The sequence below is a fragment of the Bufo gargarizans genome, chromosome 1 (genome assembly GCF_014858855.1).
Source record: "Bufo gargarizans isolate SCDJY-AF-19 chromosome 1, ASM1485885v1, whole genome shotgun sequence".
Taxonomy (NCBI): Eukaryota; Metazoa; Chordata; class Amphibia; order Anura; family Bufonidae; genus Bufo; species Bufo gargarizans.
In genome coordinates this window covers 402,079,112-402,151,200 of record NC_058080.1, presented here as the reverse complement: position 1 = coordinate 402,151,200, position 72,089 = coordinate 402,079,112, and the positions used below count along the sequence as shown (strand labels likewise).

General features: G+C 43.7%; 1 protein-coding gene across 1 annotated transcript; it reads left to right on the top strand.

The window, feature by feature from the left end:
- The first annotated feature begins 19,419 nt into the window (after positions 1–19,419).
- On the top strand, positions 19,420–63,309 carry UGCG (UDP-glucose ceramide glucosyltransferase). The gene is made up of 9 exons (XM_044271165.1): positions 19,420–19,769; positions 27,675–27,816; positions 39,203–39,305; positions 42,356–42,457; positions 50,766–50,878; positions 56,624–56,802; positions 58,212–58,298; positions 59,716–59,905; positions 60,253–63,309. Exons 1-9 carry the CDS (start codon positions 19,672–19,674, stop codon positions 60,421–60,423), a joined length of 1,185 nt encoding a protein of 394 aa, XP_044127100.1. The 5' UTR covers positions 19,420–19,671; the 3' UTR covers positions 60,424–63,309.
- Positions 63,310–72,089: the final 8,780 nt, after the last annotated feature.

The following is a 72,089-nucleotide window of genomic DNA, read 5'->3' as shown; positions in this document are numbered from 1 at the left end:
CCTCACAGAGGTAGGCTTCTCCTCCACGATATGTACTCAACGAATGACGAGGCAGCACTTCCAGCTTTTGGTGACAGGGTGACAACCCCAAAACTTTATTCCCAGCAACGTTTCGGCCTACTCAATGAGGCCTTTGTCAAGCTATACAACAGTGCTTACTATTGGGTATATATACCCACAATTCATTACAGACTCAGTGCAATCAGTGAAAACACATGTTAACAATAGGGTCACATGATCATCAAACACCACATCATCACATGACATTCTGTGTATACTACAAATTAGTGTCAAAACAATAATTCCCTTATACATGATCTATAAAACAAATCGACAGTGTGCATCGTACAGTCTATATACCATTCATTTATACATAACAATTTAGTATGCACAGACAGTGTCCCTTAGGTACAACACCTAATTATATAAGTGTAATGCAAACGTGCTCTGTACATTAAGGGTTAAAATTCCTTGTTCATGATGCAGCTGCATCATATTAGACTTTAAAAACTGATGAAACTCACCGCCCATGGACCCGCCGAGTCAGCCAGCGCTGGCGTCCCCCCATCTGCCATGCGCATGTGCCGGGCCAGACGTCTCTCACCCACCTCCCCACGCAGCCGCGTCACCACGCACGCTCCCTGGAACGCACCGTCACCCACTGGAGCGCACCGCAGGCGCTGCGGCGGTGGGAGGAGGGAAAGGAAAGGGACAGCTGACTAACAGTGATAATGTGCATGGTTGTGAACTCTCCCTTCACAGTGTTGGTTTACATGTGAAGAGCGACTTCACGCCACAGATAAAATGTCCAGCTATAGACACGTACATCAATGCAGTGAGGACTGACATTGAAGGGTTAAAAGGTTCTTTGCAAACCAGTGGCCTTAGACATCCAAATATGACGTCTGCAGAAATACAGGCCTTGGGTGAACTATGCAACAACGGGTCCCTTACAGTGAAGCCCGCTGATAAGGGGGGAGCCCTTGTTGTAATGGACACCAAATGGTACATCTCTGAGATTCAGAGACAGCTGGGGGACGTCTTAGTATATAGACGGCTGAATCATGACCCCAAATTTGAGGTGATAACAATCATCACCAGGGTATTAGACAGAGCTAAGATGGGAGGTCTGATTGATGAGTCTCTGTACAACTTTTTACTGGTTACACACCCTAAGACACCATTGATGTACGTGTTACCGAAAATTCATAAGAGCATAGAGAACCCCCCGGGGAGACCCATTGTCTCCGGGAGGGAGTCTGTGTTCTCGAATTTGGCGATTTTTTTTAGATAAGATCCTCCGGCAGTTTGCTATTTCAGCTAAATCGTATATACGAGACACAGGCGATTTTTTGGATAAAATTGCATGTGTGGAAGTGACGTCGATGACTATACTAGCATCTTTTGGTAGTCAGCCTCTACACCTCTATCAATCATGATAGGGGTGTGGAGGCAGTTAGAAGGTGTCTGGTTTCAACGCAGTACACTGATGAATGCAAGGAGTTCAAAATTGACCTGCTCGGTGTAGTGCTCAGATACAACTATTTTGCTTTCCAAAATGGCTACTACCTTCAATTGCGTGGAACCGCAATGGGGTCGAATATGGCGGCAACTTATGCCAACATTTTTATGTCGGGCCTGGAGGCTGAGCACGTCTATGTGTCCCACCACTTCAGCCATGTGCTGGGGTGGTGGAGATATATAGATGACGTTTTCGTCATCTGGGACGGCACTGAGAATGAGTTGGCTAAGTTCCATGAATTTTTGAATACAATGGACCCCGAGATCCAATTCACTCTGACACACTCCACCGAGCAGGTCCTATTTTTGGACACTATGGTTAGGAAGCAGGATACCGGACTGGTGACTGACTTGTTCACTAAACCGACAGACTGCAATAAACTATTGAGGTTTGAGAGCTGTCACCCGCGGTCCATGGTGAAATCATTACCACGGAGTCAGTTTCTCCGAATACAACGGATTGTAAAAGATCCACAATTACGGAGTAAGAGATTATCAGAGATGGCTGAAAAATTCACAAATAGAGGGTACCCCAAAAAATTAGTCCAGAGACATTTGGACGACCTGGAACCTAAGGGCCCCAAGAGAGTTAACAATCAAGTTAGAATACCGTTTATCTCTACCTACACTGAGGGTAGTTATCAGATAGCAGGTGTCATCAAGAAACATTGGCCTATACTGAATAGTAACTTTGGCAATGTGAGAGAATTTGCTGTACCTCCGTTGGGGAAACCACCTGTGACGTGAAGACGAGAATGAACTACCATAGGTATTCCATCCGCCAAAAACGGAGGGACCTCCCTGTGCCTAAGCATTTTGTTGAAGCTGGGCACAGAGAAAAGGACCTTAAGTTCAGGGTGATAGATCACATTCCTCCACTTAAAAGGGGAGGCAATAGGGAGAGAATGTTGAAACAGCGTGAGATTATGTGGATACACAAGTTACGTTCACTTAAGCCTGACGGCCTTAATGCAGAATGTAGATGGGAATTATGTGGACAGAGAATGTGTCATTTGTTCACCAAACGTGGGGGGCTGTTAATCGTCTTGTCTTGTGGGGAGGATATACAACAGTGCTATTTGGAACCTATTGTATGTTCAGTATTTTTTACACTTTTTCGGATTTTTTTTTTCAGATAATTTTGGGACGAACTTAATGACCCTTTGTCTAACATTTGGATGGTGCCGCGTGTGGACCCCCTGAGTACACCAGCAAAGCAGTGACCATTGTATGATGAACTGGCTGATGCGACGGGTGTGCTTTTGGACGAGTCACATAGTGCATATTATGACATTTGACCTGATTTGCACCAACAAGAAGATGGTATTGGGTGCCATGGCTTTGGCCTCGAACCTTTATGCCAGATGGCATTGTTTTACATACCACGCTTTAAGTGCATGTAGATGGGAAGGGTTTGTCCCATTGAAGCAGCACCTGTGTTTCCCTCTTGGTGTGGGGGGTAGCCTAAAGGGGGCGCCACTGGTATGTCCGGTTGTGTAACCTGACGCGGGATGTCGCCGTCACTTGGCTCCCTCACACACCAAGATGAGGGTTGGCATGACTGTTGTGCACGATGTGGCTGTCTTGATGCCCCCGCCGCGAGCCACACTGGGATATGTACCCTGTGTTACCATGGCCACTGGCACGCCCCCTTGACGCTGTGCGAGTGCGGCCGTGTCACGTGTCCTTTCCCTCCTCCCACCGCCGCAGCGCCTGCGGTGCGCTCCAGTGGGTGATGGTGCGTTCCAGGGAGCGTGCGTGGTGGGGAGGTGGGTGAGAGACGTCTGGCCCGGCACATGCGCATGGCAGATGGGGGGACGCCAGCGCTGGCTGACTCGGCGGGTCCATGGGCGGTGAGTTCTATCAGTTTTTAAAGTCTAATATGATGCAGCTGCATCATGAACAAGGAATTTTAACCCTTAATGTACAGAGCACGTTTGCATTACACTTATATAATTGGGTGTTGTACCTAATGGACACTGTCTGTGCATACTAAATTGTTATGTATAAATGAATGGTATATAGACTGTACGATGCACACTGTCGATTTGTTTTATAGATAAGGGAATTATTGTTTTGACACTAATTTGTAGTATACACAGAATGTCATGTGATGATGTGGTGTTTGATGATCATGTGACCCTATTGTTAACATGTGTTTTCACTGATTGCACTGAGTCATTAATGAATTGTGGGTATATATACCCAATAGTAAGCACTGTTGTATAGCTTGACAAAGGCCTCATTGAGTAGGCCGAAACGTTGCTGGGAATAAAGTTTTGGGGTCGTCACCCTGTCACCAAAAGCTGGAAGTGCTGCCTCGTCATTCATTGAGTATATATATATACACTCACCTAAAGAATTATTAGGAACACCTGTTCTATTTCTCATTAATGCGATTATCTAGTCAACCAATCACATGGCAGTTGTTTCAATGCATGTAGGGTTGTGGTCCTGGTCAAGACAATCTCTTGAACTCCAAACTGAATGTCAGAATGGGAAAGAAAGGTGATTTAAGCAATTTTGAGCTTGGCATGGTTGTTGGTGCCAGACGGGCCGGTCTGAGTATTTCATAATTTGCTCAATTACTGTGATTTTCACGCACAACCATTTCTAGGGTTTGCAAAGAATGGTGTGAAAAGGGAAAAACATCCGGTATGCGGCAGTCCTGTGGGCGAAAATGCCTTGTTGATGCTAAAGGTCAGAGGAGAATGGGCCGACTGATTCAAGCTGATAGAAGAGCAACGTTGACTGAAATAACCACTCGTTACAACCGAGGTATGCAGCAAAGCATTTGTGAAGCCACAACACGCACAACCTTGAGGCGGATGGGCTACAACAGCAGAAGACCTCACCGGGTACCACTCATCTCCACTACAAATAGGAAAAAGAGGCTACAATTTGCACGAGCTCACCAAAATTGGACTGTTGAAGACTGGAAAAATGTTGCCTGGTCTGATGAGTCTCGATTTCTGTTTAGACATTCAAATGGTAGAGTCCGAATTTGGCCTAAACAGAATGACAACATGTATCCATCATGCCTTGTTACCACTGTGCAGGCTGGTGGTGGTGGTGTAATGGTGTGGGGGATGTTTTCTGGGCACACTTTAGGCCCCTTAGTGCCAATTGGCCATCGTTTAAATGCCACGGGCTACCTGAGCATTGTTTCTGACCATGTCCATCCCTTCATGACCACCATGTACCCATCCTCTGATGGCTACTTCCAGCAGGATAATGCACCATGTCACAAAGCTCGAATCATTTCAAATTGGTTTCTTGAACATGACAATGAGTTCACTGTACCAAAATGGCCCCCACAGTCACCAGATCTCAACCCAATAGAGCATCTTTGGGATGTGGTTGAACGGGAGCTTCGTGCCCTGGATGTGCATCCCTCAAATCTCCATCAACTGCAAGATGCTATCCTATCAATATGGGCCAACATTTCTAAAGAATGCTATCAGCACCTTGTTGAATCAATGCCTCGTAGAATTAAGGCAGTTCTGAAGGCAAAAGGGGGTCCAACACCGTATTAGTATGGTGTTCCTAATAATTCTTTAGGTGAGTGTATATATATATATATATATATATATATATATGAGGAAATACAAAGAAGCCAGCAGCACTCCAGTAAGGTCAAGGAATAAGCGTGGTTTATTCACCCAGTGTCAAATAGCGATGTTTCAATCGCTTGTTGCGGTCTTTCTCAAGCTATGTGCACATATGTTACAACAGCAGTATATAAAGGTGTGTCAATTCATTGTATAAAATATCCAGTTAACTTAAAAACAATAAAAATTCATAAAAGCTATGTTTAAATAAATACAAGCTCATCCATATCAATATGAGATTACATGTGGTAGAAATAAAGTGACAGTGCCTCGTGAAGAAATACATGATACATAACAAAAATACATGATCAAATATGATTGATAATAAAAAATTACAGGTGTTCCCAATACATAGTCTTTGAAGGAGGAGAAAATAATAGCGTTGCGGCACTCACCAGGATAAAAATCAGTAACCTTTATTGTGGCTTCCTTAGAAGAAGATACATGTGGGTCCAGGGGCGGATACACTGTTGCAGGCGGCGACGGCCGTTTCGCGCGTAGGGTCGCGCTTCCTCAGGCCGCTCAATACGTCATGACGCAAGTGCGTTTTATATAGAGGCGGACAGGGCACGGCCGACGCCGTCATCCACAGCTGTTCGCCCCTGAGAATGATGACATATAAAAACAAGCGCACAGCAGTGACGTTAAGGTACAATCGAAATAGCAACACAAATATACAATTGAATATATTCATCTGCATACACCCCCGCACCATGGGAGATGTATGCAGAGGCCAGGATATATAGAGGAGACATATATTAAGACGATATACATTAGATCCCTATATTCAAGGGGTGACAGCGCACGATAGTGGTATAGTTGAAAACGCATATGCATCCATACATTATGTGGATAGAGGGATCGAATATTGCATAGAAAGCACGGAGATACATAATGGAGTTAATAAAAGGTGAATACAAATATAAAGAAAGTTATAAAAATAAAAGCCGACATATAACTAAGCATGAAGGAACAAAAACATATGAATGCAGATGCCAATTCATAGAGCAAGTTGTTACTTACAGAAAGACAGACATGTCATTTCTGTCATTCATGCCTGCTGGACCCATTGCACCTGTCTGAATAATCCACCTTGCCTCCCTCTGCAGTAGTAGGCGATGCCGGTCCCCTCCCCGAGGGATAGGACGGACATGTTCCACCCCCGCAAAGGAAAGGCAACGCGGGTGAGCATCATGGGCGACACGAATGTGGTCAATGAGGCGAGGGCTGCCTCTCCCTGATCTAATGGAACCAACATGCTCACGTATACGTTCGAAAAGGGGACGTATGGTTTTACCCACGTAGAAACGCCCACACGGGCAGAAAATCACGTAAACAACATAAGGGGTACGGCAATTAATGAATTCTCGCACTGTATGTGTAATACCTCCAAAAAATAAATGCTTGCTGCATGTATTGAGTGCACAGAACGAGCAGTGACCGCATTTAAAGTTGCCCTTGGGCTTACCTAGCCACATCTCGTCCTTCGGTGTAGAAAACACACTACTGACGAGTTTATCTTTTAATGTAGGGCATCTCTTAAATGCAATCAGAGGTTTCTCGTCTGTTACACTATCAAGGGAGGAATCTCCTTTTAGTAGGTCCCAATTCTGATTGATCACTTGCTTGACCATGTCTGCCGCAGCACTGTATTGAAAAGAAAATGCAAAACGTGATGGTGCGGAACTAAATGTTCTCTCCCTAAGCAGGGAGACACGATCCAATTTAGCCGCCTTACGCATGGCTGCTGAAACACCATTCGACGGGTAACCCCTATCCAGGAGTCTTTTACGGAGCTCCAATGCCTGTCTAAAAAAGCTTTCATCTGTGTCATTAATCCTACGTAGCCGAATAAATTGACCGTAGGGAACAGCGCGCTTAACCGAGGCTGGATGAAAGCTGGTCTGGTGGAGGAGGGAGTTGGTGGCAGTGGATTTTCGATGGCCACTGGTATGTATAGTGCCATCTCTAACTATAACCTGTACATCCAGAAAATCCAAGGATTCACCTCCAAATTTGGCGGTGAACCTCATGTTCATCTGGTTATGTGTATTTAAATATTCTACAAAGGCCCAACACAGCTCCTCACTCCCCCGCCAGACCAGAAAAATGTCATCCACGTACCTCAGGAGAAGATGGATATGGCGTAGATAGGGGTTGTCCGTCGAAAAGATGTATGTCTCTTCAAATACCGCCAGGTACAGGTTTGCAAATGTGCACGAGACAGAAGTGCCCATCGCAGTACCTAGTACCTGGCGGTACCAGAGACCATCAAATTGAAAAACGTTATTGCTAAGGACTAAGTCCAAAGCCTCATGAACAAAGTCTATGAACATAACACTTTTATCAGTTTTATGTAGGACAGTGTTGATCGCCTGGAGGCCCAGATCGTGTGGAATGCGAGTGTATAAACTCTCGACATCGAGAGAGACAAGGTGAAAGTCTTCCTGCCACTCAAGATGATTGAGCGCACGGAGAAAATCACCTGTGTCTTTCAAGTAAGTAGGGGTGCTACTTAACAGAGGCCTCAAGAGCCAGTCCACATAACTGGAGAGGGGTTCCATCACTGAACCGATCCCCGCAATGATGGGACGGCCAGGGGGTCGGGTCAGTGATTTATGAACCTTCGGTAAAAAATACCATGTTGGTATCTTCTTCTAAGGAAGCCACAATAAAGGTTACTGATTTTTATCCTGGTGAGTGCCGCAACGCTATTATTTTCTCCTCCTTCAAAGACTTACTTTTACTTGATGTCACTTTTTGTTGCTGAGCACCGCTCATTGGACTCTTTACACCGCATGCAATTTGCCGACAGCGGCGATATTTGTGGGGGCAGTGCCGCCATATTTTCTCTTTTCTCCCTTGCCTGACTTCCCAATACATAGTGTTAATTAAAAACGTACAAAGCCAGCTGGTAAACTGCGCAAGCCAAGCATAGCGGTCTCAAGAGCGTCCACATTCAGTAACTGCGCACGCGCGAGATCAATAGATCTCGCGGTAAGTCCGGCGCAAAGGAGCTCAATGAAAACCTCATCAAAGATGGCCAAATCTGAGAATACCCACATGTGCGCATGCCCGAGCAATAGTAGCCACCCAACACAAGGTCATGTGATCATTGTCACATGATCCGGATCAAAACAGGTAAACAAAATCATAGAGATATACAGGATCACAGCGACTGGCAGCGTATCAACCTGCATCAACAGTCAGTGGTTCCCTGATAGTAGGTGGTGGAGACGCCGCCATGGATGCCCAGAGCCAAGCGTTCCACCAACCTACTTAACGCTGTACAGACCCACTATATAACTGGTATTGAACGCAGGATGAAAAATGTCTCACAGTCAAGACCGACCGGGTCAGCAGTCAAGTCATTACTGTTATAGGGAAGCAACGGCGTTGGCACGGGTCACCGTGTCAAACCGTCAATGCACCTAAAAAGACCTTAAAGAGGACCTTTCACCAGAAAAAAAACTTCTAAACTAACTACACAGACATGTAGAGCAGCGCCCAGGGACCCCCCTGCACTTACTGTTATACCTGGGCGCCGCTCCGTTCTCCCGTTATTGCCTCCGGTATCTTTACAGTTAGGCTCCACCCAGGGGAACCTGCCGGCGCCTCCTTCTCCCATGCTGCAGCGCTGGCCAATCACAGCGCTCAGCTCATAGCCTGAGAGGCTTTTTTCTCTCTCAGGCTATGAGCTGAGCGCTGCGATTGGCCAGCGCTACAGCATGGGAGAAGGAGGCGCCGGCAGGTTCCCCTGGGTGGAGCCTAACTGTAAAGATACCGGAGGCAATAACGGGAGAACGGAGCGGCGCCCAGGTATAACAGTAAGTGCAGGGGGGTCCCTGGGCACCGCTCTACATGTCTGTGTAGTTAGTTTAGAAGTTTTTTACTGGTGAAAGGTCCTCTTTAAGTGAATCCAAACGTATACACAATATAAATTAAAACCAGACATGGTGTAACCCCTAGGCAAAGGGGAAACAACATCTCAGTGTTTCCAAGCAATACAAATAATTAAGTGTACAGGTGGACCAAAAATTTCAATATGTAGCATGACACATGTATGGCACTATATAAACATGGCCCTCCTAAAGACGTTAGCAAAATATCAGAAAAACGGAATGTGGATAGCTGAAATAAGGCCGCGATGCTCGTATCTTCACACAGGATGCCAACTGGAGTTGCAATTCGTAGCTGAATCTAAAAATAATTTGATGAGAGAAAAAAAAAAGGAGTGTTACTCATTGTACAATCTACTTATATTTAAGCTTAGTTGTATTATACACATGTCCAAAAGGACTACACCAGGGGACGAGAACAACACGGTACACGGACGTTAAAACATGTTTAAACCAGCATAGATATTCGATTAGGAAGCAAAAAATGGATTTGCCAGTCTCCAAGCATTTTAAGGAGGCAGGTCACTCTAAAAAAGATTTGAGGTTTGGTATATTGGAGCAGGTAATGATGGGCAGACGTGGTGGTGACAGGAAGGCTCTCCTTAAAAAGCGAGAATTATTTTGGATATTCACTTTGAAGACCCTTAAACCAAATGGTCTGAACTAATTCACCCTATAGTCAACATTCAGACGATTTGGTTTAAGGGTCTTCAAAGTGAATATCCAAAATAATTCTCGCTTTTTAAGGAGAGCCTTCCTGTCACCACCACGTCTGCCCATCTGTACCTGCTCCAATATACAAAACCTCAAATCTTTTTCAGAGTGACCTGCCTCCTTAAAATGCTTGGAGACTGGCAAATAAATTTTTTGCTTCCTAATGGAATATCTATGCTGGTTTAAACGTGTTTTAACGTCCCACGTGGTCTCCCCAACATACCACGCCTCACATGGAAATGACAGTAGGTAGACCACGTGGGACGAATCGCACGTCAAATATTGAGCAATCTTAATCATTTTATTTGTCACAGGATTGCGGAAGGAGTCCCCCTTAAGCATGAGACAGCAATACACACAGTGGTAGCATGGATAACAACCATTTCGTGTTGAGCCACATAGTGACCTCACAGTGGTCCTGCTGCTGCCCACATCAGACTTGACTAATCTATCACCCAAGTTCAGCCCCCTACGATAAGAAAAAAGTGGGGGTGTCCAAAATTCTTCAATCTGGGGAAAACTGTTACCAATGATCTTCCAATGTTTTCTGATGACAGACGCAATTTGCGGACTGTCAGCAGAATACTGTGAAATAAAAGGAATGCGTGGGGCTATTGTGGTATCATTGCAGGGAGATTGCGCCTGGTTAGTATAAACTCGCAACCTACTCTCTGCAATGAGTTTCTTGGGGTACCCTCGAGCTGCAAATTTTGTACTCATTTCCATAAACCATACATTCCTAGTGGATTTATCCCTCACAATCCTCTTAACACGGAGGAATTGGCTATAAGGTAACGACTGAATCATGGAACGTGGGTGGTGACTGTCAAAACGTAACAAAGTGTTCTTATCAGTATTTTTCATATACAAAGTGGTTAGGCCCTGGCCATTGACCTGAACTTCTGTATCCAGGAATTGTAGTTTCTGAGTCGAATGGACAACAGTAAACTTCACAGTGGGATCGATTTAATTGAGATATGCGTGGAACGCGAGGAGGCCCAACGTGTCGCCCGTCCACACCAAGATGTCGTCAACATAGCGCCACCACCCCAGAACATGTCTGAAGTGGTGGCTGCCATAGACGAACGACTCCTCAAGGTGGGACATGTAGATGTTGGCATAGGTGGGTGCCACGTTGGACCCTATTGCAGTCCCACGCAACTGTACAAATAAATCGTCTTGGAATAAAAAATAATTCTTAGTCAACACAAACTTCAAAGTTGACAAGTCTCAGTGTAATCAGATTGCATCAGACAACTTTGTATGGCCTGAAGGCCCAACTCATGGTCAATCGACGTGTACAAGCTGCACACATCGAATGATACCATGGTGGCCCCCACAGGCACGCAAAGGTCGTAAATTTTTGAAAAAAATCCCCAGTATCCTTAATGTAAGATTTGGAGGAGATAGCATACTTGCGTAAAAGCTTATCTAGAAAAATAGCCACATTGCAAAATAAGGAGCCCCTCCCCGACACAATGGGTCTCCAACCTCTTGTGAATCTTGGGTAGGGTGTACAGTATAGGCGTACAAGGTTTGTCACAATATAGATATGTGAAAAGTTTAGCATCGTTGATACCAGCCTCCAACGCCTGGTTCAAAATATCACGTAATTCCCGTAAAAGACCAAATTTGGGATCTTGTGTGACTCTCCTGTACACCTGTGTATCATTCAATTGACTATGGATCTCCTGTATGTAGTCCCTGGTGTCCATGACCACAACCCCACCACCCTTGCCCGCAGACTTGATGGTGAGGCTGTGGTCGGAGGCCAGGGAATCCAGCGCAGTGATCTCATTCGATGTAATATTGCCATGTCTCAAACAATTGTTATCAGAATCCTGCTTAAATGTATAAATATCTCTCCTCACAGCCAAAAAGAAAGTATCAACTGCTGGGTGATCTATCACAGGATTAAAGTTGCTTTTCAGATACAGCCCCATGTTGCATAGAGACAATTCAGATTGCCTTTCATCATTCATTGTTCCCACCTGGTGTTGTGTGGAAAACCAAATCTTTAACTTGATAGTCCGCAAAAATCTGTGCAGATCTAATTCAATATTAAACCAGTCTGTTTTGGAGACTGGGCAAAAAGAAAGCCCCTTATCCAGAACAGACCATTGTGGATCATTCAATGTAATGGAAGAAATATTTACCACTGTTTCCTCTTTTTGTTTACTACTTTCTGGCGTTGAGGTCTCTGGATTTTGGTCTTTTCTTCTCCACTTATGATGATGTTTGCCAACCCGCCTGGTTCTAATTGATCGGGACTGAGTCCTAAAAAAGTCGCAGTCGATGTACCCTGTGAGGCATCATCCCGTCCATGGTTCATATTCTCATAAGTCCGATTCCATGGTCCCTTTTTATCGGGTGGGTTCATGTATCTCTTGTTGCCACCTCTAAGGTTCTTTTTGGGATCCCGTTGTCACATGTAGATGTATCCCCGTGAATAATCCCCCATGTCACAAATCCATTTATGTATTTTCTTGTCTTGTAACTCGGATTTCAGTTTCTCAAAATGTGGGGTGCATGAGGTTAAATACGCAGCAAAATCATCAACAGACAGCAATTCCTGTTATAAATCTGTATTTTTACGAATATTTTCCTGCACCACAATCATTTCTTTTTGTACAAACTCCACGTTGAGGAGAATCATATCAAAAGCAAATTTGTTGCATATTTGAGTAAACCTGGTGCAGAATTCAGCATTATGTGGTATCCTGTGTGTTTGGTGATATTTGCAGAGAGTGGGTATATGCAGCTCCAGCTTCTGATATATAATGCATAATATGTGGGAAACGACTTTTTTTTTTGCCATAATATATTTACATATTTATAAGAGGGCAGTAGTAAAATATAACCTTTAATATGATACCTTAAAAATAAAGGTCCACAATCCTGTTCATAGACACCACTACTAAATGGACCAGTACCACCAGCAATCCCTACCATAAAGGTGTGTTAATGCCTAAAAAGGGAGTATATTAACATAGAGAGGCGTACACTTCTTACCAAATAGTCTATGCAGATAGGGGCTTGCTTGAAAGTGGCACCCATTCAGGTTGTTCTCATCCCCAAAGATGGGCAGCTGCTGTATTCCACCAACCAGAACCGCACTGATGTATCGCCGTCCAGAAAACAAAGTACGCCACATGCAATAGTGGACGCCATTTTCTGGTGTGAACCTTTGCCACAGTACCCCCCCATCCTACAAGGAGTAATAGATCCGGAGGTGCCACCATACATCATCCGGGACGGCCACATTGGGGACAAACCAGTCCATATAGATGTAGTACTAGCCCCGTGTCCCCTGATGATTCTGGGGCTATAAAATAGATGAAACACGTAGGGACACATATATCTTTACATATCTACTTGAGCACTTTATATATAGGTTTCATTGCACCCTTCATCATTAGTGGTAGAATCTACCCTGTGTCTGGTGTTGGTTGTTTTTTCTGCTACATTGTATACATATATACACGGACCAGACGGCGATACATCAGTGCGGTTCTGGTTGGTGGAATACAGCAGCTGCCCATCTTTGGGGATGAGAACAACCTGAATGGATGCCACTTTCAAGCAAGCCCCTACCTGCGTAGACTATCTAGTAAGAAGTGTACACCTCTCTATGTTAATATACTCCCTTTAAGCATTAACACACCTTTATGGTAGGGATTGCTGGTGGTACTGGTCCATTTAGTAGTGGTGTCTATAAACAGGATTGTGGGCCTTTATTTTTAAGGTATCATATTAAAGGTTATATTTTACTACTGCCCTCTTATAAATTTGTTTTGCACTATGCGGTAGTCTGCTTAGATTGTATTGATCCGTAAAGTAGAACAGCTCTAGGCTGTATGTTTATTGATTTAGATAATATATTTACATATATTATAATATATTACAGTATATATTCTAAATATATAATAACATATGTAAATATATTATGGCTAAAAACTTAAATATATATATATAAATGTTTTTGCTGGGATTCAAACTCCCAACCTTGTACATTACAGACAAGGATGTTAACCACTAAACTATACAGCTACATGTGAACCTGCACAGAAATATAAAATGTCTTCTGCTGAATAGCAATACTCATTACATCAGAAACTTTTATGAGGTTTTTCTGACACAGTTTAATGTTCAGCTTTATAGCTGAGTGGATAAGGTCCTTGCATCTAATGTACAAGGGCTTGGGAGTTCAAATCCTAGCAGAAACTTTTCAGCAATAGATGCTAAATTACATTTAAATACACTGTCTCAAGCACAAGCGGTGTTTGGTCGAGCATGCTCGATCAACACATACTGCCACCGGTTCCTCGTTAGATATAAGACCGGTCCACTAACTGGATTATATAGAGTGGGCAACCAACCCACAGTAGTGTATAACTAGGCCGAAACACGGACGTGGGGACTTGTGATTGAGAGAGCAAGATTAAATTATATTTTTAATTGCCTCAAGCGCGCACTAGACAATACACAGAGAATATATACAGTGCTGGGATGTGCAAATACAGGTGGTATGATACAAACAGAATTAAACAGAGCAAAAGTCAGTTACTAGGTGGATGAGTAGTCCTTTGGGTTATGATGAATTCTGGGTTGCTGTAATCCTTGGCTGTAGTAACATAGGGCAGTGATGTCAGCAATTTTTTCATGGTCCCTCCAAACACATTACACGATGTGGCCCCCTTCAGAGAAAGACCTGGCCTCTGGCCTGTATGGGCTTTTTCACCTGTAGTCAGTCACTCCCCACCCTCCCTTGCCCCGGTGGAGACAAAACATGGCGCTGTTATTAGGTTCCAAACTACGACCGGGGCATGTCCGTCTTGGCCCCAAGGTCGCAGATATGTAACTGGTTTATGCCTGTGATGCACGGGCAATTCATAATTCCTTATGAACCCCTGTTTCCATGATGTCTGAGGGATTTTTTGTTCTGTGACCAACTCAGTCCCCCCCTCCCCTTCCCCCACCGGCATTCATCCTGCCAGAGATGTTTGAGTTGCCATTGTGGCTGCGTGAGGTGTGAACTGCAAACATGTGGCCTGCTTTGAAGCCAGGCCCCCTGTGGAGTCTGCTCCCTCTGCTAGCTGACAGCAAATGGCTGAAATTAGATTATAACTCCACATTCCTCACATATAAGATAGATATAATATAGATATTACATGGAAAATAGATATGAACTAGATTTACACTACTCACAAAAAGTTTGGGATATTTGGCTTGTGTGTGAAATTTCAGGATGCACTCTAACCTTTACATGTGACCTTCTTGTGACCTCTAAACTTTTGAATGCACATGTACAACTGTTCAATGTTTCAGTACTTTTTGCACAACTTGCTGTTCTCTAACAAGGAGCTTAACAGCAAAATTCACAACAGGTGTTTGAACCATGAATTGCCCAATACATTTCCTGGTTCAGTTAGAATTGGAATTTAAACATTTCTCGTCATCATGCTGTTCATATTTTGACATCATGAGACCAAGACAACAGTACCTTGTCATTGTGAGGCTTCAAACTGAATGTTCTCAGACGGAAGTGACAACTGAGCTTAGAGTGCCAGAGAGTCATCAGCAGGTTGCAAAAGAGATACAGTAAGACTGGAAGAGTCACAGAAAGGCATAGAAGTATACTTCCTTTGGCCACATCCCACACTGATGACCGCTTTATTGTGAACAATGCCCTGCAGAACCAGATGATGAAAGCCACACAACTCCAGGCACAAAGGAGGTGAGAGGCACCAAAGTGTGACATCAGACCATTCAAAACCATTTACATCAGCATGGTCTGCATGCTAAACGACCTGCTAGGGTTCCTGACCACAGGCATCATCATTTTGCATGGGCCAGGGAGCATATACGCTGAAAGTTGATTCACGCTGAGCAGAAATGATGGCCACAAACGATGTTGGAGACGTCAAAGAGAGTGCTACGCATCAGCCACTGTTCTCACCGGATGAGCCTTTGGTGGTGGTGGTGTTACAGTGTGGGCAGGTGTGTCTACTCAATACAGAACTGGCCTACACTTTGTGAATGGTACTGTCACGGACGTTCCCGCAACAGGTGGCAGGAGATTGGTGAGACTGGCAACATGTGGTTTGATCTGACAGGTTTTCCTTGTGGATCAATTGGCGTCTGTGTTGTTTCTGGTGATGGCCACGCCCCTTGCCTCAGGTGTTGCTAATGTGGTCATTTACCCTTCCTTATTTATAGTTTCTTCTCCCACTATGTTGTGCGGTTTATAGCTTCAGTTTGAGTTGTGGATAGCTGGTGTGTGGATCTCGGCTGAGTTCCTGGTGCTTCCATTGCTCCTTTGAAGTTAAGTATTTCCTTTCCCTTTTTTGGGTTCTGTTTGTTGCATTTCCCTGTCATTTGTATTAAGGCCTGAGGGAGACTCCTGTTCGTCCTTCCTTTTGGATGAACAGGTTGTCTCAGTCCTGACAGTAGTACCAGGGTCCTATAGGATGAGCTAGGACATTTGGTATTCCTGTGTATGAACTCACCTACGTCTAGGGTCTGTTCATGCTGATAGTCAGGACTTTTATTAGGGTTTTACTATGAGGTGTCCATCTCCCTTTCCCTAGTTTCCAGGCCTTATTCTTTCCCTCCTTTATTCGGTGTAGTGTTACCCTCCCACACCCAAACGTGACAGGTACAGTGCCAAGCTCACACTACTAGAACATCATGAATCTAGTCATTGTGCCTCTGCATGAACAACACAGGCCTAATTTCATCTTCATGGACGACAATGCACCAGCTCATCAAGGTCTCATAATTAGGGAACAGCTGCTGGAGACTGGGGTGCCTCAAATGGAGTGGCCTGCACTTTCTCCAGACCTGAATTCCATTAAAAACCAATGGGATCAGCTGATTTGCTGGGTAGAGGCTCTTAACCCTGTACCCCAGAACCTCAATGACTTGAGGGCCGCCCTTTAAGAAGAGTAGGATGCCATGCCTCAGCAGAAAATAAGTTGACTTGTGAACAGAATGAGACGTCTTTGTCAAGCTGTAATTGATGCTCAAGGCCACATGACAAGTTATTGAGATAATTGAAATTTTTGTGGGGGTATACCTACCACTGTTGTTGGCTTTTGTTTCAATTAGTTGTTTGAGATGAGGAAATCCCTATTGCATGCTTAAATTAAATGCCCTACTTGCATTATATAATATCACTGTGGCGTAAACTTTTTATGGTTTCTATAAATTTCACCCAAAAGTCAAATATCCCAACCTTTTTGTTTGCAGTGTATATATGAGATTGAAAAGATATAGTTAGTAGATAGAAAATAGATATGAACTAGACAGATGATATCGGTAGAAGATAGATGTTTCTCTTCATCGAGTTTTGGGGGAAACTACAGGCATATCGTGTTAGCTGCAGACATTCAGACCTGGCTCAGAGTTGTAGTTTTCCCAGTATATTGTGAACCCTTTGGGGGGTTGTGGTTTATAGGCACTGACTAAAATATTATTATCCATATTGCTTCCTTTGCTGAATTAATTTTTCCACCACATTATACACTGCTCATTTATATGGGTTATGGCCACCCTGCAATCCAGGAGCGGTGGCCCTGCTCGCACAATATAGGAAAAAGCACGGACTATGCTCACTCCTGAGGTCCTGGCCAGCAGAGAGGCATTACAGTGAAAGGATAAGTTTACTGGGGCAAACTACAAGTGAAAGGAGACTCTAGTGCCCTGTTGGCCTTCCTCTAGACTGAATACAATATAAGACACGGTTGATCATGGAGACATACAGGTTCTGTAGATCCTGCACATTTGTTGGCTGCTGAAGCTGGTGTCCCAGCTGGTCCCATAGATGTTTGATTGGTGATAAATCTGGGACCAGGCAGACTAAGGAAGTGTTGCAATCTTGCGGAGACGTTCCTTGGAAAACCTTGCTGGTTGTGCACAAGCATTATACCAATTCACAGAATTCTGGCATTGTGTTGTTTATGCTGTGCAGTGCGTTGCGCAAAATTTATTACACAAAAACATGGTAGAATTTTTTATTTTTATTTCTCCCCTAAAGAGTAAAGCTGGATTTACAAGGTTCCAATAATCTGCCTGTGTAAAGGTGGGTTTACATGGCCCGATTGTCGGGCAGACTATCGAGAATGAACGTTCCTGCAAACACTCATTCCTGACAATATGTCCATCTAAATGTGGTGCCGATCACCTGATCTCCGATTAATGAGCGAAACGCTTGTTCATTCGGTGATCCTGTGGCACGCCAATTATCATTTCATATCAGCAGATTGTGTGGTCTAAACAATGATCTGCTGCCCAGAAACAATGATTCTGTATGGGGGACGAGCGATCGCAATAGCCATCCCTTGTCCTCATACTGTGGAGGTGATCGCTGCATGGAAATGCAGCGGTCTCTTTTACTGAACAAGCAGCCGACTGTCTGGAAAGGAACTGTTCCTTCCCGACAATCGACTCTTGGATCGGAGTATCTTAACCTGCCTTAAAGGGGTTCTCCATCCAGCCAATTGTCTGTATTTTTGCCTCGGACCACATTATAGTTAATGGGGCTGACAGGAATTTTGGTAACATTTACCAGTGCTGGATCCGGAGAAATCCAACAGGCTGTTCTCTGCCGGAATGGGTGCTGCAGATGTGAAACTAGCCTAAAGGTGCCACAGATCACCTGATGAATGAGCAATATGCTGGATCCTTGGGTGAAAGGATCTGCGGTGCGGACACCTCAATCACTATTTCTGGGCAGCAGATGGCTTCTGTATGGGCACAAGCAATGGCATTAGTGATCGCTCGTTCTTGTACTGTGGAGATGACCATAGCATGCAAATGCAGAGATTCACCTCCACTTAAGGGGGTTGTGTCCAGGCTTTTACTATTGATGACCTATCCTCAGGATAGGCGGGGGTTCAATATCAGCTGTATGAGGAGACGGTGAGCGCAGTGCGCATGTGCCGTCTCTCTTCCTGTTCGGCAAGGTGCTGGACCCCTGCCAATCTGATATTGATGACCTATCTTGAGGCTAGGTCATCAATAGTAAAGGCCTGGACAACCCCTTTAACCAGCAGCTATCAGGATTAAGGACCACTTCCTTCCTGATAGCTGCTGCTCCTTGGAGCATCTGGAAAACACAACTCGTTCTACCAACAAGCTCAAATATAGATAGTTGTGATGGGATCATGTGGGAAAAAACAACCAAGATATGCTCGGTTCTTGAGGGGTTAAAGGTTCATGAAGAGGGAGCGCACCTATGCTGTATACGTGTATGGGGTACGCTTATGTACGTGCATCTCCACTGCTGTAACACAATGCGCTTCTGGTCAAGTTCAACCAGACTTTCCCGTCATGCGACCACAGGACCAGCAACCACCTCAGCATTTGCCCCTAGCACGATGACGACACCGTCTCCATCCAGACACGTTCCACACACACTTTCCGGCTCCGCCCCTCTCATGACCTCACTGCGCCTAACCGATAGTTTCACTAAGGTTTGTAAGTCCGCCGTGATAACCCCGCCCACCTGCTATCTACAACGAGGGGGGTTCTATCGAAGGGCGTGGTCACGGTGCTACTGGCGGGGGCGTGTCAGCTGGGAGCAGGACACCAGGGACGGTGGCGCTGAGTGAGTGAACGAGCCGGTCATGGGGTGGGCGTGGCGACAGAGGAGGCGTGGTTAGGTGCTTGGCAGAGAAGGGTGGTATTGCTGGAGTGCAGCTCCGGCGGCGGTGTCAGTTATCAGTGTGGGTTGTCACACGGAGCACATCGTCTTGTTAGAGCCACAGACCCCCGCCCAGGAGAGGGCCATTCAATGAAGTGAAGGCACAAGCTCTTGTCGCCCCCTCTTCCAGGCACTGACTCCATGTGGTGTGGGGTGACACTGTACTGACCCTCGCCCGTCATACAGAGAAAGAAGCAGGAGGATATATTCGCTGGTTGTTATGGCCGTCCTGGAGCTGGCCCTACAAGGTCTCGCCATCTTCGGCGTCGTCCTTTTCTTCGTCCTGTGGTTCATGCATTTCTTATCCATCATCTACACGTAAGTACCGTGCCTCTGCTCCCAGGCCTCCTAGCACCCCTGCATACCGCTCAGGTAGCCCTCACATGGAAACCGCTGTGTGTGAACGCCCCACACCCACCCTCTGCATACATGTAGGTTACACGCTATCTGTGGCAGCTCCTGCTGTGCACATGACATGCAGCTGCTCTAAATGGTATGGATTATTTTAGAATGGCAGGAGGAAGAAGAAGAAGCCCTTCTAGGAAGGGGGAGGGGGCCTTTTCTTGCTGTCATGCTGCTGCTATTGACATTTCAAGTGTCTGCCCAAGCAGCAGGGTCCAGGCATTTTCACCCAGCCTCCCATCTCCATTTATTACCCTAATATATAGATATGGGTTGGATGAATAGCTCTGGGGGGAGTAGCTTTCGGGTAAAGGGATAGGTAGGGTATGGGTAGAGGGATAGTTCTGGGCTACATGGATCGGTAGTTCTCCAACCCCCTCCTTCTTACGGGCTCCATAATATCTGGCGTGTGTCCACCGGCTCATCACACACCACTCATACATTATACACGTAAGGATGACTGTCCTGATTTGCGGATGTCAGTCTACTATCCTGCAGTGGCTGTGACCTCTATAGAGAAGAAATTGTGTTTTCCGTCCTCGTTGCTGAGGATAAGCGTTCCCCCACGTTCTGTGCACCAGATGTGTGTTTGGTGCAGTGTGAACTCTGTGGGGTGAACTGCTGACTGCCCCGCTTTTGCTCATTATCGTCCTCGGCAGTAACTTTTGCTCAGTGAATCTGTGATAGTGACTACGATAAGATCATTGAACTTTGTCCTGTTCCGCAGGTCATGTGTGTTGGCAGAGGCGAGTACTGGCATGGCACACGTAAAGGGTATGACCCAGGTGATGCTTTCATTGCCTCTTCCTGCTTTTCTGCTGTTGTGTTGATAGATCCGTGTAGAGATGCTGTTCCTGCCTTTGGGGTCAGTTCACACATCAGTCTGACACTGTCTCTTGACGGACTTGGGTCATTTCTCCAAGTTTTGAGCGTGCCCGCCCTTGGTTTAACATGATTGCCTTCCTTCCCCTCGCCGTGACCTTGCCACATACATCTCGGTCATTTTCATGTTCAGGACGACTGTCGCGCAGAGCAGAAAAGCCACCCAAATAATCAGAAGTTTATGTAAAAACTGCGTCTTAAAGGAAAACAGACTGTACTGGTTGTAAAACTAGAGCCACTGCTGTCTTGTAATTTTGTCCCAGGGATACTGGCATCACCATGATCCTACCATGGCCCTCAGAGCTACTGCGTGGGTTGTCATCCAGCCTTACCAGACCCTGCTAGATATGTAGCCATACGAGGGCAGTGGATGCACCGCTGTGTTACTAGGCGGACTCAGGTGTGCAGGAAATGTTGGCACTCTGCTTTCTGCAATCGAGATATTAGGGCTCAAACACAACAGCGTGTAGCGGCTGTGCCCCTGTTGCGGCCTGCAAACAGTGGGTCCCCAATATAGGGCCCCGACTGTGCGCACCATATCACAGATGTGGTCCCATTTAGGTGATTCTGGAAGATACGGAGCAGAAGGCCACGGAAGCCCTACAGAGCCGTTACTCCATGCCTCCACATCTCAAAAACATAGAACACGCTCCAATTTCTTTTTTTTTTTTTCTTGCAGTGTGGATCCATTCAAGTTGAATGTGTATGCATCCGTCAGCGCAGGCCACACGGATGGTGCCCATGCAATTTGCGCTCCCCGATGCACGGAACATGCAGCAGACATTCGTGTGTGTGAGCCCTTAGAAGCATGGCAGTCGATTTTGGTGGGATCCATCTCTCTTTTCATTTCTTCAACTCCCCCCCCCCCCCCCCCCGCCATGGCAGATATCACTTAGTGGGGCGGCTGCACAAGTCTCCCTACACTTCAGTCTCAGAGCGTTGCGCCATATGGTTGGGCATTGCACCCAAACTGACCAATCAGTGTCCTCCTTACAAATAAAGCCCTCTACTGTCAGGAGATTTGTTATTGGATGTTTCTGGTACCAGCAGTATTACCGTGCTGCTTGTGCCGTTCCCAGTACGCCCTGTGCTCATCAATGGCAGGAAAAGTCTTATGGTCCATTCACACGTCCGCAAAATGGGTCCGCATCCATTCCGCAATTTTGCGGAACAGGTGCGGACCCATTCATTTTCAATGGGGCAGGAATGTGCTATCCGCATTTGTGGATCCGCAAAAAAAATAGAACATGTCCTATTCTTGTCCGCGGACAAGAAAAGGCTTTTTCTATGAGAGTGCCGGCGATGTGCACATTGCCCGTGTCCGTGTCTTGCGGATCCGTAAAACACATACGGACGTGTGAATTGACCCTAATGCGTATTAATACACATTGCACTTTTTTAGAGAGAAAAATTGCCTGTACAGGCGTCTGATGCTTACACAGGCGTCTTTGTGACCTCTGTTTACTGGTGATTTTTATTCAGTCAGGAGATTTTGTTCTCCCATATGTATTTTTTGATTAAGGAGGTTCTCCTCGTATGAGGAGAGTGGGTCATGGAAGAAAAAGGGCCTTTCTGTATGTTCTGAAGATCTCAGGCACCATTTGTATGTGGTCACAGGATAGGTCTCTGGTGTATTGTCATGGTACCTAATTAGGGCCTGGTTACCAAGGAGCCATCAAGCTAATGTAATTTAGACAGGCCGCTCCTGTGGTATTGTCAGCAGTATCCAAGGACGGCTGTGATGTAAAAGGCTTTCACCTGTTAGCAAGGGAGGCCACAAGGCCCAGCTGTTCAGGTCACCCAGGACTTGCTAGGTTCTCCAGGGATCAGCAGCAGTTAATTAATGGGATTAACCATGTCACTTTGCTATTTTGGCAGAGAAGGGTTTCTGAATGAATTGGATGACAATCCTTGCGTCATTCGGTTGTGTATGTAAGGTCTCACCGCTTCCCCTTTAAGCTGCAGCCTTGTAGAACGGCTTCTTCTGACTGACTGTTCGTCTTGGACACGGAGCACCACAGATTTCGGATATGGTCCAGACAGGAAGCATGTGCTGACTGCACTCTGTAAATGCTGCCTCTACAGTGTCCTTAAAAAGTGCTTTGTTCCAGCTCATTGGTTTCCCCTTGGTATCGCTTGTCTGATTAATCAGCATCTTGCATGCACCACCACACATGAGACTTGTAGTGTTTACGTAGCAGGAGCAAAGCTGCCATGTAAGCATGGGAAACTTTTTATCGAGTTGTTATTCTCAGTCATATAACAACGATATATTTAGCAGTGTTTTTAGCCGAAAGATACTTGCCTTTGCCTAATTTTGAAGACCCTATTGAAAAAAAAATTCACTAAAAGCAGTAGAAAAATGTACAGGTCCTTCAAAAAAAATTAGCATATTGTGATAAAGTTCATTATTTTCTGTAATGTACTGATAAACATTAGACTTTCATATATTTTAGATTCATTACACACCAACTGAAGTAGTTCAAGCCTTTTATTGTTTTAATATTGATGATTTTGGCATACAGCTCATGAAAACCCAAATTTCCTATCTAACATAATTAGCATATTTCATCCGACCAATAAAAGAAAAGTGTTTTTAATACAAAAAAAGTCAACCTTCAAATAATTATGTTCAGTTATGCACTCAATACTTGGTGGGGAATCCTTTTGCAGAAGTGACTGCTTCAATGCGGCGTGGCATGGAGGCAATCAGCCTGTGGCACTGCTGAGGTGTTATGGAGGCACAGGATGCTTCGATAGCGGCCTTAAGCTCATCCAGAGTGTTGGGTCTTGCGTCTCTCAACTTTCTCTTCCCAATATCCCACAGATTCTCTATGGGGTTCAGGTCAGGAGAGTTGGCAGGCCAATTGAGCACAGTAATACCATGGCCAGTAAACCATTTACCAGTGGTTTTGGCACTGTGAGCAGGTGCCAGGTCGTGCTGAAAAATAAAATCTTCATCTCCATAAAGCTTTTCAGCAGATGGAAGCATGACGTGCTCCAAAATCTCCTGATAGCTAGCTGCATTGACCCTGCCCTTGATAAAACACAGTGGACCAACACCAGCAGCTGACATGGCACCCCAGACCATCACTGACTGTGGGTACTTGACACTGGACTTCAGGCATTTTGGCATTTCCCTCTCCCCAGTCTTCCTACAGACTCTGGCACCTTGATTTCCGAATGACATGCAACAGTCCAGTGCTGCTTCTCTGTAGCCCAGGTCAGGCGCTTCTGCCGCTGTTTCTGGTTCAAAAGTGGCTTGACCTGGGGAATGCGGCACCTGTAGCCCATTTCCTGCACACGCCTGCACACGGTGGCTCTGGATGCTTCTACTCCAGACTCAGTCCACTGCTTCCGCAGGTCCCCCAAGGTCTGGAATCGGTCCTTCTCCACAATCTTCCTCAGGATCCGGTCACCTCTTCTCGTTGTGCAGCGTTTTCTGCCACACTTTTTCCTTCCCACAGACTTCCCACTGAGGTGCCTTGATACAGCACGCTGGGAACAGCCTATTCCTTCAGAAATTTCTTTGTGTCTTACCCTCTTGCTTGAGGGTGTCAATGATGGCCTTCTGGACAGCAGTCAGGTCGGCAGTCTTACCCATGATTGCGGTTTTGAGTAATGAACCAGGCTGGGAGTTTTTAAAAGCCTCAGGAATCTTTTGCAGGTGTTTAGAGTTAATTAGTTGATTCAGATGATTAGGTTAATAGCTCGTTTAGAGAACCTTTTCATGATATGCTAATTTTTTGAGATAGGAATTTTGGGTTTTCATGAGCTGTATGCCAAAATCATCAATATTAAAACAATAAAAGGCTTGAACTACTTCAGTTGGTGTGTAATGAATCTAAAATATATGAAAGTCTAATGTTTATCAGTACATTACAGAAAATAATGAACTTTATCACAATATGCACATTTTTTGAGAAGGACCTGTACTTGATAACATTTCAGGTTCTGTTGGCTCTTTTACCATTTAACTATAGCTAAAATCTGGTCCCTGTGGACCTCATTTATCGAAACATTCCTTGTTTCGCCCAGCAACCAATCACACGGCTGCTTTCCCTTTACCACAGAGCTGAGCGGTTATTGGTTGCCATGCACCACAAGCCATGTTTTATTTATTTTTGGTTTCCTATGCGTAAAATCAAAAGTAACGAGCAACTTGAATCTACTAACCAAGGCCTTAAAGGGAACCTGTCACCGGGATTTTGGGTATATAGCTGAGGACATGGGTTGCTAGATGGCTGCTAGCACATCCGCAATACCCAGTCCCCATAGCTCTGTGTGCTTTTATTGTGTAAAAAAAACGATTTGATACATATGCAAATTAACCTGAGATGAGTCCTGTCCCTGACTCATCTCACGTACAGGACTCATCTCAGGTTAATTTGCATATGTATCGAATCGTTTTTTTACACAATAAAAGCACACAGAGCTATGGGGACTTGGTATTGCAGATGTGCTAGCGGCCATCTAGCAATCCGTGTCCTCAGCTCTATACACAAAATCCCGGTGACAGGTTCCCTTTAATGCACACGACTGTATTTTTCTGCCTTTGAGCTAACTTAGTAAAATGCCATGTGCCATTTGGTATTTTTTTTTTTTTTTTTTTTAGTGAGCGTCTCTGGCGCATAAGCAAACATACACTGCAGTAAAAAGGCCCCTTTATACTGAACAATTTAGCAAGCGATTGTTGGGAATGAAGCGTAAAGGAAGTGGGGCCCTGAAGGGTTAATCCACATTGGTCATTGGGGGCTTGTGGCTAGGATATGCCCCCCCAATATCTGATTGGTGCGGGTCCCACCTCTGGTACCTGCACCTATACTTAGAAAGAAGCCCACAAAGTGCCGCAGGGCACACCGCGCATACGCTGCCGCCCTTCATTCATAGGTCAGAAAGGTCTAAATGGCAGGCAGTTTGTCGAAATGACTTTTCTGCCCCTCTCAGTCCAACGATGCACCCCCTCTCAAAGTCTGTCAAATGGGCAAAATGTCTGAGGGCCTCGTAAAGCCATGTCTAGCAGTCAGATGTCTCACCAAGAGGTACGCTACCCAAAAGTAGCCTCTTAGAGCCTTTTTGCAGGGCAGCGGGGTAAACACTCTACGCCCCATGGTGACGAGACCCAGTGCCTAATCGGGACCACACCTGTAACCAATTACCTATCTGCCTGTGACGTAACTTATGCCAAGTTTTGCAGTAATCCCACATTTCTATTTGGGTGCCTGTTTTTTGTCAATGGGTGTGATCTACAAGTGACAACTAGGATCATTATTATCTAAATGAAAGAGCATGTTCAGATGCAGTAGAACATTTCTGGTGAAACAGCATTAAAATGGTGCCACGTGCCCTAAAATCTGAGCTGTGTGTTTTTTGTCGTCCCCCCCCCCCCCCCCCCCCTCCTCCATGAATAAATGGGACTTTGTAAGACTTCAATCACTTGCATTGGACAATACTTTGTTGCAAGGTTTCAGTACAAAACCTGCACCCACAATCTGCAAAAGAACTTCCCCTTCTGAACATGGCCTTGGGAGACATTCATGAACAGAAGAACCTTCAGATCCGTAGTGTACTTTATTTTTATTAAGTCGTATGTTTGACCACTTAAGGTGCATCCGCAGCAGATTTGCATGCAGTAAATCTGTAGTGCATTTCAGTACCAGCGAAGTTGGTGAGAACAAAATAAATAAATAAACGACCTTTGGTGCAGATTTTAAATACACTGCAACATTTTATTTTTCCCCGCAAATGACATGTGTGGATGTATCAGAGAAGTCCTGGTGGGTCTCCAAGGGCAATGGGAGCAAATGACAGCCAGACTTGAAGTCTTAGAAGGTGATAAACTACCGCTGAAGTGTGCAGTCCACTCCAAATGAAGGCCATTAATGAGCTGTAGCTTACAGATTGATTTCTGCGTGATGGTCCATCCACTCAGTGGTATCCGTTAATGACCCATGCTCTTGTTATACCATATCTAACATTAATGGTCTATGCACTTAGGCTGCTTTCACATTAGCGGCAGGCTGTTCCGGCGGGTGAACAGCCTGCCATATCCTCGCTGACACTAGTGCATGCGTGCTGCCGGAGGTTTCTGACCTGTGAAGGTATTTGCGTCCTGGTAATGTATATAATTAAGTATAACAATGGTGATTCATAAGGTGGAACACCTAAAACTCAGTGGAAAATCTCCATAGTGCATAATATATTCACAGGAAACTCTGGGACTCTGTTAGGATATGCCATCAGTCTCAGATAGGAGTGGGATCTGCACCTATCTCCCTGATTTGAACAGGAGCAGCTGCGCATGCACAGCCACCCTCCTTTCACCACTGTGGAAGTTCTGAAAATAGCTGAGCCAGCTATTTTTGGCAGTCCCATAGCGATAAATGGAGAGGTGGCGTTGCTCCCACCATGTGCTCTCCGTTCACTGCTATAGGATTTCCCAAAGTAGCCAAACACTTTAGGGGCCCCATTCTCTTGATAGGTGCGGGTCCCACCTCTGGGACCTGCATCTATCTGGCATATCCTAGCGACATGCCATCAATGTCCCAGATGGCTCAACCCTTTAAAGTTCATTACCTTGTATGTTCTGTGGTAAAAATGGACTTGTCATGCAACGTATGCTTACTATATCCTTGTAGTTGCAGGACTAGTAACTTATTCGTGTGTGTTGCACCTCTATCCCATCAAAATAGTAACCTCTCATTGTGTCATCCCTGTTGATTAGGACTTCTATCACTTTGTAGGAGTGGTGTCATCTTTGACCAAAAATGTGTCTAGTCGTGATTGTCTTGTATTGTAACTATGTACTGATAGTGTCTTGTGGTCTGTATTTAGTATCGCTCATGCGGCTGAGCACTGTGCATTGGGCCCTTCTTAAGGGTAGAGGGGGGTGAAGCTTGACCATGTCCATAAATAATGCATATTTCATTTTCATTGCAGGCGGCTCCACCTCAACAAGAAAGCATCCGACAAGCAGCCTTACAGCAAGCTTCCTGGCGTTTCACTTCTTAAACCACTAAAGGGGGTTGATACTAATCTAATCAACAATTTAGAAACGTTCTTTGAATTAGACTATCCAAAGGTAGGTGCACAATCTTTTCTTGATAGAATGCCAAAAGAAGGGTTACCTTAAAGGGACACTGACAGGCCCAATTAGCATATTTAGGTATATATACGTGAGTACAGGTCTTATAAAGTCTATTAAAATGATCTAAGTATCCCCCCTGTCCACCTTATAAGTACCAAAATATAAAGTTATATAACCTGCTTGTCCGGTCACCAATCTGCCCAAGGGGCGGCGTTTCATCACAGACCTGTACTCACGTGTATATATACCTAAATATGCTAATTGGGCCTGTCCGTGTCCCTTTAAGTACTTTCTTTATGACTTGGTGTACATTCTTCCCTTTTACCTCCGTCATTTGGCTTCTAGTCTCTTTTGCGTTTCCTCCTTGACCATTAAGAGCCAAGAAGTGTGTTCTGGAGATAATTGCCCTTATACTTAAAAGCATCTAGTAAAGGAGTATTGTTAACACAACACTTTCTACATATTTAGTCGGTTATGCCCTTCTTGGCGCCTTCATTTTTCACTCCCTGCCTTCCAGGAGCCATAACTTTTTTATTTTTCTGTTCAAATAGCCAAATGAGGGCTTTATTTTTGCAGGACAAGTTGTACCTACTAATTGCACCACTTGCTATTGCTTAATCCCCAGGGGATTTTAATATGCGATCATCTGATAGTAGTAGTCTGAAGAATCACTAACTTCCTATTAAAGGGAACCTGTCACCGGGATTTTGTGTATAGAGCTGAGGACATGGGTTGCTAGATGACCGCTAGCACATCCGCAATACCCAGTCCCCATAGCTGTGTGTGCTTTTATTGTGTAAAAAAAACCTGATTTGATACATATGCAAATTAACCTGAGATGAGTCCTGTCCCTGACTCCTCTCACATACAGGACTCATCTCAGGGTAATTTGCATATGTATCAAATCAGGTTTTTTTTACACAATAAAAGCACACAGAGCTATGGGGACTGGATATTGCGGATGTGCTAGCGGCCATCTAGCAACCCATGTCCTCAGCTCTATACACAAAATCCCGGTGACAGGTTCCCTTTAAGCTCTGCCACAAGCAGGAAATGGCAGGCCTCTGAGCCTTCAGAAGGCCCGAGGCTGCCATAGCAACTAGACCACTCCCGCAATCTCACCATGTGGGAGACGTTCAGACAGCAAGAGCACAGCTCTCCCTGTATTTGACCATTGAGATGCCGTGGTCACAATTGATAACGCTGATCACGAACTCTGCCGGTGCAAGGCACCAGGCATTTGGTAACTATCTGTAAAGTCCGGCCATTTGCCATATATGTACTGCAGATAAAGAGGTGTTCCAATAATAGCTTATCCCCTTTACTGCGTGGACCCTCACGGATCACAAGAGTGGGGGAGGGGGGTTGTTTATCTGTTTAAGTGGAACAGCAGTTGAGCATGCACATTGTCACTTCACTCAACTCTATGGGACTGAGGGCTCATGCACACGGCCGTAAGTGTTTTGCGGTCCGCCAATCACGGATCCTCAAAACACTGATACCGGCCGAGTGCATGCCGAAATCTTTTTGACTCCTGCAAAACGGACAAGAATAGAAAATGTTCTATATTTTTTTTTTTTTGTTTTATTTTTGTTGCGGGGTCGTGGACTTATGGATACGGACTGCACATGGGTGTGCTGCCTGTATCTTTTGCGGCCCCATTTAGATGAATGAGTCCACATGCGGATCGGACGCAGACTGAAACTACGCCTGTGTCCAATAGCCCTGAAGGAGACAGCTCTGTACTTGGCCATCTCCAGCAGCTCACAGAGTTTGAATGGAGGGACAGTGCAGAAGCTCGACCACCACTCTAATGAAACGTGGGACACAGAACCCCTTTCTCATAGTACTGGGTCTACTTAATATATAATAATGCTTGCACTGCAAACATTTTAAGTTTTTTGAGCAGGTAAATATTCTGGCCAATCCTTAGCCTAACAATACTGCCTCTGTACCCAGAAAGCCATTTATTGTCCGTCTGCTCTGCCAAAATCTGATCTAGCCGAGGGCAGAAAAACTGTAGTCTACTGTAAACGCATTTACTGTATTTGAGCGATACTGTATAAACGTCCTGTTGAAATCAGTGATGTTAAGTGGTTTTTTTTTTTTTTAAGTAAAACTAAATGACAAAAAATGTAGCGCTAAACACCAGTGTGAATAACCCTAAGTTCACACCTGAGCGTTTTACAGCGCGTTCAAACGCGCTGTAAAACGCTCAACACATGAAAACCAATGCTTCCCTATGGGAATGGTTCTCACCTGGGCGTTTTACAGCGCGTACGATCGCGCTGTAAAACGCCCGACGCATAATCAAGTACTTGAACTTCTTTGGGGCGTTTTGACGCGCGTTTGTGGCCATAGGACACTGCAGTCAATCACACAAACGCGCGTTTACTATTACAAAAAACGCGCATAAAAACGCGCGTAAGACGCGCGTTTGAGAAACGCTCAGGTGTGAAAGCAGGGTCAAGCCTTGATGTAATGTACTATGGCGGGCCTCATTTACCAAGATCGCCTGTCATAAAAAGTGTCATTGTGTGACCATAAGCAAAAACAGCCCATCGTTCTGCTTCTCAAAGATATTTGAAGGGTCACCTGAGCTTTCACAAAACTATAGATATGTCATTGCAATGTATCAAAGGTTTTTATCGATGGGGGTCTGAGCGCTTGGACCCCCACTGATCGCTAGAAACTGACTCCGTAAAAAGCCAGGGGGGACATTTATCAAAACTGGTGTAAGGGAAAGCTTTTCCAAAGGAGCTCTAAAAAATTAAAGATGAAATCTGATTGGTTGCTATGGGCAACTAAGCCAGTTTTCCTTTACACCAGTTTTGAGAAATGTCTCCCATATGGGTCTATCTCCTACAGCAGGGGTCAGCAACCTTCAGCACTCCAACTACAATTACCAGCATGCTCCATTCATTTCTATCGGAGTTCTGAGAAGAATAGAGCAAGTATGCATGCTGGGAGTTGTAGTTTCACAACAGCTGGAGTGCCGGAGGTTGCCTACCCCTGTCGTACAGCGAGGAGAACAGAGCTCTCTCCTCGTTCTAGCAACCTCCTTCCTGATTCAAGCTCATATCATAGCTGACTGCTTATGGCCAGTTCACACATCAGTACAGGAGTTGGTTGACATGTCTGTGCAGGAAGCTATTTTAAATTTTTTTTGCACAGATACAGTACTGTTGTAAAGTAACCCTTTAGAGGTGAATAACAGAGCATTTGAGCAGTTCTGTTTTTTTATCCTGCATCTCCCCCGTCATGGCACCACTCTCTGCTACCTTCATGCTCTTGGATTACTTAGGAAGTGTTGCTGTGCTGAGGTGGCATGTCCTGGAGATGTCTGATGAATAATGAAAATAAAGGATGTCTACTGTAGAATCCAATCATACTTGCAGAGTATGTAGGGCAGCTGATCTAGGAGGGGTGAGGAAATAAAAATTGGCGCCAGCAGAACTTGTGCACACTGCAGTAACGGTTCAATTAAGTAGATAAAGAAAAACGAAATCCCAGCACGTACCATCTAAGGGTCCATTCACACGTCCGCAAAATGGGTTCGCATCTGTTCAACAATTTTGCGGAACAGGTGCGGACCCATTCATTTTCAATGGGGCCAGAATGTGCAGGCCGCATCCGCGGATCCGCACTTCAATTCTGCAAAGAAAATCGAACCTGTCCTATTCTTGTCCGCAATTGCGGACAAGAAAAGGCATTTTTTTTATGAGAGTGCCGGCGATGTGCGGTCTGCAAAATGCAAAACTCACATTGCCGGTGTCTGTGTTTTTGTGGATCCGCAAAACGCATACAGACGTGTGAATGGACTCTAAAATTGTGCGCTAAACAGTGTAGTGTTGGCCTCAGGCCATGTTTCCTGTGAGGAGCAGATTTTGTTTCATGAGAAACAGTTTGGAAGACTGTCTTTAATGTTTACATGGATACCGCATAAAGTCCCCTTTAGGCTGGGCTATTATTGGGAAGGGGTGTTCCTTATTTCTGATAATTGCCCTATGTAAAAGTCCCGCCGATCACCAGCTCTGATCAGTCATTGATTGGGTGAAACCATCGTAAATGCCGACACCAGAATCCTTGTTCCTGGGTTGTAGATTGTGCTATGTAAACAGGGATCTGCTGCCATAAACGATGATTCTTTACGGCCTGAACAATCGCTGATACAGAGGAGATTGCTGCAAATAAATACAACACCGGCAATTATTGTGAATGAATGGTTTGTTCCTGATCATTTCCTACACAGTCAATCCGTGTAAAGGGATACGTAAGGATATACAGTATCTGTGAACTGACAGCAGCCACTCATCACATCCGTCTCTTTCTGCAGAGTCAGAATAAGGGTCCATTCACACGTCCGTTGTTTCTTTCCTGATCTGTTCCGTTTTTTGCGGAACAGATCTGGACCAGATCTGGACCCATTCATTTTCAATGGGTCCTGAAAAAAAATCAGACATTGTGCTGTCCGATTTTTTTTTTTTATTTTTTATTTTTTTTTCTGGACCCATTGAAAATGAATGGGTCGAGATCTGTTCCGCAAAAAACGGAACAGATCAGGAAAGAAACAACGGACGTGTGAATGGACCCTAAGGCTACTTTCACATTAGCGGCAGGCTGTTCCGGTGGGTGAACAGCCTGCCAGATACGTGCTGCTGCTAGTGCACACGTGTCGCCGGAAGTCTGCTCCGGCCCCATTGACTATGAGTTGCAGGTCCAGCAGCATCACGGCAAACATGCCGAGAGGCGGCCGGAATAAAACTACGACATGTCAGAATTGAGACCAGTGAATAGCTGCAGCACTGTATGTGACAATGGACAAGAAACCCCATCTGGTCCACAGGGGACCAGTGGCAGTAGGAACGAGACCCTCGGTGCTTGAACTGAGTGCTGGTCAATGGTGTGTATGGCTTTTTTTTTTTTCTGATCACTTTCAAGGCCATCATTTAAATTGCTTTGGGGGTTAGACCCCCTTTACGTGTCTCCTTCCGTTTGCTCCTTAGGTTATCGGGAATGTCCTTTTTAATAGGTGCACACATGTAAGGTCCTTTCCTCCCGCTTTTAGGTTTTATGAAGGGCATATGCTTGGCTGCCACAGAATGTACCGATTATATTTCTGTGATGAGTCTGGGAACCATGTGACATAATGTTGGATCTTTTCCCCGTGAACTCTATGGGTGTCATTCAGCAGAACTGCCTAACCGTGAATCTGTCTCTATTTCTAATGCAGACAATTACAGCCTAGCCTTCATTTTGTCAGAACAGGCATCTGAGCGCTGAGGGGTTGCTGTGGGCAGTATAGACATTCTTAGTATAGATAGTCTTACTATTGTTGTTTTTTTAACATTTTAGCACTTCTTTATTTTACTCACTCAGTCGAAGTTCCCCATCAGTATGTGTTTGGACTGGTGTGTGGGAGGAAACGAGTACCCAGAGGAAACCCAAAGACACAGAGGGAGAACATACAAACTCTATGCAGATATTGTCCATAGTCGCTATTAAATCTGGGACCCCAGCGCCACAAGACACCAGTGCTAGCAACTGAGCTGCCATGCTGCCTTGAGGCCTTAACTCTGTTGCTGCAATCACAAAGGATTTCAGATTGTAAGCTATTTGATATATGACCATCCATCTATTAGTTTTAAAGACTAGATGCACCGAGCAGCAATGCAAGCCAGATCTAGGCTTGCAATTTTTTTATTTTGAAATCTGAAATTGGCCAGCTGATGCTCGTGGTATTTTGCATTAAGTCATGCCGCATACATCAACAGGCAGAGTCCAATACCGTATATTACAGCTCCATTTTCCTTTCGACATGAAATCCATGTTCATATATAAATGTTGTGGCAAAATTTAAATCAGGTTTATTGATCTCGAGCAGAGGGTGGCAGGAGGGCGATTTCCTGTGTGCCTATTCTGTAATTCCTCGCGCTACCTCTGCGGTTTGTTCTCACAGCCGTTATTGTTGAGAGCTGTTGTGTTTGGGATGCAGAATCCATTGTAGACCTTGGGTCAATGTGGGACCGTCTTGTTTAATTCCAGGTGTATTACACGTTTCATTGTTAACCTTGAAAGGGGTTGTATGAATGGAACCGTAGTTGAGCATGCATACTCCCCCTCCATTCATTCTCTACATGACCGCCAGAGATAACCGCGTGCTGTACTCTATTTCTGGCAGTCGCATAGAGAAGTGGTGGAGCAGCAATGCACAAGTTAGCCTCATCTCTGTTCTTGTGACCTGTAGGTTCCCAGTAGTTGGGCCCCCCTCCAGTCAGCTCTTGTGGGTAGATGTATGTATTGGGGCAACCTTGTGCTGTGTTTGCAGACTTGGTACATTGAAACTGGCTCTTAAAGTATAGATTTTCACTTGAACCTGGTTGAACATGGACAGAAACTCTTGCAACGTTCACCTAATGATAGTCTGGAGAAGTCTCAAGTATTGGAGGATGCAGTGACCTATAAAGTGTGGCTGCATACAGACTGTATAGGAAAAGCTTCAAGGGGTTTTCCAGTTCTTTAAAATTAATGGTGCGTAATAGGTCATCAGTAAGAGAATTGTGAAGGGCCCACTCTTGATACACCCACGATTAAATTTTGAAGTGGGCAGGAACCTCTCTTTCCTTTTTTACCAGGCAGAGCTTTGTACTTTTAGTAGAAGAATCAAATGCAACTAAGCTGCTATAGTTGTTATATGGCGATGACTTGGCACTTCCCCTTCACACAGCTGATAGTCGGACCTCCACAAGCCTAATATTGAACAGAAAGTAGTTAGGAGGTTGAAAGTAAAGGGTCATCAGAAGATGTACATATAAAAAAAAAAAAAGCTTTATTAGGACTACACATTTCAGGAGGTCCTGACTGGACCTGAGGAACAAAGCTGTAAGCTCCTGAAATGTGTAGTCCTAATAAAGCTTCTGATTTTTTTTTTTTTTTTTTTTAATGTACGTCTTCTGAAGACCCTTCCCTTCTAGCATCGTCTGCGTGCACCGTTGTTCGAAGGGCTACGCAGCAGCTTGGCTCATTATGTTCTGCATATACTAGTGTTGTGCCTATTGTTGCACTAGGTAATAACTTGCAAAAATGTCTGCCCCTTTGGAAGTCTGTTTGGAGCTCTCCCAAGAAAGCACAGGGTTCGATGACCAGTGTTACTAGCACGGGGAACGGTTGCCATGTGTAACACATACCTAGATCCCTGTTCAGCCAGGCCTTTGTTGAGAGAACAGGTTTGGTCAGGGGGCTGTTACTAAGAAGGCCACACAATACAATATGTCCGGAAAATGAGGATGAGCTCACCGGCTTTCAGGTTAGGCTGAGGTAATAACTTGCCTTGACATCACCTGTAATTTTCACACATCCTTCTTATATGGAGTATTTATAGACTGCAGCAGGAAGGGAGGATGAGGAAGAGATTACATGCTAGCACATACATTTGGGATATTGGGCAAGGTTCTCAATTGTGTATGAACCTCTGTGGGACCCTCAGCTATTTCCAGTGGTCCTACAGAGAATGAATGGAGTGGCCGGGTGCATGCCTTATCTGCCACTCCATCAGATCAGGGGAACAGAAGCCCCATTCTCTGGATCTGTGCACGTTTTAGGATTGTTTTTATGTAGGGATAGGGACATGGAAAAAAAATAAAATAATATAGGTTATATCCTGATGATACATTCCCTTTCAGACTTTGATATGGAAGTATGCTATTGCTTGGGTAACAGCTCCACACTGACTCGTATACCTGGGACCTTCAAACAACCCGATACTGCTGTGGAGCCTTAGGCTACTTTCACACCTCTGGTGTGAAACTCCGGCAGACAAGTGGAGGATCGGCTCTCCGGTTCTCTGCTTGTCTGCTGGAATGCGTACGCATCTCTGCCGGACCCCATTATACCTAATGGGGCAGACGGACATTGCGGCAGCGCCGGATCTGGAGAATTCCAGCAGGCTGTTCTCTGCCTTAGGATACTGTATATTTTGGGCACAAAGCCTGGCATTGAAATAACAGCATTGAAAAGTTCACGTTACACTCATGTAAAACTGTCTTCAGTCTTTGACTGTAATGCTAATATTCTAAGACCAATTTCACTTCAGCGTATTCAGTCTGGGAAACACTCCTCTGCCCCGATCTCTCAGCATCATAATGATCTAAGCTGATGTGTGTTCCTGCCCGACTTGTACTGTACTCGTATAATGCTGTGAATCCAGTACACCAGACCCACATTAGGCAGGAACACGTTACGGAGCTGTAAGGAGCAGTGTTCAGTCCAGGAAATGCAGCCATCGCAGGGAGAGTTCTTATCGTACTCACTACACTAAAACTGTGAGCAGTTCTACATGTATTCTGTGCGTGGAAATGCATTGAGGCTCTCTGAACCGGAGTGGTGATGTGCGGGCAGCCATTATCTCGTCTTCATATCAGTAGGTCACGCAGCAGTCGTCTCCAGTCTGCAATGGCTGCCTAAAGAGGACAATAGCTGGCATTTAACTATATCCTGTAGCGCTCCTCATATATGTGAAATGGCAGGGCTGGCTCTGCAGCCTGAACATAGGCGCGTCTTGTGGTTACATGCGTGGTGGGAACGCAACACGTCGGTACTTTTCTCCATGGTGTGATATAACCTGCACTTTGCCTTGGCTGGACTTTGTAACCGGTTAGATGATAAATAATCGCAGTTGGTACTTCTAATATGTGGTTATATAGCTCTGCTTACAGAACAGGCGGGTTATTAGAGATCACTGACTCCCATACACACCCATGATGATTGCTCACTCGAATCGTCCTTTGCTTCACTTGTGCATTTTTCCAACTGCATCCGCCTCTGAAAGAGGGTAGGACTGCTGAAACCAGGCACTTATTCAGCCCCTCATGTACCGGGAAGGTATGAAGTGATATGTTCCTTCCCATACTTAATAAGCAAGCAGTTATGTGAAACTCCCCTGATGTGTCACTCCTTCCAGAAGGCTATGAAGGGTTTCGTGCAGAGAATTCGAATTAGTTTGATGAAACCATGACGTTCCTTTTAATCCGGCATCTGATAATCCAGCACCTGTTTTTCTGCAATATAACACGGTGACTTGGCAAGACAGTGGAAGCCGATTAGAAATTGCAGAGGTCCTGTCACCACTAATGACCTGTCTGTCTCAGCAAATATCTGTAGTCTTCCTGCAAGAACAATGCTGAAGCCCCTTTTCTCATACTTCCACTTTGTACCGTCCCTTTGTTATTCCTCTTAATAAATTGACAACTGAGAATTTCAGTAGGAAAACACCTCTTTCTAGCTCAATTTATTTATAAATGTTCAGGGGGGAATAACAGAGGACTAGCACAATTCACCGGAATATTTAAATTTTTATGTTTTTTTTTTGTAGTAAGATATAAAGGCATTTATCAAAACAGACCCGTCAGGAGAACGACCGTATATATATTTTGCGGTGCTCAACATGAGGGTCTTTTTTTTTTTTTTTTCTTGCGGATCCTATTGTTGTCGCAAAAGGCATCTTTTTTGCAGGACTACGTAACGGGCATACAGATGCAAACTGCACACAGAGCGTTGTCCACATTTTTTGCGGATCCGTTGAAATGAATGGGTCTTACCTCCAGGTTGCAAAAAATGCGGATCGGATGCGGACCAAAAATACGATGGTGTGAATGGGCCCTAACAGACTTTTTAATGTTGGCTTTCATCTTGAAGGTTTTCTAACGTCACAAGTGAACTTTCCACACCATGTTCTTCTGATATTGGATAATCTGGCACAGACTGAAGGAGTTTTACTGCATATGAATCCTATGTGTGATATGTTTCGATGTATGGAGAGTTGTGACTTGACTATGTAGTGTCATCTGTTAGAGGTAACTACCCCGCAAGTCAATGTCTGACCCATAGAAGAGCCCTGAAACATGACTATAGTTCAGGTAGAAGACAAATCTGATCTTGCTTGACGGCGCCTTCAAGGATGGTATTCGTGGAATATCTTAGTTTAAAAGAGTTATTGTCATGATGAATAGTCCGAAAAAGAAATTGGTGTGACCTCGAAACTCCTTACATTGTCAACAGTACAGTAAATCTTTTAATCTGATACCTTCCACAAATATTATCCTCAAAGCCAAGCAAGATCCTAGTCTTCTCCTTGAACTATAGGCCTGTTCTGGGTCTGAAGTCTGGACGCTAGTAAGGATTGTGAGGAATGACTTCAATACGTGCCTTTATGGCAGTTCTGCTCATACACACTGCTGTAAGAAGGGACCGCAGTTACATATTTGCTGTTACTAATTAACAGTGTCTTGACAATCCTGCTTAAAGGGGTTCTCCTAGAATTACAAAAATCAAAACACTTAAATATATTACTTTATAATAAATATATTCCCAAATACCTTTTCATTATTTATAGTGGTTTGTTTTGTCTGGGGGAGCAGTCATCAGAGGAAACAAAATGGCCTCTGTCCTATTAGTACATACAAAACTTGTCCTTATCACACATCAGGACAAGTTCCTTCAGAACACTAAAAAAGCTGCCTCATCCACCTCCCTGAATACAACTGATAAGAACTTTAGCTGAATCCCTCATGAATTTAATTCACGAGGAGACATGAAGTACAGAGAGGACGGACAGGACAGACTGGTAATGTGGGGTTTTGGTAATGGTGACGGCATACAAGTGCTGCTGCTCATTCATTATCCTCGCATGTCTCGTCGTCGTCTCCATTCCCACAGAGATTCATCTGCATTCAGAATCATAATCTCTGACAAGTAGAGCAGAGAGGAGGATGAGGCAGCTCTTTAGCTCAGTTTTGTGAAGTAAGTTGTCCTGCTGTGTGATTTTAAGACAGGTTTTGTGTGTACTAATAGGACGGCGGCCATTTTATTTCTACTAATGATCGCTCCCCAGACAAAACTAGCCATTATAACTAATGAAAGGTATTTGCGAATATATGTATCATAAAATAATATTTAAGTATTTTCATTTTCCTAATATCTGGAGAACCCCTTTAAGATATGGTCCTCTAGAAACATGGCTACAGTTTTAACCATTGCAAAGTCTCCATAAGGAAGAGACACATATCTGTAAATTTCGGTTTTGGGGCTTTTATCCCGCGTCGGGAAAGTGTGAATTCCCTTGTGAAAGTGCTTCCGCACACTCTGCCTATATAGGTGTGTTCTTGATTGTACTGGGAGTACCCTTGATTAATTGCCTGCGTTTGGCCTTATTATAGCATATGAGTGAGCCTCGGAGGTGGCAGTGAGCACATTCCTATAAACACCACTGGTCATATTGGGTAGGGTGATCCTGCTTCTAGAAATAACCAGTAGAGCCACGTGAGAATCAATTGCTAGATGCACATTGACTAATATTCCTTTTTTTTTTTTTTTTTTTTTTCAGTTTGAAATCCTCCTTTGCGTTCAAGATGTTGATGATCCGGCAGTGGACGTATGTAAAAAACTTCTTGGGAAATACCCCAACGTGGACGCCAACTTATTCATAGGTACTTATTGCTGTGAATGTCCAATCCTCTCTTTTCGTTGATATTTGTATTCTGCTCTGTCCCCATTTTACTCCTTTTATTAGATATATATATATATATATATATATATATATATATATATATATATATATATATATATATATATATATATATATAAATTTAACCACTCAACGACCATGTTTTAGGCCTCATGCACGTGACTGTATTTTCTGTCTGCTTCCGATCCACATTTTTTTGCAGACCCTTTCATTTTATTCAGCAGGTAGCGTCCCCCTGACGTGGGTATGGGCTTTCTTACGCTAATGTCCCGTATCCCTGATGAGGCTGCAAAGCATGTTGGGAATCTGGACCCAATTGTGCAGAGAGCTTGATTAAAACTGTTACTATGTAACCTCTATACCAGGGATGAGCAACCTTCGGCACTTTAGGTGTTGTGAAACTACAACTCCCAGCATGCGTCTTTCACTTCTGTCGGAGTTCAGAGAACAGCCAGGCAAGTGTGCATGATGGGAGATGTAGTTTCACAACACCTGGAGCGCCGGAGGTTGCTGATCCCTGCTCTATACTTTCAGCAGCAATATTAATTACATAGCATACCTTTAGACTCATTCTTTTGTATTGTAATATGCATTATTTAGGGATGCTTCTCTGGCCTGTCTGAGAGCGACCATGCGTTGTCAGTGGAACTATATTCCCTTCCGGTACTTAGTCTGGCAGTTTGAATCATTTCCTTTCCCAGGCCATTAGTTCCATGATTTTCAATTTGTTTGGCAAATATACCAGAATTCCAAACAAAAATCGAGCATGTTATTTGATGCTTTAGTACAAAATTATTGCTTTTGGTCAGTGTTTAGGCTGAAAAATGTACTTTGGGCATCTATATAGTTCAGACTTTTCCATTCTGTTTCTGTAGTTGGAATGTCTAGGAAACTGGCTCATTGGCAGCAACCAGAAGAATCCTCTTCTCTAGATATTCTATACTTTCATGCCGGAATGGGCAGCATGTGTAACAGGGGAGCTTTGTTCATAAATCACTTTCCTGTGCTTTGTAATCTAATACACAACAAGCTGCAGCACTATAAAAGCAATTGCTGCATTGCCGTTAGTGCACAGTATCTGATATCTGGATTCCTGGATTATCTTATCTGTCTTTCCAGGAATGGCTCTTTGGGACCTGCTTTATCATTTTTCATTATCCTTTAAATTCATGGATAATAAGGATGACTAGTGCGGTGGCTTGGCTGTTTTATCCTTATACAAAAATACTCTTTATATTATATGTACCATATATATATTTTTATGTACTAATTTCCCCCACCCTTTTCTCAAACGGGAATGTGTCATCTATTGTTCAGATCAGGTTTTTTTGTTAATATATTTTAAACCATTTTAGTGATGGTTTTTAGTTTTCCATGTTAGTTTCTATAAAAAATACCAAAAAATCCTTACATCCTGCAGTTATCACCCTGGCCATTATGCTTAGTATTAAGTAGAGACTTCCTTTTTCTCATTATAATCACAAGCAGGATTACAATGAAATGTATCAGCTGTGTATAGATAACATAGGATACACCATTAACATTAGGTGATAATTACAGCTCACCGCCTCCCCCTCCCTGCACAATGACCTTTGCATAGGTGACAGAGCATGGCTAGAAAACTTTTTTATAGATCTGAGTCGCCCCCAGTCTATTTTGTACATGGCCATGGTGGCTGCTGTAAGGGCTGTTACAGTGGAATTTCGGTGCCGAAATTTTAACAAAAACCCACAGGCGTCCGCGTCCTTTCTGCCTCCCATTCATCTCAATGGGAGGCAACACCGGCAGCTTAAAGCTGCGGCCGCAATGAGAACAGACATGTCCTTGTCACGTATGGGAAGCAGAAAGGACACAGACGCTGGCAAATTTTGGGCAAAATTGCGGCACGTCTGTCCGCACCAATATACCACTGCAAAAGCAGTCGTGAGGACGTCCCCTAATTGCTATTAAAGGGGTATTAACAAGGTAGGGAATATCTATTAGATACGTTTAGCATGCGTACTGCCGATCCATTCATCTCTACGTGAGTTCCAGAAATAGTTGAGTGCTGAATTTGTCTGTCTCCAGAACTCCTGTTGAGTTCAATGGAGTGGCATTGTGCATGCTCGACCTGTGGCTTCGTTCGTTTTGGGTGACTCCGAGGGGTACAGGGTTCTCCTTCTCGATTCTCAGGGGTCCCAGCAGTAGGACCCCTACCGATCTAATAGTTATAGAAATTTCCCTTTAACAATGGCTCAGACAATATGGCTGTCCCATAATCATGTTCAGGAAGTAGAATATCTAAATCAGAAAATAAAGGAGTATATTTCACTGTCTAGTTTAATTGATTAAAAATATAAGTGATACATGCCCTTTACCCCTGGAAGGTAATGTTGATCCCACAGCAGTGTTTGCAGTCTCAGGAAATCAGGCTTAGGAAATCAGGCTTGCAAGACAGCTGAGGTTTGAAAAAACGGCCTTTTCCTGCCAGCAATGAATATTTAATAGCACGCGCTGCCGTTTGCTATTATTTCCTGTCATTCTTCATGATTATAAACTCTGGCATGCAGCAATATTTCACTGCAAATTATAGAATAACATACAGCACTGTATGTATGTGTCTAAATTCATGAAATGCACACAGTAGTATGTATTCCGCCTAAAGATGCCCATACGCCTTCAGTAGCTGATAGAGGAACCACATCGATCTCTCCTGACTCCACATCCTTTCACATGCACATTTGGTTCAGGCGAGCATACATGTGTTCTCAATGTGAGGGGAGATGGCCACTGCCAAATGCCTCTGTCAGCAGCTTATCGGCTGCGAGAGAACAAAGGATCAGTTGTGTTCAAATTCTTCTGTCCCCAATCGTCTGTCCTGGGATTGTCAGCATACCCATACACAGTAGGCCAGCACAACCAACTTTGGGCCACCTATAGTTTATTATTTCACCAGAGTGTGACATTTAAAGGGCAGGTAATCAAATATTTAATCTTTTTTCACTTTTTATATATTTTTTTCTCTCCCCCTAGGTGGTAAAAAGGTTGGCATCAACCCAAAGATAAACAACCTAATGCCTGGGTATGAACTTGCCAAGTATGATCTCATATGGATTTGTGACAGTGGCATTAAAGGTATGTTGCACGAAGAACAGAGCATTAGACATTCTTCTGAATGTCGCATAGTGAAAAGAAATCCTTTCCAGGGATTGCCTTCATTTGTGTGAAAGAAGAACGTCACGAACGTGTAGGCAACCTCCAGGTCCCAAGATGCAGTCTCCCCTCTGGAGGGCGTTCAGAACGGCTGCAGGAGCAGCCATTATTGTTTATTTCAGTCTTTCTATTTTTACGTAGTCACTTGAGGTCCCCGTAGAACAAATTCTGGCTCTGCTTCGCTTTCATGCTCTTTGAGACCAGTGGGACTTGATAAGATCTGTTTATCCCTCCATATCCTCCTCCTGCATAATGTTGCTTATGTTATCCTCTCTGAAAACAAAGCAGTACCCCATGCGTATGTCCGTGTCGAGCGACAGCCAGGACCTCATGTAGATGGAGACCTGTCTGAAAGGGGAACATATTGTGTTTAAAAATGAAAATTAGACATTATATAGTACAGTACAATCTATTTCTAACAAAGCTAGAACCGGCCCTGTACCTCGCATGGATCTGGACAGCTCCACGTCTGTTTCTGTAATTGTTCTGCTAGATTTATTTTGAGCTGGCTGCTCAGGGGATGTGTGCTTTCTGCTGCATCTCTCTCTCCATGTAACTGTCACAGCTTCTGGCAGAAGATCCGGCTGGTGGCAGTTGAAGGATTGAACTGAGCATTCATGAGCTCAGTAGTAGGACGGGCACATTTCTATACATATTGAACACTAGGGGGCACCATTTTAATGATGTAAGGGAAAAATCTCGCAAATAGAGCATTTTGTAACCGAAAGCAAATTAAAAATAGAAAAATTCAAATCCCCCCTTTCCAAAAAATAATAATAATAAAAAATAAAACCCACAATATAAAAATATATTCTCTATACAGTAAATGGCGAAACAGAAAAAAAAAAGTTAAAATAGCTGATTCACCATTTTTGGTTGCTTCATGTCCCACAAAAAAATTCGATCAAAAGTGTGGTCATACACAAGTACAGATCACCCTGCAAAAATGAGCTCTGTACACATAACTAGAAAAAAGTTATAGGGGTCAGAATATGGCGATGAAAAAATAAAACATGTTTTCTCCAAGTTTTTTTATTGTTCTATCAGTATCAAAAAGCAAGAAAAACTATACATATAAGGTATCGCCGGTATCGTACTGACCCGTAGAATGCAATTGACTGGTCAGTTTTATCGCACATCAAAAGGTCGCAAATAAAAAAACCTGTAAAACTGTGCCAGGATAGCTTTTTTTTTTTTGCTTCTTTTTAACCACTTCAGCCCCGCTAGCTGAAACCCCCTTCATGACCAGAGCACTTTTTACACTTCGGCACTACACTCCTTTCACCGTTTATCGCTCGGTCATGCAACTTACCACCCAAATGAATTTTACCTCCTTTTCTTCTCACTAATGGAGCTTTCATTTGGTGGTATTTTATTGCTGCTGACATTTTTTACTTTTTTTGTTATTAATCAAAATGTAACGATTTTTTTGCAAAAAAATGACATTTTTCACTTTCAGCTGTAAAATTTTGCAAAAAAAACGACATCCATATATAAATTTTTCGCCAAATTTATTGTTCTACATGTCTTTGATAAAAAAAAAATGTTTGGGCAAAAAAAAAATGGTTTGGGTAAAAGTTATAGCATTTACAAACTATGGTACAAAAATGTGAATTTCCGCTTTTTGAAACAGCTCTGACTTTCTGAGCACCTGTCATGATTCCTGAGGTTCTACAATGCCCAAACAGTAGAAAACCCCCACAAATGACCCCATTTCGGAAAGTAGACACCCTAAGGTATTCGCTGATGGGCATAGTGAGTTCATAGAACTTTTTATTTTTTGTCACAAGTTAGCGGAAAATGATGATGATTTTTATTTTTTTTATTTTTCTTACAAAGTCTCATATTCCACTAACTTGCGACAAAAAATAAAAAATTCTAGGAACTCGCCATGCCCCTCACGGAATACCTTGGGGTGTCTTCTTTCCAAAATGGGGTCACTTGTGGCGTAGTTATACTGCCCTGGCAATTTAGGAGCCCAAATGTGTGAGAAGCACTTTGCAATCAAAATGTGTAAAAAATGACCGGTGAAATCCGAAAGGTGCACTTTGGAATATGTGCCCCTTTGCCCACCTTGGCAGCAAAAAAGTGTGACACATCTGGTATCGCCGTACTCAGGAGAAGTTGGGGAATGTGTTTTGGGGTGTCATTTTACATTTACCCATGCTGGGTGAGAAAAATATCTTGGTCAAATGCCAACTTTGTATAAAAAAATTGGAAAAGTTGTCTTTTGCCAAGATATTTCTCTCATCCAGCATGGGTATATGTAAAATGACACCCCAAAACACATTCCCCAACTTCTCCTGAGTACGGCGATACCAGATGTGTTACACTTTTTTGCTGCCAAGGTGGGCAAAGGGGCACATATTCCAAAGTGCACCTTTCGGATTTCACCGGTCATTTTTTACACATTTTGATTGCAAAGTTCTTCTCACACATTTGGGCCCCTAAATTGCCAGGGCAGTATAACTACGCCACAAGTGACCCCATTTTGGAAAGAAGACACCCCAAGGTATTCTGTGAGGGGCATGGCGAGTTCCTAGAATTTTTTTTTTTTTGTCGCAAGTTAGTGGAATATGAGACTTTGTAAGGAAAAAAGAAAAAAAAAGAAAAGTCATCATTTTCCGCTAACTTGTGACAAAAAATAAAAAATTCTAGGAACTCGCCATGCCCCTCACGGAATACCTTGGGGTGTCTTCTTTCCAAAATGGGGTCACTTGTGGCGTAGTTATACTGCCCTGGCAATTTAGGGGCCCAAATGTGTAAGAAGTACCTTGCAATCAAAATCTGTAAAAAATGGCCTGTGAAATCCGAAAGGTGCACTTTGGAATGTGTGCCCCTTTGCCCACCTTGGCTGCAAAAAAGTGTCACACATCTGGTATCGCCGTACTCAGGAGAAGTTGGGGAATGTGTTTTGGGGTGCCATTTTACATATAACCATGCTGGGTGAGAGAAATATCTTGGCAAAAGACAACTTTTCCTATTTTTTTTTATACAAAGTTGGCATTTGACCAAGATATTTCTCTCACCCAGCATGGGTATATGTAAAATGACACCCCAAAACACATTCCCCAACTTCTCCTGAGTACGGAGATACCAGATGTGTGACACTTTTTTGCAGCCTAGATGCGCAAAGGGGCCCAAATTCCTTTTAGGAGGGCATTTTTAGACATTTGGATCCCAGACTTCTTCTCACACTTTCGGGCCCCTAAAAAGCCAGGGCAGTATAAATACCCCACATGTGACCCCACTTTGGAAAGAAGACACCCCAAGGTATTCAATGAGGGGCCTGGCGAGTTCCTAGAATTTTTTTATTTTTTGCATAAGTTAGCGGAAATTGATTTTTTTGGTTTTTTTCTCACAAAGTCTCACTTTCCGCTAACTTAGGACAAAAATTTCAATCTTTCATGGACTCAATATGCCCCTCAGCGAATACCTTGGGGTGTCTTCTTTCCGAAATGGGGTCACATGTGGGGTATTTATACTGCCCTGGCTTTTTAGGGGCCCTAAAGCGCGAGAAGAAGTCTGGAATATAAATGTCTAAAAATGTTTACGCATTTGGATTCCGTGAGGGGTATGGTGAGTTCATGGGAGATTTTATTTTTTGACACAAGTTAGTAGAATATGAGACTTAGTAAGAAAAAACAAAAACAAAAAAAAAATTTCCGCTAACTTGTGCCAAAAAAAATGTCTGAATGGAGCCTTACAGGGGGGGGTGATCAATGACAGGGGGGGTGATCAATGACAGGGGGGTAATCACCCATATAGACTCCCGGATCACCCCCCTGTCATTGATTACCCCCCTGGTAAGGCTCCATTCAGACGTCCGTATAATTTTTACGGATCCATGGATCGGATCCGCAAAACACATGCGGACGTCTGAATGGAGCCTTACAGGGGGGTTATCAATGACAGGGGGTGATCAGGGTGATCACCCCCCTGTCACTGATCACCCCCCCTGTAAGGCTCCATTCAGACATCCGCATGATTTTTTACGGATCCATGGATACATGGATCGGATCCACAAAAAACATGCGGACGTCTGAATGGAGCCTTACAGGGGGGTTATCAATGACAGGGGGTGATCAGGGTGATCACCCCCCTGTCACTGATCACCCCCCCTGTAAGGCTCCATTCAGACATCCGCATGATTTTTTACGGATCCATGGATACATGGATCGGATCCACAAAAAACATGCGGACGTCTGAATGGAGCCTTACAGGGGGGTTATCAATGACAGGGGGTGATCAGGGTGATCACCCCCCTGTCACTGATCACCCCCCCTGTAAGGCTCCATTCAGACATCCGCATTATTCTTTACGGATCCATGGATACATGGATCGGATCCACAAAAAACATGCGGACGTCTGAATGGAGCCTTACAGGGGGGTGATCAATGACAGGGGGGTGATCAGGGAGTGTATATGGGTGATCACCCCCCTGTAAGGCTCCATTCAGACGTCCGCATGTGTTTTGCGGATCCGATCCATGTATCCATGGATCCGTAAAAATCATGCGGACGTCTGAATGGAGCCTTACAGGGGGGTGATCAATGACAGGGGGGTGATCAATGACAGGGGGTGATCAGGGAGTGTATATGGGTGATCACCCGCCTGTCATTGATCACCCCCCTGTAAGGCTCCATTTAGACGTCCGTATGCGTTTTGCGGATCCGATCCGTGGATCCGTAAAAATCATACGGACGTCTGAACGGAGCCTGACAGGGGGGTGATCAATGACAGGGCGGTGATCAATGACAGGGGGGTGATCAGGGAGTTTATATGGGGTGATCATGGGTGATCAGGGGTTTATAAGGGGTTAATAAGTGACGGGGGGGGGGGTGTAGTGTAGTGTGGTGTTTGGTGCGACTGTACTGACCTACCTGAGTCCTCTGGTGGTCGATCCTAACAAAAGGGACCACCAGAGGACCAGGTAGGAGGTATATTAGACGCTGTTATGAAAACAGCGTCTAATATACCTGTTAGGGGTTAAAAAATTCGGATCTCCAGCCTGCCAGCGAACGATCGCCGCTGGCATGCTGGAGATCCACTCGCTTACCTTCCGTTCCTGTGAGCGCGCGCGCGCGTTCACAGGAAATCTCGCGTATCGCGAGATGACGCGTATATGCGTGACTGTGCGCCAGCCTGCCACCTCCGGAACGCACATGTGCGTTAGGCGGTCCGGAGGTGGTTAAAAAAAAAATTCACCCCATTTAGAATTTTTTTTATTTTTACTTATTCCCATTACATCATATGCAATATTAATTGGAGACGTTGGAAAGTACATATTGTCCCGCAAAAAAACAAGCCTTCATACAGCTATGTGAACGGAAAAATAAAAAAGTTATGGCTCTGGGAAGGTAGGGAGCACAAAAAAAAACCTCTGAAGTATTAAGGGTTAAACAGTCTATGTGCATATCACCAGTGCACCACTGTAAGGCTACTTTCAAACTCGCGTTTGGTGCTGATCCGCCATGGATCTGCACAGACGGATCCGTTCAGATAATACAACCGTCTGCATCCATTCAGAACGGATCTGTTTGTATTATCTGTAACATAGCCAAAACGTGGTCTTGAACACCATTAAAAGGCAATGGAGGACGGACCTGTTTTCTATTGTGCCAGATTGTGGCAGTGAAAACTGATACGTCCCCATTGACTTACATTGTGTGTCAGGACGGATCCGTTTGGCTCAGTTTTGTCAGACGGACAACAAAACGCTGCAAGCAGAATGGTGACTGAACTGAGGCAAACTGATGCGTTCTGAGCGGATCCTTTTCCATTCAGAATGCATTAGGGCAAAACTGATCCGTTTTCGACCGCTTGTGAGAGCCCTGAACGGATCTCGGAAACGGAAAGCCAAAATGCCAGAGTGAAAGTAGACTAATTAAGTTACCGTAAGTTTGTATTTAAAATTCACAAGGAGTTATGTATTCCATAAGAAGCGACCTTTAACCGCCTGGTTTTTGACACATTAACCAGTTCATCCTAGCTGCTAGACAGACATTTGCATACTTGGGGTGTAAATTATGACGGTTTTTATGGCCCTGTACACAGGATGGTATGAAGTGACCTTTAGATGTTAGTTCACAATCTGCCACAAAACTGGATTTTTTTAATTTATTTTTTAACTTTCAATCTTCTTTGATATTGGTGGGGAGTTTTCTCAAGAAAAAATCAACACAAATGAAATTTCTAAACGTGTGTAGGCCTAAGCAGCACTCAAATATCAATCAAGAAAAAGGCCCCAAGGGGAGAGTATCTAAAGCATAACTTTTAATTAAGTATGCAACTAAAACACACCACTGTGATGCAATAATCTAAAAGACATGAGGGGTCCAAGTAGGGGTGGGCGATATGGCCTAAAATCTATATTGCGATATAATTTTAAGCATGTGCGATATGCGATATATATTGCGATATATTGTTTTCTATTTTGGGGGGGGGGGGTGTTTAAACTTTTTATTTATTTATTTATTTATTTATTTATTAACTATTGGCCTCCTTAAGGGCTAGAACCCTTGTCATATTCACCCTAATAGAGCTCTATTAGGGTAAATAGGACTTTACACTCTCCCTGCTGCCCTGTGCTTTGTGCACACAGCAGCAGGGAGCTGACCATGGCGCCAGCCTCTCATGTGCCCCCCCAGCCTCTCATGTGCCCCCCCAGCCTCTCATGTGCCCCCCCAGCCTCTCATGTGCCCCCCCAGCCTCTCATGTGCCCCCCCAGCCTCTGATCTGCCTCCTCCTCCCCCCCCCCCAGCCTCTGATCTGCCTCCTCCCCCCCCCCAGCCTCTGATCTGCCTCCTCCCTGCCCCCCCAGCCTCTGATCTGCCTCCCCCCCCAGCCTCTGATCTGCCTCCCCCCCCAGCCTCTGATCTGCCTCCCCCCCAGCCTCTGATCTGCCCCCCCAGCCTCTGATCTGCCCCCCCCCAGCCTCTGATCTGCCCCCCCCCAGCCTCTGATCTGCCTCCCCCCCCAGCCTCTGATCTGCCTCCCCCCCAGCCTCTGATCTGCCTCCCCCCCCAGCCTCTGATCTGCCTCCCCCCCCCCCCAGCCTCTGATCTGCCTCCCCCCCCCCCAGCCTCTGATCTGCCTCCCCCCCCCCCAGCCTCTGATCTGCCTCCCCCCCCCAGCCTCTGATCTGCCTCCCCCCCCAGCCTCTGATCTGCCTCCCCCCCCAGCCTCTGATCTGCCTCCCCCCCCAGCCTCTGATCTGCCTCCCCCCCAGCCTCTGATCTGCCTCCCCCCCAGCCTCTGATCTGCCTCCCCCCCCCAGCCTCTGATCTGCCCCCCCCCCCCAGCCTCTGATCTGCCTCCCCCCCCAGCCTCTGATCTGCCTCCCCCCCCCCCCCAGCCTCTGATCTGCCTCCCCCCCCCCCAGCCTCTGATCTGCCTCCCCCCCCCCCCAGCCTCTGATCTGCCTCCCCCCCCCCCAGCCTCTGATCTGCCTCCCCCCCCCCCCCCAGCCTCTGATCTGCCTCCCCCCCCCCCCCCCAGCCTCTGATCTGCCTCCCCCCCCCCAGCCTCTGATCTGCCTCCCCCCCCCCCCCAGCCTCTGATCTGCCTCCCCCCCCCCCCAGCCTCTGATCTGCCTCCCCCCCCCCCCCCCCCAGCCTCTGATCTGCCTCCCCCCCCAGCCTCAATTAAAAGTTATGTTTTAGATGCTGACACTCTCCCCTTGGGGGCTTACTTCTTGGGGAGTTTTCTCCAAAAATTCCAGTGTAGCTTGCTTTGAGAAATGTAAACCTGTACTAAACCTCAAGGCAGTGGGTCACAGTGTAACTTCTGTCAAGGAAGTTTGTAGGCTCGTAATTCTTGGCAGTGTCGGCTCACCTTTCTTGTTTTTACGCTTGTGCGGGCTAGTATAAAATATGTTGAAAACTTGAATTTAAAGAGACAGTTCCTTTAGAATTTTTTTGGCATCTGTCAGATGTCCCAGGAAAAATAAGCTAGTGGGTGCCCCCACAGAAAAGTGCTGTGTATCAAGTTAGTACATTTATACCCTCCTTAAAGTTTGGGTAATTATTACTTTTATAAACATTTTGTCACTAAGCAGTAGTTGGTAACATACCCAGGTGATTGTATGTTTATATATAATGCTGGTTCTGGGTGTAGGAACCCGGGTGATCAGCGATTTATAGCCATGTAGCTCCGAGTTCTGGCACATTTCTTTGTTATGCTTATGTCTTAGTTTTGTTTTTAATGTATCAACTTTTTTTTTTTCTAGTGAAACCAGACACCCTCACAGACATGGCCAATCAAATGACTGAAAAAGTTGGCTTGGTTCATGGACTTCCTTATGTGGCAGACAGGCAAGGTTTTGCTGCTACGCTAGAACAGGTAAGTGACATTTTGAGCATGTGATAATCACTGAGCCAGAATTTACCCAGGGTAGATGAAGAACAAGTTGTGTGAGGTGGCTGACAAACCTGGGTGTGTTACTGGAATACACATTCCAAAACAAGACAGGTTTTTTATTTTTTTATTTTTTTTTTCTTTTCGTTCTGTTCAAACAATGATGTAATATGTAAAGACATGACTGTATGTTAGTATTGGGCGCGCATTGGCCCTTTTTTTTTAAATAGTATTTATCCCACTCTGTACCACTGCAATGTATAGATTTTTTGGGGGGGAGGTAGATTTATCAAAACTGGTGTATAAGATAACTGACTTTGTTGACCAATCTGAGTCCACCTTTCAAATGAGAATAAAAAGGTATAATCTGGTTACTATTGCCAGCTAAGGCTACTTTCACACTGGCGTTTCTGGGTCCGCCTGTGAGATCCGTTTCAGGGCTCTCGCAAGCGGCCCAAAACGGATCAGTTTAGCCCCCAATGCATTCTGAATGGATAAGGATCCATTCAGAATGCATCAGTTTGGCTCCGTTTAGTCTCCATTCCACTCTGGAGGCGGACACCAAAACGCTGCTTGCAGCGTTTTGGTGTCCGTCTGATGAAACTGAGCCAAACGGATCTGTCTTGACTTACAATGCAAGTCAATGGGGACGGATCCGTTTTCATTGACACGATATGGTGCAATTGAAAACTGATCCGCCTCCCATTGACTTTCAGTGTAAATTAAAACGGATCCGTTTGCATGATCATAAAAAAAAAAGAGATCAGTTTGATATGACAATTATCTAGTGGCTCAAAGGGAGATAGTGTTAGGCCAGTAAGAACAATATTAAGGTCCCGGGAGGGGACACGAGATTTTAGAGTCGGTCAAAGCCTGGAAGCTGCTCTCATGAATCTCTTTTTACCCACCTGTGGTTTGCAAGATCAGAGTCGAAGAAACAGCCGAGACATGGACTTTGAGGGTGGATGGTTACTTTTTTCCTGCATGCTCTAAGCCTGGTTATCACTCTATCTGAAAGACCTTGGTACTTCAGTATCTGGATCTCAGGATCCAAGCTGTTAGTCTCAGGAACTCTGGATTGGGATGTAAAATCGGTCCCCGATGAAAAAGGTCCTTCCTGGACGGAAGAGGCCAAGGATCCGGGATGGAGAGTTTCTTGAGTGAGAAAAACCAGCTCCTCTTCGGCCAGAATGGGGTTATTAGAATTATTGTCGTATTGTCTTGATGGATGTTTTGAATCACTTTTGGAATGAGTGGAAGGGCGTAACGGAGACCCTAGTCCCATGCTAGGGCAAATGCATCTAATGCCCAGGGATTGTCCCGGAGGTTTAGGGAGCAGAATCTTGCCACCTTCGTATTCTGCCTTAAAGCAAGCATGTCTACTTCTGGAACGCCCCATTTGTCTACTATCATTGGAAAGACTTCTGTATTTAGAGAACATTCTGTCTGGTCTAACTTCCTCCTACTGGAGATAGTGCCTATCTTGGTGGATAAGGACAGGAGATTTTTTTGACTTTGCCTACCTCTCCCATCAGGGAGGAACAATGGTCGTCGTGTTGTCTGAAATAGTTTTTAGGTGGGAACCCCGAATATTTTCTTCCACTAACCTTAAGTTCTATGAAATTTGACGACTGAGAGCTTATCGACTGGGGCCAGAAGCCCTGATAGTAATAATCTCCCACTTTCACTCCCCATCCTGACTGACTTGTGTCTGTCATGATTTGTACATAGGGAGTTCTCTTCCATACTACTCCCCTGGAGAGGTTCTTTGAGACTGTCCACCAACATAGTGATGTTTTTACCATGTGAGGAATGGACACTCTGTAATTTAGAGTAATCTGTTGCCTGTTCCAAACTCTGACAATCCAAGTCTGTAGAGGTAAAAAATGCAGTTGACTCCAAGGTACCGTATGCATGATGTGAGTAGGCCCAGTAGAATCATTGCTTCCCTTTATGGAGATCTTTTTCTTTTGAAACATTCTGACTTTCTCCCGCAGTGATTTGATTTTGTCTTGTGGAAGAAAAGTGGATTGAATATGAGAGTCTAGAGTCTAGAAATGTATTTTTGTTGATGTTCTCTATCCACCCTAGTTTTCCCAGTGTTGACAGGAAGGTGTCTAAATCTGCCAATAGGTGGTCTGCACGATCGCCAATTAGGAGAAAATCGTCTAAGTATGGGACTAAGAGTAGTCCTCTTCCCCTCAAATATGTCACCATCTCGATTGCGAGTTTGGTGAAAATCCTGGGAGCGGGGGAAATTCCAAAAGAAGGGCCCTGAATTGATAATGATGTATTAACCCTCTGTGGTCTCTGATGGTGAACCGCAGGAATTTTTGGGAGTTGCCATGAATTGGAACATGGTAATAGGCTCCTTCAGGTCCACTGTGCCCATTAAGGTGTATTTTCCTATCAAGGGTATTAAAGAGGACCTTTCACTAGAATAAAACTTCTAAACTAACTATACAGACATGTAGGGCGGCACCCAGGGATCCCCCTGCACTTACTGTTATACCTGGGCGCCGCTCCGTTCTCCCAGTATAGCCTCCGGTATCTTCATATGTTAGGCTCCACCCAGGGGAACCTGCCGGCGTCTCCTTCTCCCATGCTGTAGCGCTGGCCAATCGCAGCGCTCATCTCATAGCCTGAGAGAAAAAAAGCCTCTCAGGCTATGAGCTAAGCGCTGTGATTGGCCAGCGCTACAGCATGGGAGAAGGAGACGCCGGCAGGTTCCCCTGGGTGGAGCCTAACTATGAAGATACCGGAGGCTATACCAGTGCAGGGGGATCCCTGGGCGCCGCTCTACATGTCTGTATAGTTAGTTTAGAAGTTTTATTCTAGTGAAAGGTCCTCTTTAAGGACCCTAGGGACTCCATCCTGAATTTTCAATACGATATGAATTTGTTCAGGGATTTTAGATTTATAATGGTTCTTAATGAGCCCTCTTTCTTTTTTACTAGGAATAGATTGGAGTCTAATCCTCTTCCTTGCTATGGAAATGGGACTTGGACTATCACTTCCATTTTTTAAAAGGTCTTGCACTCCCTGCTCGATCTTGTTCTGAGCTGTCAGAGATCTGAGATGGGACACAATGAACTTGTTTGATGTCATTGTTTATCGCTGGGTTTGTTCTGGGGGTTAGGCAGAAAACCCTTTCCTCTTCCCCCTTTTGCGGTAGCTCCAGAGTCCCGATTTTTCCCTTTCCTCTATACAATCTATCCTGGCCCGAGGAAGAACGAAAGGGATATTTTTTCCTATATGGTACGTCTTCGGGAAAACCTTTTTTCTTGTCTTGTCCAAGATCCTATCTAGCACGGGCCTTAAAACATATTCCCCCAAAAAGGGAATGGAGCACAGCTTCATCTTTTGAAGTCCAGTCTCCTGACCAAGACTTCATCCAAAGGGCTCTGCGAGCCGCGTTGGAGAGGCCCGCGTCATTAGCTGAGAATCTTACCGACTCAGCAGAAGCATCTGCCAGGAAAGCTGTGGCTGATTTCAGCAAGGGGATAGAGTTTAGAATCTCCTCTCTAGGAGTCTTATCCCTAATATGGTTTTCAAGTTTGTTTACCAAAGGAACATAGATCTAGCAACAGATATTGCGGCGATATTTCTTTTAAGGTTAAACATCGCTGCTTCCCATGATTTTCGTAGCATACTGTGTCAGCTTTCCTTTCCATGGGATCCCTTAACTGGGATGTTTCTTCAAAAGGCAATAATGTCTTCTTATTAACCTTTGCCACTTGCACGTCTATTTTAGGGATCTCATTCTCTTATGTTCTCATTAATGGGGAATACTCGGGTGTTTTTAACCCTTAGACCCCCCCAAACATTTCCTCCTGGATGGAATGGGTTTTCTGCACCTCTTCGACCCCCATAGTGGCCCGTCATTTCGTCCACAGTGAAATAGAATTTTCTATCGCCCTTAGAGAATTCCGTCTCTGAAGCAAGGTCCTCTTCATCCCAATGCCTGGATGAGGAGGCATCCTCCCCAAGTCCTCTCAATCCGAGGATGAGGGCGATCTTAATTTTTGTCGTTTAGGGGGAAGAGGTCCCCTAGGAGTCGTAGACAAATTAGATAAGGAGGATTTAACTTCTTCCTGTATCATAGCCCTAAATTTGTCCATTAGTGAGGGATGTTCCTCACGAACAATGCTTGCAATACATTCATTTTTTAGGATGGTTATCCGGTAGCCGTTTGTAACATGATATACATTTTGACGGCTTCTTTGGTTTCTTCTGCACCTCCTTGGAGACCTATAAGGCGAGAACAGACCAAAGTAAGGATGAGGCCTGTAAAATATATATTGTATGGTTAACCCTGGTGAAACACCCCTGTGTTTAGAACTTACGGAGGGCGGCTCTGCTCCCGACATGCTGCCACGATGTACCAGACCTCAGATCAGTGTTGTTCCTCTGCTTGACGCTGGCCAGAATGCCGCACTCCGCTCTAGTCACTTTGCGAAAGTGACGTACTTTCAAAGTGCCAAGCGCGCAAACCCGGCTTGACCGGCAAGGCGGGAGACCCCCTCAGCATTAGTACAGGACCGCATAAGAGCAGGGGGACACAACGATCCAATATGGTGTTACAGTAGGATTTCCTAACTTTATCTCCCTGCGCACAGGGAGACCTTTCTCCGCCCTGTCCTCCGTAGGGACAGGAAACACTGGTGTTGGTGGTGGAATGGAGGATTTAAACCTTTCTCTGTTCCTGCCCCTACAGAGGTCAGGGGTCAATCTTCTTGTGTGCCGTCGTGGAGGTGATATGGAAAAAAAACTAAATACCCTTCATGCTAACCTGAACTCCTAGTCATTGCTCAACAAGGGGGCATGTCTTAAAGGAGTTTTCCACAAGTTTTTATTTTATTTTATTTAATTTTTTTAAATAACACTCCTAGCTTGTGGCACCTAATGAAAGACAGACTAATACTCGCCTGCGGTCCAACGCCCTGGCTCAATTCGGTGATCAGATTGTTTACTTTTAAACGGGTCACATGTGCCACTACAGCCAACTACTGGCTTCAGTGGGGACAAGTCCCCAAGTGGCACACAACCACTGGGTCACTTGCTACTCGGGGACACATTCCCACTGAGGCCACTTCATTGCTGCAGCAGCGCACATGACGTGGTCCATACTGTGGCTAAAATTTATCCAAGCCGGGGACCGAAGATTTATGGACCAGAGTGGAGGGGAGCATGAGTGAGTTTTACATAAGGTACTACATACTAGGTGGACTCATTCAGAAGTGACAAAATCCTGGAAAACCCTTTTAAGATGCGCCAACTTTGGCCAAAGTTGTGGCACAATAAGCCAACTTATAGGTACAAAGCAAGACAAAAAGTGTCTAGCCGTGCTCACATTTATTTTCCAGCCTGAGCCACTGTTATAAATTTGGCAAATCTTTACCGTCTAAATATTAGACAGGATTAGTAAGTGTGCCCAAGTGTATCCAGAAGATCGGACCACAATGCTTGCCAACAGAGGAACATTGCAAAAATTGTTTAGAAGTCAGTTTTATAAAAAAAAAAATTATTAAGCAAGGTGGAGGGAACCAACAGCAATTACCTATAGGTGTGAACTAACCCTAAGGTCACTAAGCATAGATTACATTTTCAGCTTAGGTAAAATAGTAAGCATCTTGCTGTAATAATTGCTCCATGAACTATTGTGACAGCTCTAGAATTGCCAGTGCATTTGTAATCTATGTAACGGTTTCTTCCTTTTTCATTGCTTAGGTTTATTTTGGAACTTCCCATCCGAGGTCATACATTTCTGCTAATGTCACTGGTATCAAGTGTGTAACGGGGATGTCATGTTTAATGAGGAAAGAGATTCTGGACCAAGCAGGTGGACTAATTGCATTTGCGCAATATATAGCCGAAGATTATTTCATGGCCAAGGCAATAGCAGATCGGTAAGTTGTGCCCATTGGGTGGCCATTTTCAGGTTTAAAGAAACGGTAAACCTAGAAATGAACTATAAGAGATAAATGTGTCCTCGCTGCTTGCCATCCTGCAGGATTTTCTGCATGTTCCTCAAACAGTCTTGTAGAAATCCTGCAGGTACACAGGGGTGAATTTCCCACTGAGCTCTTCTTTGTTGGAAAAGGGCCATTTCTACACAGGTTTGTAAGAAGGAGGGGGGTAGGTGATCTCCTGGGACTCATCCTCTGGTATAACCGATTTACCAGTATCACTGAATATTTTTTCAAAACCTCAAAAATCCAATGCGTGAATTCGAAGGATAAAAATGTAAGCAACACTTACAGAAAACGTGCAAGGATTGTTCTGAAAAAAATCAATAAAAAATCAATGTATAGCTTAAAAAGTTAAAATATGGGGGTTTTCTGGGAAAGCAAAAAACATAAATAATTAGATGGTGTCGTTTCTGAAGAAAACCACAGGATGTTGGCTTAAAAACGCTAGAGATATAAGCAAAGTCTGTTTGTTTAACCTGGTTTATTAAAATTTGAACCTAAGTCACCCAATGACTGACTCTGCCAAATTTTCCCATATAAAACAAATGGCTTAAATGTGATTGGCCTCTGGCTTTAAAACTGTAAGAATGGCAGTATTTGAAAGTTTTACATTGAAGTCAATGGGGGAAATCCGATTGGCTGTTTTAGGCTCCACCCACTTTTCCTACGTTTTGACCGCAGTCACCCAGTGAGTAATTGTGCTAAGTTTGGGACACTTGGCATTTAAACTGTGATAATAGCAGCAGTTTATCTGTTTTTCATTAAGGTCAATGGCTGAAATCTGATTGGCTGTTGTTACCCCGCCCCTTCCCCCCCCCCCCCAAATTGTCACCTAGTGACTAACACTTTTTAAGGTTTGGGAATTATGGCATTTAACGTGTAAAAATGACAGCAGTTTTATTTATTTTTTTATTTTCACATTTGTGATTATTTGAGGTCCATGACATCAATAATGTGAGAATGGCAGCATTTTAAATTTTTCCCATTTAAATCAATCAAAGAAATCTGATTGGTTGTTTTTGGCCCTGCCCACTTTTCTGAATTTTAATCCCAGTCCTCCAGTGACCAACTGTGCCAAGTTTGAGGACCCTGCCATTAACAGTCTAAGAGTAGCAGCAGTTTAAAATTTTCCCATTTAAACAAATAGCTGAAATTTGATTGGTCATTGTAGACTCCGCCCACTTTGTATACATTTAGCCTCATCTGATCTTCTGTAGTGAATTTCCAGATGTGGCATAGGAGGTCCCAGACAATGAACATGATTGTGCTCTCGCAGAACATGTACAAAGCAAACATCCCTTTCCAAACTGAATATAATGTGTTTTTTTTTATTTATTTTTATTTAGGGGTTGGAAATTTTCTATGGCTACCCAAGTTGCAATGCAAAATTCTGGTTGTTACTCCATATCTCAGTTTCAGTCTAGAATGATCAGGTAAGTCTTTATGCTCTATATTTTATGGTAATTATATAGCGTAAGCCAGTTAACAGTGTTTAAAGGGAATGTGTCATCAGAAAATTACCTGTTGTTTAACTCGCATTTTTATGTTCAACTTAAAATTTTTTATTTTTTTGGGTGATTCATTTTTTTTCCCATGTCTCTATATTTTAAAAAGAATCCTAAAATACACAGTTTTTGTACCAACTAGGCAAAAAATATGTGAAGGCTTTGTCCGTTGACAGCAGCGACATGGGCCACAGACACAGTGGACAGAAGGGGACCCTATTGACTTCTATGAGAGAGTTTTCTAGGCAGCATGCTCTGTGACCTGTGCAGAGGTCAGCAGGCCGTAGATAAGCGGTGATATCTATTGTGAATGGCGGATCTTGTGTTATGTATACATAGATGTTATCTGCCTGTGGAGAGAATGAGTTAACTACAGAAAAGTGATTGCTGCAGAACAGGAAGTCTTGACATATTATTAGGCATAGTGGCCAGTGCAAAAATTGCAAGCCTTGTGATTGTTTTTGTGTTTTTATATGAATAACATGGAAATGTTTAAAAAAAAATTACTAAAATTAAAAAAGTTCAATATTTTTAAACATGATTTGAAGGGAGTCTATTATAGATACCGTGTTATAAATCCATCTGCCATAGGAGAGGAGCACTGATCACCACATCCTAATGCTCTTGGTTCGATCTCCATAGGTGCCCCCCGATGTGGAGAAATCTGCATTTTATTGTTATGCAACTTAGCTCATTGTTTCAGTCCCTTTAAGCAATAGGTCATTTTCCGATCACCTCTTCCCTTTAAAGCCAATCTGTCATCAAACAGGGCAGTATTGATAGGCTCCCTGATTCAGAGGTGTGTAACTTACTTGTCATTATGATGTCGTATTGATAACATTACAGTTTACCGGGTGCAGTTCAAGCTCGGCACTGTGTGAGACATGATTCCTTGTATTCCTGAGCAGCTCCCACCACCTCTGATTGGCAGCATTCTCCCTATTACTGTGCTGACAGCAGCTAGAGGATAGGAGCAGCCTGACACTGATAGTATTTAGTGGGCCCTGACTCCTCAAGACCAGTGTGTGCTACGCTGGTCTTGATGGGTCCTGCGCTGCCAAGCCATGTCATTTATGACGAGGTACAGGCTTCTTCATAAAGTACAGTCTTAGCCTGCTCAGAAATGCATTGAAAAGTCACAAATCCGGTGAATTTTGACTTTTCTACCTCAAACAGGTGTAAGGGGAATAAGGATTCCCTCCTATAATGTGTAAAAAAAAAATAAAAATAAAAAATATAAACACCATACATACTGTAGTTGCTGCGTTCTAAAGCAATTTTTCATAAATGGTTTTTCTCTTTTGAATCTAATAAAACTAAGACCAACTTATTTTGTTCCTTTCAGATGGACTAAGCTCAGAATCAATATGGTACCTGCCACAATCGTGTGTGAACCGATCTCTGAATGTTTTGTTTCAAGCTTGATCATCGGCTGGGCCGCCCACTACATTTTCCGATGGGACATCATGGTGTTTTTTATGTGTCACTGTTTGGCTTGGTTTATATTTGATTATATTCAACTGCGGGGTGTTCAGGTAGGTCCTCTTTATGGTGTTTGGATCATTATTACTTTGTGGTTAGTCAATGAAATACATTTTTCATGTCTTTTCACTTGAGCACTTCCACCTAAACAATCATTTTTATATAGTGAGTGTGTGTATAGGATATGCGTAGTAAAGAGCTGCGCACAGTTCCTGACTACGTATCAGTCAGGAACTGTACTTCCATAACACTGATCCCTCACCGGGTCCAATATTCCATGTAGTATAGATGTTCCTGCATCAGTTGCACTGCCCTAGAACTCATGTAGATGTTAATGGGGGGTTATGAGACGTGTGTTTGGTAAGTAGAGTAAATAATGTGTTTTCTTTGTCTCCATCAGGGTGGGCCTCTTCCTTTTTCCAAACTGGACTATGCAGTTGCGTGGTTCATCAGAGAGTCTATGACAATATATATCTTTTTATCTGCCCTATGGGATCCCACCATCAGCTGGAGGACCGGAAGATATAGGTTGCGATGTGGAGGCACAGCAGAAGAAATCCTTGATGTATAGTTTTGGACCTTTAATTGTATATAAAAGGAAGAGAAAAAAAAAGTATTCTGAATTGTTTATACGAATGCTTTTAAAGAAAGAGCAACTACCTTTTGAATCGTTTTTACGTTTATGTTTTGCTATTTGATCTAATTTATTTTGCATGGCACTTGTATCTGTGACGCGTTGTTTCTAATCTGGGCCATATAGGGGCAATATATTTTTAGGTGAACAAAGCTGATAGAATATAAGTGCTCTGCGCTAAACGGTATAGCAGTCGGAAGGAGACTGGTGCACTCTCTCAATGTGAAGGGACCAGCGGAGAAAAGTTGTTTTTTTTTATTTAATTTTTTTCTTCCTCTTTCTAAGGAACAATAGTTTTATATTAAAACAAAAAAAATAAAAAAAAGTCTGAGCCCTAACTTTATATTTGCAGAGGTGGAAATCCTCCGCACACCGATTCGCTCCTGCTTGAATGAAACATGGATCCGGTACTGGACAGACTATTTGGCTACCTCTTTACATTCTGCTGTAATGTGCAGAAAACATTAGAAAAAAGTGGACTCCTTGATTCAAACCATTTTGTTTGCTTGGAAAGTATTTATTGAGAATACAAGCTGCAAAACAAATGGGAACCGTCGATATTGAGGCACTTTATGATTGACATCATAACTTCCCTGCAAATTGATGGTTTGAATTCTCATAAATATTGGCCGTGATTACAAAGTGATTGTTTACATTGTGACTGGTAAATGGATCTGGAAGTGTAAAGCAGGGTTCACAGCCTGTGTTTGCATCGTGCTTTTTAACTGGGAAACAGGACAGGGATCTGAAGTATTAATGCCTGCTTTTTATACTTCTCTTCTCTTTGAGATGTCTTGATCTTGTCCCCCCTACATAGTTACAGTGTGTATACCCATCCTTAAAGAGAGCCTGGACTGTCTTCCTACCTGTTACTACACTTTTAGCAGTTGTGCCAAGTTTAGCAGTTATCCACAGTATAGAGGATAGCCAACTGATCACTGGGTTATCAGACTGCTGGGACCCCACCAAGTCTAAGAACGGGGGTCCTGTTCCCTTTGATCATTCATTCTCATTGGGACCGCCGTAAATAGCTGAGCACTGTACTGCACTGTCTCCAGAAGTCCCATAGAGAATGAATTGAGTGACGGGGCACATGCTCGACCTGCCGTTCTGTCCGATCAGGGGATCGGAACCCTTGTTCTTGGGTTTGTTGGGATTCCCAGTGGTGGGACTCCCAGCAATCACTTAGTTATCCCCTATCCACATAACTTCTAAATTTGGCACAGCCACCTTCAACCAAAAGTAGACTGATTGCTCCATATGGCTCGCCATGCTCTTAAAGGCCATTGCTAAATAATTGCTAATCTCAATGCTGTAACTAGCCTTAGCCTTTACCTCCAGATTTCCTCCTGGTGAGGTGACTTTGTTTTTGCTTTGAGCTTTTTTTTTTTTTATATATATATATTCTTTCCAGTCGTTTTGCTTGTTTCTCTTTATACATATGATAAAATGCAATTTAGGAATTCATGCATTGAAACTATTTTCTTACTCCACATAAAATTGCTAAAACGAGACCTTTTGTGACCTGTATTTAGTACCTTTTTAATGCATGTATAATATTGAGAATGAAACTCAGTAAATATTGTAAATATACAGTATTTAAATGTGTATAAAAAAAAAAAGAAGTGAGGATGTATTTGCCGTAACTGAAAATCTGTACACAGTCTTAATTTATTTGCTACTGCTGGGTTGTTCTCTTTATACAGTTGGATTTTTTTTTATTTTTTTATTTTTTATGCTTCTGCTTGTAACAATGTGAATTCATAGAAGTGCATGCTGTATATTATTCCTCGCTACTTGTAACTGTTTGTACCCAACTGTAATGTCCGATCTGTATAGCTGTGGTGAACTGGGCCTACTATGGTTATGTATATGCTCACGAAAGAAGTGAACAGGAAATGCATAAGCCTTTAATACGTGTACATGTACATGCGTTTTGTTACGTCACCCCCATCTCACTCCATGTTATCGACATACTGGCTAGCGAAAAGGTCTTCTCTGGCTACCGTGAACCTGTTTATTACACCTTAGAATATGCCGGAGAACATACCTGTTTATAAAAGCAATAATTACCTCTTCTAACAATCTGGGCACTCTTTCTGTTACTGAGCCTATAGACATACGTTTGCCCAAATGTTCCTAATCCTGGCCAAGACCTTCCTAGCCAGCTTGCCTTATGACATCATGATTTTTGATTTGAAGGGCATCTCTTCTTTTGACAGATGGGGGGAGGCTTTTGTTGCACGTTCGCATTCTTTCCATGAATCGGGGATATGGTACCCTGATGAAATGGCACATTGCTAGCCAGTCTAGTTGTGACCCACACGAGCTGTTCATGAAATGCTTCATTGTTTTTTTGTAATATATGTTGTACTTTTTATTTTATTTTTATGTTTAGTGAAGTTTGGTTGATGCCATGCATTACGCTGCTATCCCCATCATACACTGTACAATCTGGAAGCTTCTTGGTGTATGCAGTGTACATACAAAATGAAGGCTGGACAGACTTCAAGGTTTTCTTTTTTTATATATATTTTCTAGATATAACCACAATATTTTGCACTTCTCATACATCTGCTTATGGAGGCAAAAAAATGAAGCACACAGTTAGAGCTTCTGTTTTGTGTCGATCATTTTTTGATCTGAAGAGCATCACAAACAGATTATTTAATTTCCAGATAATGTGCATAATTTAAAGTAGTCTTATGAGGAAATGTGTAGAATATTTTCTGTGTTTATTTAAAATAATTGTTTCTTGTTGGTTGTTCAAAAAAAATTTGGAAGAAAAAAAAGAGAATAAACTTTCACAATGAAAAGATGAAACCTCTGTTGTGTGGTGTCCTTTAGTCTTCAGACCATTGCCTAGAATTACTTTCAGTAATTTAATATTAATCTGCTGTTACTTGGAAATTATCACGAGCAATCTTCCAAACGGATTCTTCTGCCACAGGAACATTTTGGTTTTATTTTGTTCCTTCCATTAAAGGGAATTATGGTTTCCTGTAACGAGAATATTATCAAACATTACTGAACATACTTATGGTAATTACTAAAATACATATCTGACCAATACAGATGGTCCTACATTTATTTTATTATACAAACGAGTGTGGCTTAGAAATTTTTTTATTTTTTTTTGTTTGTTTTTTTCCACTGCATATTTACTCCCAAATCCATAGAGGTCCATTCAGACGTGAGCATCTTCTTTGGCACAATAATCCGGTTGCATATTAGGGACTGAGTTAATGCATTTCATGGTTCACAAATACTATTAGATTTTTTTTGACAGGGCTTTATCATGAGAGATTGGGGGAAAAAAACAGCCTATATACATCTCTTTTAAGGCTCCATGCACATGCCGTGCCTATATTGGGGACCGCAAAACACTGGATCGGTGTGGATGCACGAACCCACAGAAGGGCTTCCACATCTTTTGTCTTTGTGCCCCAAAAGATGGGCACTCTTTCAGCAGATCTTGTGGATGTTGGACCCATTGAAGTCAATGAGTCTGCATTCTGATGCAGAGTGCACATTACCAGTGCCTGTGTTACTAATATTAATAACCATTTCCAATGGTCTTCAGATTGCTGTTCTTAATGTTTACTGCTCGTATCATTGAGGGACACCGAAGACCATGGGTATAGCTGTTGCCACTAGGAGGCGACACTAAGCAAAAAAGTGTTAGCTCCTCCTCTCAGCTATAATACCCCTCCTGCAGACACTGAGCTAATCAGTTTTAGCTTGGTGTCCGTAGGAGGCAGACATGTTTTTCTGCAGGTCTGCCAAAGATTTTTTATTTTTCCGATCGGACTACAGACTGCCTCCGACCACCTGTTTTCCTCACACTTGGGGGAGACCAGTGGGTCCTTTAGCCTATTGTTCGTTCCCCACCCCTGGAAGACAAGGAGGAACAGTGGATCTCAAATCCACTGTTACCCGCCAGCTACAGTGGGACCTTATCTGCTACTTCCAGAAGACCCCCTGTTACCAGTGTAGCCGCCGTCCCCAAGGGGCAGCACACTGAGGAAGGTGACACTGCTGGAATCGGGGTGGGCAGAAACTGTCTAGGTAAGTATCGCCTACCTTTCCCTGATTTCCAAGATCCCCCTGACACTCCTAGGAGCGCCCTCCATGCACTGCTCTCCCAGCCGGACGGAGTGTTTGGGGGGCAGGGGCTGTACCCTCAGATCATGAAACTTCATTACCAAATCTTTGGCCCACTGAGCTCTGCCCCTAACCTACTTAACCCCTTCCTTGCCTCAGTGCTTCAGTGGTTGGGGGAAAAATAAATTGCCTATCATTCTTAAAAGGGTTGATGGGATTGGGGCTGCATGTAATTCCCACAGCTATTATTATTTTTATTATTATTAACCCTTGGAGCTCCGCTCCTATTTTAGGCTTAGTTTCCATCGCCCTATAGCAGTGTGTGACCAGCTTGTTATCTTAGTGCTTGTAGTGCCCCATGTTCAGGCTTACACTGTCCTCTACAGCTACAGCGGAGCCAGTGGTGCAATGGATAGGCGGCGTGCTTGACCTACCGCTAGCTACTTATGACTAGGATACTGTACATACTGTAGCATTACCCCCTTCCATAGGCGCAGTAATTGCACTATAACTGAATACTGTACAGCCTGTCGCATTACCATCCTTTCATAGGCGGAGTACTTGCACTACCATGGTATACTGCACAGCCTGTAGCATTACCCTCCTTCCATAGGCGGAGTAATTGCACTTCCACTGGATACTGTACAGCCTGTAGCATTACCCCCTTCCATAGGTGGAGTACTTGCACTATAACTGGATACTGTACAGCCTGTAGCATTACTCTCCTTCATAGGTGGAATACTTGCACTACCACTGGATATTGTACAGCCTGTAGCAATACCCGCCTTCCTTAGGCAGAGTAATTCCACTTCCACTGGGTACTGTACATTCTGTGACATTATCCTCATTCCATGGAGTAATTGCACTACCACTGTTTCCTATACAGACTGTAGCATTACTCTCCTTCCTTAGGAAAAGTATTTGCACTTCCACCGGAGATCATATGTTCTGCCGCATTACCCCTTCCGCAGGCGGAGTAATCGCACTAATCCTGGTTATCTTCTGTTCGGTTGGATTTCCACCTTCTATAGGTGGACTAGTTGCACCACAATCGCATACTGTAGATCCTGTTGCATTATCCTATTCACGGAGTAGTTGCTCAACCAGTGGACTTTCGGGTTTCCGTCAGCTGAGTAACTCCACTACCCCTGGAAACTGTTTATGCCGTTACAGTATCTTAGGTGGAGATGGGTACCACATCAGCATACTGCAAGATCTTGTAGCATTACCCTCCTTCCATCAGCGGGGTAGATCCACAACCAGTGGTACTTGTTCTACCAGTGGATACTGTGCATCTTGTCCGGTTCCCACTACCTCTGGAATCTTCTGCACTATCGCATTATCCCCTTGTCGTTTTCCATCCCATTCCAAGGGTGGTCTCCTTGCTAGACACAGACAATCGCCTTACACCCCATCATAGGAGGTATTTTGGCAGTACCACGGGATACTGTGACTACTATCCTTCTCAGGTAGTTGTACGGATTGGTGTTGGGCGCCTACGTGGCAGCCTCTGTCTTTCCAGGGTGTTGACCCACGACATGCCTCTCCTCGTGCCTTGAGTCCCCATGTGGAGCATTCTAATTTTGTTGCTTTGCCTTGGCACGCTCGGCGTTCACACTCCTTCAGTAGGTGGAACGTCTGCACAGGTTGCCAGTTTTCTTCCTTCCCCGGTGGAGTATTGTGCTACAAACAGTTCATGTTGGCTACTGCTGTTTGACCTCATTTTCAGGTGGAGTCTCCCCTCTGGATAGTCCATGGGTGCTGGTATGGCCTCCCCCTATGAGGCAGTCTTTGCACTGCCCGTAGATTTTTGGGCTACTGTTCTGTGGCTACTACTGTGTGACCCCTTCCCAGGGGGAGTTTTTGAGTTCTTCCTTCAAATGGCGACAGTTGCTGTTTCTGGCTTACTGGACGCATTATCAGTGCGCGCAGCACCGGAGGTTCTTGTCGCATCCCCTTCCTCCATGTGGGGTATCGAACCTGGCATTTCGTGCGTTTTTCTGCAACACATTTACCAGGCATGGTATGTATGGTGTTCCTGAGGCGGTGGCTGATAGGTTCACTTATTCCTTATACTTGTTACAAATTGATCAATTAACATATGTTGAGACACATTACTACGATAATTTACATAAGGTCACTCGGACCACAAATTGTCTCTGGGTTACATATGTTACTAATTGACTATATAAAATATAACATTTATTGCTTGTTTCTAAAATATCTATCTGAAACTGACACTGGCACTTAAAATTATCAACTAGGTCTGCACTGCTGCTAGTGCCTGACTTTATTGAGCGGTGGTGCTGGCTAGGGGGCCGTACTTGATGCTTCTTGGCATACTGTTTATTCGCATATGGTCCTCTCATATTGTATCCCTGTAGCTCTGTTTGTCTCACAGTACGCTACTTAGGAGTAGTTCGGTCCCCTATTAACACTCTCTATTGAATGCTGCTTTGCACGCTGGTTATAAAAAACATATAAGTTCACACTAAAGCTTGCAATTTTCACTTTGCATCATCTGCTGTAAATTTACTTGCAAAACACCTGTTGGGTCAAAATGCTCACTACACCCCTTGGTAAATACTGTGAAGCAGGGTTGCACCGGATATCGAACTTTCGATACCCAATCGATACTTTTGCACCTGGATTGATGTGATACCTGGATTTGCTATTCTCTGATACTAGGCTGCTCTAGTATCTTTTTGAGAACATAGCGGCGCGCACCATGTTATCCTGAGCTGGTACAGTGGAGAAGGAGAGTGTCTCTCACTCTCCACTGTGACTCGGCCACCACTGCCTAATGAAAAGAGAGGGGGCTGTGAAGCTGCCGCTGTCACCAATGACCATAGCACTGAGGAAGGGGGCAGGGCCTGTGGCCACTGCGCCACAAATGAATTTAATTAACTCCTAAATACAAATGTAGGCAGCGGGTGCCGGCCATATCACACAGCCGACATCGGACCTCATAGACAGGGCACGGCGATCCTGCAAACCCTGTCAATAAACCCCTCAGGTGTGGCACATGAGGGGTTAATTGACGCGGTTCGGCGAGATCCCTGTCGTTGAGGCCGGGTGCCTGCTGTGTGATACGGCCGACACCCGCCACCTACATTTGTATTAAGAGGTTAATTATATTCAATGGAGGCGCAGTTGCCAACAGCCACCCCCACCCTCATCATTGTTATATTCATTGGTAGCCACAGGACCCGCCCCTCCTCCTCCTCAATATTTGCATTGATGGCAGTGGCAGCTTCCGATCAGAGCCCCAGCAGTGAAATCATGGGGCTCCAATCGATTACCATGACGGCATGAATGCTACTGAAGCCATCCATGTCTGCCCTGGTAAGCTCCCTGCGGCTGTGTGCACAAAGCACAGGGCAACAGGAACAGTGTAAAATCCTGTTCACCCTAATAGATCTCTATTAGGGTTCTAGCCTCCTAAGGTGGCTAATAGTTATTAAATAAAAAGTAAAAAAATAACATTTTAAAAGTTTAAATCACCCCCTTTCCTAATTTTACATATAAAATATAAAAACAATAAAATAGTAGATTTTTTTATATTTTACTATGTAGTGAATGCTCTGACAGGAAAAAATTAATAAAAACACGCAATTCGCCACTTTCTAGTCACCTTGTCCCCCCAAAAAATAGGATAGGACTGTTCTATTATGGGCCGGATGTTCCATAAAAGCGGAATGCACACAGCTTTTTTTTTTTTGTGTTTTATTTTTCTTTCGGTGGTATCGAGTATTGCAATATTTTTTTATGGTATCGAAGCGAATCAAAATTTTCGTATCGTGACAACCCTACTGTGAAGGTGTGCTTTTAAAATGGGATAACTTCTTGGGGGTTTCTCTTTTTAGTCCTCCTGTTACCCCTTTGTGAAAATGAAAAATCTGGGGCTAAAGCAACATTTTATTGGAAACATTTTAATTTTCCATTTTAACAGCCACAGCCACGGACATTTTCACGGACAAAGTGCTCAGTACACTCCTTGATACATTCCTTGAGGGATGAAGTTTCCAAAGTCACTTTTTGGGGGATTCTACTGTAGGGGTATCTCTAGGATCTCTTCAGATATGGCACACAAAAACATTTCCAGCAGAATCTTCCCTTCAAAAACCATATGACACTCCTTTCTTTCTGAGCCATGCTGTGTGCTCATACAGCAGTTTATGACCGCATATGGGGTGTTTCTGTAAACTACAGAGTCAGGATAATAAATATTGAGATTTCTTTTGCTGTTAACACTTGCTGTGTAGTACAGGAAAAATGTATTAAAATAGAAAATGTGCAATAATAAGTACATTTTTAAAATTTCTCCTATTTTAATTGTTGAATATCTAAAGCAGGGACGCTCAACCTGTGGCCCTCCAGCTGTTGTAAAACTACAACTTCAACTATGCCCTGCTGTAGGCTGATAGCTGTAAGCTGTCCAGGCAAGCTGGGAGTTGTAGTTTTGCAACAGTTGGAGGGACGCAGGTTGACCATCCCTGATCTAAAGGGTTAACAAACTTTGTAAAATCAGTTTTTAATAATTTAAGGGGTTTAATTTCAAAATGGGGTAATTCATGGGTGGTTTCTATTATGTAGGTTTCTCAAAGTGACTTCATAACTGAAATGGTCCTTGAAAATTTTAAAAACTGCTTCTAAAATTCTAAGCCTTCTAACATCCTAAAAAAAAGTGACATTCACCAGATGCCACTAATATAAATAAAGTAGACAAATGGTGAATGTTAAGAAATATTTTATAAGATATCACTATCCATCTTAAAAGCAGAGAAATTAAAATTTAGAAAATATCAAATGTTTCCAAATTTTCTGTAAATTTTGGAGTTGAAAAAAATTTATGTAAAACATATCGACTCAAAGTCATCACTAACATGAAGTGCGATGTGTGACTGAGAAAATATTAGGTAGTTAGGTAAAAGCATTCAGTAGTTATTACCACATAAATTGACCATGTCAAGAAGGTGAAAAATAGCTGTGTCTGGAAGGGGTTAAACAAATGATTGCTGGAAGATGTCTATTTACCAGATCAAATACTGTGCACCTTTTAACTGTCTTATTAAAACAACATACATTCACAGGTTAAGATTTTAATGTTCATCTAGCACAAAAGGAAAAAAGAAAAAAAAAAAAACTCCCTTTGGCTGGGATACCCAACTGCCCTGTTCCCACACTATCCCCATCTACTGCTCCCACAGAACTCCATTCAATGACTACCACCTGACCTCAAAATCTATACACGTTAATGCTTAAGTATACTCCAGTACTCGAGACAGTCTCAGCTAACATTAGTCATATTCCTTCAGTTTCCATCCAGGAGACCACTTCTTGAGTGTTAATAAAGAATCTGGTTTGATCTTTATAGACAAGATTCATCTTGGATATTTGCCTGCACGATATTTGCCTTAATTTCTTTATATTCCATTCTTTTTTATTTTTCATTTCCTTGGAGAAATCAGGGTGTATAGCAATTTTAGATCCATTAAAGAGGAAGTTGGCCATTGTCCTTTTGTCTTTTTGATTATGGCTTCTCTGTAATTAGAACACAAAACCTTTGCTATAATAGCTCTAGGCGGGGAATTGGGAGGAGGTTTTTTTTTCGTCACTTTATGCGCTCTTTCGATCCCAAATAAGTAACACAGATGTTCCTTCCCAATGGTGTCGAGGAGCCATTTTTGAAAAAAGGATACCACATTGTCCCCTTCTGGGAAACCAATCAGGCGCAGGTTGCACCTCCATTATCAATCCTTAAGGTCCACCATTTTAAATTTGAGACAGTTTTTTTAACTTAGCACCTCAACCTATCCCATAATATACTGCATTTTTTTATGGAGCTACCAAACTCTATACTCAGTTTCCTTTAGACTGTGTCCTATTTTATTGAGATTGTGTCTCATCAAAGAAATGTCACTTGAACAGCCCTCATTTGTATAGTAAGTGCAGTTAGAGAAACTTTACTTTTCTGCATCCTTTTCAGAATTTCAACCAGCATATCCTCCTCTCTTCCTTTTTTTATCCACTTCATTTTTCTTATCCTGGTCTTCCAGGGACAGCCTATCTGGATCCAGCCATGGCTTTTCCCTGTAAGCGATCTCCAAATTAGAGATGGACCCCCCTTGACTTCCTATTTTGTGGTTTAGATTATCTTTTTTCTTCTTTCCCTTTTTGAGTAGGGTTAGGACTAGAGCTGGTCACACCAATTTACTTAAATGAAAATAAGTTATTACAGAATTAATCGCAGAGATGCCACAATTATTAGGAGCAAATCAGGCCACTGACCTAGTGAGACCCTTATTTCTGATATTTAAGGACTCTATATTGATAGGGAGCATTGATGGTGCTAATATTCAAAAAGGGGTCAAAAACACAGCTCAGAAACTAAAGACCAGTATGTTTAACATTTGTTGTGGGTAAACTGAAGGTTTTCTAAGAGATGCTACCTTGGAGTACCTCAAAGAAAACAAGCAAATAATGCTGTATCAGCATGGATTCATGAGGGATCAATCATGTCAAACTACTTTATTCCGTTTCTATGAATAGGTAAGTTCTAGACTTGAACGGGGTGACTCAATAGATGTCATAAAGTATTTCTTGACTTCTCCAAAGCATTTAATACTGTGTCCCATAAAAGGTTAGTATATAGTAATAAGTAACTGACTCAGTGAAAGAAAACAGAGGGTGGTTACTAATGATACTCAGATTGGGTCACTGTCACTAGTGGGGTACCACAGGGGTCAGTATTGGGCCCTATTCTCTTCAATATATTTATTAATGATCTTGTAGAAGGCTTGCACAGTAAAAATGTTGTTTTTTTTTGCAGATGACACTAAACTGTGTAAAGTAATTAACATGGAAGAGGATAGTATACTGCTACAGATGGATCTGGACAGATTGGAGACTTGAGCAGAGAAGTGGCAGATGAGGTTTAACATTGTCAAATGTAAGGTTATGCACATGGGATGGAATAATGCAAGTCACCCATACATACTAAATGGTAAAACACTGACATGGAAAAGGACTTAGGAATAGATGCCCATGATGAGAACATGGCCTTGCTACTTTACAAATCACTAGTCAGACCACACATGGAGTACTGTGTACAGTTCTGGGCTCCTGTAAACAAGGCAGAAATAGCAGAGCTGGAGAGGGTTCAGAGAAGGGCAACTAAAGTAATAACTGGAATGGGTGGAGAAAGATTATCAAAATTATGGTTATTCATTTTAGAAAAAAGACAACTGAGGGGAGATCTAACCATGTTTATAAATATATCAGGGGTCAGTACAGAGATCTATCCCATCATCTATTTATCCCCATGACTGTGACGAAGGGACATCCTCTGCTTCTAGAGGAAAGAAGGTTTGTACACAAACATAGAAGAGGATTCTTTACAGTAAGAGCAGTGAGACTATGGAACTCTCTGCCTGAGGAGGTGGTGATGGTGAATTCATTAAAGGGTTTCTACCACTTTGATTTCACATAATTAGCTT

Bases quoted from the DNA above. Each gene is read 5' to 3' on its own strand.
- UGCG (XM_044271165.1), top strand. From the start codon at position 19,672: ATGGCCGTCCTGGAGCTGGCCCTACAAGGTCTCGCCATCTTCGGCGTC. The intron at 27,817-39,202 runs GTAGGTGCACAA...TTTTTTTTTCAG, and splicing joins TTGAATTAGACTATCCAAAG to TTTGAAATCCTCCTTTGCGT. The intron at 56,803-58,211 runs GTAAGTTGTGCC...ATTTTTATTTAG, and splicing joins GCCAAGGCAATAGCAGATCG to GGGTTGGAAATTTTCTATGG.